The 61,358-nt window shown below is 41.9% G+C and overlaps 3 protein-coding genes across 8 annotated transcripts; all 3 read left to right on the top strand.

The window, feature by feature from the left end:
- The first annotated feature begins 3,310 nt into the window (after nt 1-3,310).
- Nucleotides 3,311-9,627, top strand: LOC108926583 (tubulin beta chain-like). The gene is made up of 4 exons (XM_018739331.2): nt 3,311-3,484; nt 6,873-6,981; nt 7,221-7,331; nt 7,471-9,627. Exons 1-4 carry the CDS (start codon nt 3,428-3,430, stop codon nt 8,526-8,528), a joined length of 1,335 nt encoding a protein of 444 aa, XP_018594847.1. The 5' UTR covers nt 3,311-3,427; the 3' UTR covers nt 8,529-9,627.
- Nucleotides 9,628-18,997: 9,370 nt separating this feature from the next.
- LOC108926579 (sodium/potassium-transporting ATPase subunit alpha-3-like) lies at nt 18,998-47,877 on the top strand. The gene is made up of 22 exons (XM_018739319.2): nt 18,998-19,274; nt 19,399-19,484; nt 25,629-25,745; nt 25,831-25,890; nt 27,680-27,883; nt 28,093-28,206; nt 28,497-28,631; nt 31,026-31,143; nt 31,819-32,087; nt 32,263-32,461; nt 33,502-33,746; nt 34,217-34,409; nt 37,894-38,206; nt 38,526-38,676; nt 40,095-40,263; nt 42,980-43,134; nt 43,337-43,460; nt 45,649-45,794; nt 45,876-46,006; nt 46,097-46,198; nt 46,470-46,561; nt 46,775-47,877. Exons 2-22 carry the CDS (start codon nt 19,479-19,481, stop codon nt 46,801-46,803), a joined length of 3,072 nt encoding a protein of 1,023 aa, XP_018594835.1. The 5' UTR covers nt 18,998-19,274; nt 19,399-19,478; the 3' UTR covers nt 46,804-47,877.
- Nucleotides 47,878-49,296: 1,419 nt separating this feature from the next.
- Nucleotides 49,297-59,357, top strand: LOC108926580 (zinc finger protein 846-like). 6 transcript variants are annotated; one of them, XM_029253581.1, is made up of 6 exons: nt 49,297-49,347; nt 52,694-52,849; nt 53,306-54,383; nt 55,282-55,379; nt 55,754-56,152; nt 56,565-59,357. In XM_029253581.1, exons 2-6 carry the CDS (start codon nt 52,700-52,702, stop codon nt 57,069-57,071), a joined length of 2,232 nt encoding a protein of 743 aa, XP_029109414.1. In that variant the 5' UTR covers nt 49,297-49,347; nt 52,694-52,699; the 3' UTR covers nt 57,072-59,357. The 6 variants fall into 6 exon arrangements, with proteins under 6 accessions (XP_029109414.1, XP_029109419.1, XP_029109418.1 ...); XM_029253585.1 differs by having other exon boundaries at nt 49,298-49,339; nt 52,698-52,849; XM_029253582.1 differs by having other exon boundaries at nt 49,298-49,339.
- The last annotated feature ends 2,001 nt before the right edge of the window (nt 59,358-61,358 follow it).

The raw sequence follows: 61,358 nt of genomic DNA, 5'->3' as shown, positions 1-61,358 counted from the left end.
ACTCACTCACTCACTGTCTACAACTGCTTATCCCAAGCAGGGTCACGGCAAGCTGGAGCCTAATCCAGCCAGCAGCATGGGGTGCAGGGCTGCAGGGAGAGGGGACACACCCAGGACGGGATGCCAGTCCGCCGCAAGGCACCTCAAGCAGGACTCGAACCCCAGACCTGCCAAAAATACTGTCAAATAAAATACCACAGCCTGCAAGGTACTACAATTAACTTTTAATTTAGCTGAAACTTTTCTAAAAAGGGAATTACAATATTCGGTTTGTATACTGAGCTATTTACAATTATTTACCCATTTATATGGCTTGGAAATTTTTGCTAGACCAATTCAGGGCAAGTATCTTTCACACGGTCATAGGTACTACAGCAAATGTCTTTCACAACAGTGCATGAGAACAGGGATAGTGGTGGATGGAGGTGCATAGTTTAATACAATGAGAATGAAACTGAATAATAAGTCAATTTGTCTACTTTGCAGGGGCATGATGGCGCAGTGGGTTTGGCTGGGTCCTGCTCTCCGGTGGGTCTGAGGTTCCAGTCCCACTTGGGGTGCCTTGTGATGGACTGGGTGTGTCCCCTCCCCCTCTAGCCTTACACCCTGTGTTGCCAGGTTAGGCTCTGGTTCATCGGGACAAGCAGTTTCAGACGTGTGTGTGTGTGTGTGTGTGTGTGTGTGTGTGTGCTTGTCCACTTTTTAATGGGGTAGGTTCTGTTAAAAATATAGTTTATAAGCTGTGATAAATAAATAGTCTAATGCTTCTATCCACTGATCCATTGTCAGTCATCAATTGTCAATGCATTGTTGTGGTGTTTGCAGCATGTCTCAGAAGCAAACAGCATGGGGCACCTTATACCCTGGACATGACACCACTACAGTGAAACATTTTTTAGATTTTTTTTACATTTGTTCACTTCAAACTACATTTCAGGAGTTAGAAGTATTATACTGGATGTGCATTTGAGTAGATGCTTAGTGTACTTTTCATTTTACCTTAGATTCTGCTGGAGGGCTTGCACCTGCTGCTGAAGGAGGTTGTTGCACCCCAATTCCCAATGTACCCAATGAACAAAGAGAGATGTGGAGGGAGGGTAGTGGATTTGCAGAAAACAGGTTGTGGTGTGTGGAAGTTAGTGGGAATTTTTATGAATTGTGCATGACTGACAGCTGGCCAGGGGTATGGCATAATACTTCTGTGGTAGGAAGAAAAGACTCAGCGTGATCAGACACTCGGATTGCAGAAAACTTCATTTATTCATGTGCACATGGGTGAGTCTCCTAGAGAGAGTCACGCCTCAGCAGCTGAGCAAGCAGATATTTATACACATTTTAGGGTGGTTCTTCACAAGCATGGGTGAGATACATGTTTTGTTTCATCATTCCAAACAGGTCAAGGTGCCCCTCAATCTCCCATCCTTTCATAAAACACTCCCAACCGTCGCCAGTTTTATCTCTTTTATTATACACAGTCCCATGGGAACTATGTAAATCTGTGTTCCCTTGATATCCTATGGGAACAAGCTGACACCGAAAGGGACCAACTGGCACCAAACTGCTGCCTGTAATGTGGCGCTTTCTTGCATAGGCCGTTTCAGCATTTAGACATTCTTAAACACTCTATTACAAAACCATATAGGCATAGCAAAGCTTTAGAATCAAGTTTTCATTCCACACTTCCCTCCCAAAAATTCAGGAGTTATAACTAGTAAACTGGTTGTGCATTTGAGTGGATGTTTACTGTACTTTCCATTTGGCCTTAGTCTGCCGTAGGGCCTCCACCTGTCATTAGTGAAGTTGTCAAGCCCCTCAAAAACTAGAAGGAATGCAAGCAGCTGCAATTGAAGAGAGGTTAGGCACTTTGCAGCTACAGCAAATGTTAGTGTGTGCTTGTCATTATGGGAGGTTGAGCAGATGATTTCAAAGGTGGTTGGGACTATAGGGTTGTGTAACCTGGAGGCTGCTGAACATATATTAAGGCATGAACATCGTTTCGAAAGGGAACACATTAAAATACATGCCTTAAATTGCTTTACAACGTAAACTGGGATACTTTGATTCAGTTTATTTCAGCAGAGCATTCTTCTCAGCAGAGTGACACAGTAATTTGAAAGACAAACAGGTAAAATAGTTGCAGAAATTGAGATGTTGCCTTTCTGTGTTGACAAGTAATCTGGGCTGGAGCTGGTATAGAGGAAAACAAAAAGCTTCCGTTGAAGACAAAGAAAAAAACAAACCTCTGGGTGTCCAAGAGGCATGTCTGTCATTTTGTTATTGATCACAACACTCAAGAATACAAGGCTGCAGCTGTAAACACTTTCAAAGTGAGTTGAATGAAGACGGTTCCCACTGATCTATTTTGTTTCTCTGCTATATGTTCCCATTATAAGTGTAACTGTTTCTATTTGACAGCCGAGTAATGTCTGGATGTTGAAACGTAGGTCACTTTTACAGAACAAACAGAAGTTTTGGAAGAGAGTGGTGAAAAAGTTAATAATTAAAAATTAAAAAAACTGAAATTTTTGTATCTTTGAAAATTCACAACTTGAATCTTTGTAACCCAGGCGCGATGGTGTGCTAGATCACATTTATTCATTTAGATAGCTCGCTTGTCTCTAAAAAGATACACAACGATTGACTTGTAGGCTATTTAACTGACACTTTTGTCCAAGGTGACTTAAGCGTTAGATGCGCTGCACTAAATTCCCTACAGTCATTCAACCATTAATATAGCAGAGCAATGAGGCACCATGGCTCACTCAGATATTTGGAGAGGCCAACCACCCTAGAACACGTCTTTGGAATGTGGGTGGACATCAGAGCATGTGGAGAAAAGGCACGTGAGCACGGGGGAACATACAAAGTCCGCAAAGTTAGGTTCCGTCCACGTTCGAAACCATTACCCATAATGCCAATCGCCCACTTCAGATTGGCAGCATAAGGAAATATCACTTATTTCATTCATTGCAGTTTCCTTCGGGATCAAGTGTCATGGTGATACATTGTTTTGTGTTCACTGAGCCGTCGCTATGCCTTTTAGGCTCCCGTATTTCCAAGCTGTCATGCGTACTATTATTTAAGTAAAACCTTTTGCTTAATCACTTTATCGAACTTTAGAAATAAAAACGTGAAGCCTTCACCCACTTCCGGCCCTTACAGTCCCCCCTTGGAAACCCCTTCACTATCAGCAATTACCCAATAACCAATAACGTTAGAGCTCGTGCGAGTTCCATTGTCCATAGCCAATCACAAGTTCCAGGCTCTTTCTGGCCACCCTCCAGATATATAAAATCTTTGTCCCGTTATAAACGCAGCATAAGGTGTCGGCTAGTTCTTGGTCAGTACGGGCAGTGTTAGGGATTGAGTATTGACTATAAAATATTTTTTTCTCCCTACATTGTTAAAAGTAAGTCCCAGTTAGAAAATGAGAGAAATCGTGCACATTCAAGCTGGCCAATGCGGTAACCAAATTGGAGCTAAGGTAAGAATTTGTGTGGTATGGACTGGGTAAGAAATCAATTCTGACACCATCATCAGCAGTCTGAGTTAGTTGTAGCAGGGAACAGTTGCACGTGGATAATTTTATGTATGCAATGATTTTGTATTTAATTGATTTAAATCTATATTGACGATAAGTGGGGGTAACATTGTTTTTTTTTTCACATTTGTGATGATTTAAGAAAATAACTGGAAATAAATGATATACGATATAGACATCTTGGAAGCGCGCATAGCGGCCGGTCTTGTTCTGGCTGTGATTTTCATAGGCATTTTGCCAGTCCCCTCCCCCCCTTTCGCCTTTGCCCCTCCTTCATTCTGTTAATTCATTTAATTTTTAACTTTTGTGTTACGTTCGGTTTGACACGTTTGAATTAAAAAAAAACAAAAATCCACGAGCCATCATTAAGTGGTTCATTCACTTCGATAGAAAGTGGGGGATTCCTTTCCTTTCTTTGTGTCTGGCGCGACGAGGCGTGTGCGGCGCGCCGCGAGCTGCACAAAACGCGCGGGCGTGGCCGTCTCGGGGTGTGCTGCTGGGAAGCGCTCCCGTTACCTCACTACTGTGACTATTACAGACTGCACGCGAAGGAGAGGAAAGAAAGAAAAGAGGAAAAAAAAAAACCCTCTATTTTCCTTCTTGGAACAGCCGGTGTTCGTAAGCAAAAAGATCGTGGAACCTGCACGTTTGTCTCCTTTAAATAGTCACCATTGTGTAAGGGCACTGTAGAGGCCGCTGTCCGTCCTCAGTCTGTGTGTGTGTGTCGGTCTCGCGCACACGGCACAGCCATACCCGATGATAAATGGGGGACACGGGAGATGATGATGACCCAGTTCAGTTTTCAGTCTAATGTTCCAGTTCTGCTGGACTGTTTTTTTTTTGTGGGAGGCTGTGTTGCGTATAAAATGTAAGGCATTATTAGTCTTGCTCAGTTGCAGTAAATTTGGCAGCAGTGCTGTGCCACGCCTCAGTCTCGGATATCGGTGCACTTTCTTGAAATTTAGTGTGACTGAAATGAATGTTAACTGTCTTTCCAGGATTGGCTACAAGCCACTGCAACCTTGAAATGGGGAAGGAATATCTGGAATATTGTGCTAAAAGAGACATAGTCATGTGCAACCACCACCACCACCCCCCTCCCCCATGAATGTAATGCTTTCTTGAAAACCCTTTGAAGGTGTGTCCACAATTTGAAAATGAAATTAGTTTTAATGTGTAAAATTAATGTGTTCCTGAGTCCCTCATGTTAAAATATCATAATTCCCTTAAATGACAGTCCTGGCCAGTGTAATCAATTCTACAGTATCTTTTAAAAATTGACAAATGTAATTACAAATGTGTGTGTATATGGGGAAAAATAAAAACTGCCCGTTTGATCTGTTGTTTGTTTGCAATGAGGGGCACATTTTCTTCCGAATAAAGCCTTTTAATGATGCCAAAAGGCAAAAGTGTAATTTCTCAGCTAGTCTGACAAAGCCAAAGGTAAGTGTAACAATATTAAATACTTTTGTCAGCTTAAAAATTTGACTAGTTGAAAAATTTAATAAAGTACAGTAATGTTGTAATTAAATTGAGGTTAACTAATTTATCCTGTTTTAGAATTTAACACTTTAATAATGCAAAAAAGGGGGGTCCACTGCAACTTAAATTCAAGCCACACTCAAGGATTTAAAAAAAAAAAAAAGTTGGTAATCTTGCTTTTTTGAGGCAAAAATCATCTATCATATCACAAGGCAGCTGCCTGTCATTCTCATGGCTAAACGCTGAGTATTGACAGTCTGCTGAGACATTGTGCCATGGAAGACTTCAGAAAATCTCTATTCATTGGGAGAATGCATGCAATTCTGAGCACTTTCTTTCTTGATGAAAGAAGCTCATGTTCTAGTGCTGATTTTGTTTTTGGAGGTTCTTCATTTACATGAATAGGTCTTTCCAGTCAAGGTCAGCCTCCCCTACATTGCTAGAGGCTACAGAGAATACACTTTATTAGGTTTTATCAGTTTATATGTTGAATACACATGCCTGCATACAGTCTGTGTAAGTTATGGTTTCTCTCAGTTTAACTTGCCTGCAGTACAATCAGTCACTCCAGATAAAGTTCTCTGAGCATTTGGTCCTAAGTACTTCAGAAGAGTCCCTGTGCAGATTCAATAAGTTAGTGAGCAAAAGCGCATTATTGGAGAAGAGCTCTTGTAACATTATCAGTAACAAGATATTGATCATCCCTCAGCCTGCAGTGCAACATTTGGGGCAGCTAACTGTTGTTGAAACCTGACACAGGCTAAGTCAGTCAGCTCATGTCTGGATACCCAGGCACTGTTGATTCACTGTCACTCTTAAAAGATGTCAGAATTTTTTTTAAATAGGCTCCCTTAAATTTTAGTGTCTATGAGGGGTCAGATGTTAAGTTTAGGATGTTCCGATCATTTTGCCTTAGTGGATTCTCCACCTGCATCCCATGTATTTCAGTGGGCAATATATACTGACTCTAAGCAAAAATGTATGACCAAGATGGGGGTCCATTGACTTGTGCTAGTTTCTGGTCTTTGTTTTTTGTATGACCTAATTTCTTTCACTTTTTTCCATCTTTATGGTTAATATATTTTCTTTAGCATATATGTAATTTACACATTCCATTTGTTTAATTTGAATATTTAAGATTTCTTAAATGAGTACTCCTAGACTTTTATTTGGAGTTTTACCTTGTTATGCAGAAATAAGGCATGAATGTTAAATTCTAAAATACAGATTACAAAGGACATTTCATCTGTTCCATAGGAATATGCAGTGTGTTAAGTCTTTTATTGAATTTTTAGGTATTTTTCTCCATTGTAATTTAAATTTAGAGTCACTGACAATGAATAGACTTGGGTATTAAACATAATCTGCTAAATAACAAAGGTCCATTATTTAATGACCTCATTTTCAGTCACGTGTATTTTACGTATTGCATAATGCTTGAACTATTTTGCACTGTTTTGTTTGTTATATAAACTTATAAATGTCTGAACTGTGGCCTCATCTCTATGCTGAAGATCAACAAGTATAACTGAACAGTTAAGTGACTAGTAACTAGTAGAGTACAAAAATTGAGTGGTAACATTCTGACTCAATGCAGCATGGCATGAATCCATATTTCCAACCCTAGGTTTTGTACATGACCATTTATTGATATTAGCTTGTTTGTGGTGAAAACTGAGGTGCTTTTACAGAAGTCTTAAGTGAGGACAGCTAGTTGTCTTTGGCCCTTTAAACTTAGGATTCTATTAAGCTGTTGTGAAGCGTGTACATAAGTGTAGCTTTTGAACAGTAAATAGTTCTGTTAAACTTTGTATTTTTGGTTTACCTGTATTACCCTTTGTCTTTCAAGTTCTGGGAGGTGATCAGTGATGAACATGGTATCGACCCCACTGGCACCTACCACGGTGACAGTGACCTGCAGTTGGACAGGATCAGCGTCTACTACAATGAAGCAACAGGTAGTGCATGTCCCTTCAATGGTATGAGGGGAAAAACTAGAAATATTGTACCCAGTGTTTCTTGTGGCACTACCAATGTAAGTGTTGACTCTGATGGGTAGGATATTTTTCTGGAAAGGGGATGTCATCCAGTATTCTGGATTTCTAGCACCCATTCACCTGATGGCCTGCCTTGAAGTCCGTGTATCCCTGCAGTATTGAGCTGGTGCGTGTGTTTTTTCCTTCTATTCATCATGGAGGTGGCAAATATGTGCCCAGAGCCATCCTGGTGGACCTGGAACCTGGCACCATGGACTCCGTGAGATCTGGACCATTTGGACAGATCTTCAGACCTGATAACTTTGTATTTGGTAAGTTTCATTGGTGAGATGGAGTTGGAATGGGGTTACATTTTCACTTTTGAAAGGACAGCATGATTTGATGCAATTCTTCTTTTTAATACATTAATTATTTTTGTTCTGTTTTCTCATTCACTTGTAACCTTCACAGGCCAGAGTGGAGCTGGTAATAATTGGGCCAAAGGCCATTACACTGAAGGAGCTGAACTAGTAGATTCTGTTTTGGATGTGGTCCGCAAAGAATCTGAGAGTTGCGACTGCCTGCAGGGTTTCCAACTCACGCACTCCCTTGGTGGCGGCACAGGCTCTGGCATGGGCACCCTGCTCATCAGCAAGATCCGAGAAGAGTATCCTGATCGCATCATGAACACCTTTAGTGTAGTACCTTCCCCCAAGGTGTCAGACACGGTAGTTGAGCCCTACAATGCTACACTTTCAGTACACCAGCTGGTTGAGAATACAGATGAGACATACTGCATTGACAATGAGGCACTTTACGACATATGCTTCCGCACACTTAAGCTCACTACACCCACCTATGGGGACCTGAATCACCTGGTCTCTGCCACCATGAGTGGTGTCACAACTTGCCTGCGGTTCCCTGGCCAGCTCAATGCTGACCTCCGTAAATTGGCTGTCAATATGGTGCCCTTCCCACGTCTGCATTTCTTCATGCCAGGCTTTGCACCCCTCACTAGTAGAGGCAGCCAGCAGTATCGTGCCCTTACTGTACCTGAGCTCACCCAACAAGTGTTTGATGCTAAGAACATGATGGCTGCTTGCGACCCTCGCCATGGCCGCTACTTAACGGTGGCTGCCGTTTTCCGTGGCCGTATGTCCATGAAGGAGGTTGATGAGCAGATGCTGAATGTGCAGAACAAGAACAGCAGCTACTTTGTGGAATGGATCCCCAACAATGTCAAGACTGCAGTATGTGACATCCCACCTAGAGGCCTCAAAATGGCAGTTACCTTTATTGGTAATAGCACAGCCATCCAGGAGCTGTTCAAGCGCATCTCTGAACAGTTCACAGCTATGTTTAGACGCAAGGCCTTCTTGCACTGGTACACTGGTGAGGGCATGGATGAAATGGAATTCACTGAGGCGGAGAGCAATATGAATGACCTGGTGTCCGAGTACCAGCAGTACCAGGATGCCACTGCCGAAGAAGAGGGAGAATTTGAGGAAGAGGCAGAAGATGAAGCATAAAGTGTTAGGATATGTCAGGGATTTAAGGGGGGGGGGGGGGTGGTTACAGTTGAATAAAGTGATAAATATTAAAACATTGGCAAAGGATGAAGGAACCACAGGAAGATTGTATTAAATATTAATGCTGCAAATGCCAGTTTGTTTTGTTTAAAAATTATACTCAAAATCAGCTGAGTGAAGAAGTAACAGTTCCTGTATTTCAATTCCATTTGTACGAAGTTTGAAATGTCAGCCACTTAAAAATACAGGAGGAATAATGACCCACAATCAAGTGCAAAAAAACAATCTGTGCATCAAAGGAGAAAAAAAAAAAATCCATAGATTTGGGCGATTGGCGCAAGGGCTGGAATAAGAGAAAATTTACATACACAAAAAAGCTGGCAAACAGAAATGGAAGCAAGAAAAAGGATGTCAAGGAGATGGTTTTTGGAAGATTACTGGAGGAAGTGAAACAGAAGGTGTCTTCATTCTTTTTTTTGTGCCATTACAGAGACTTGCCTTTTATCCTTTATTTCCAGTTGATTTCGTATCAATTTTCCTCATTACTAACTTGTATTTAATTTTATTTGTAGAGTCACTGATCTGTTTGTAGATCATTTAAAATGCATTGAAACAAAGGAAATAAGGTGGGGGGGGGGGGGAAAATGGTTGAGAACTGAAATGAAGCTGTGGGACCATGAGTTTCAGAATGTGAAAATTGAGGAGCATGATTACCAAGGTGGGGATCGCAGCTCAAGTGTTTCTCACTCAGACGCCAACCATCGTCTTGGGGAGGACCAGCTTTTGAGCTATGAGGAGGATGACAAGGACCAGACAGTGCAGAAAATTAATCGAGATGCAAATCTACGCATTTGTTTGTAATGTGTTGTTCTGGTTCATAGGGGAGTTCATTTGATGAAGGATTTTTTTTTTTTTCCCTTTTTTATACCTTTATGTGCTAGCCCAAAATCCTGTTAGGGGAAATTGTCATGAACATCTTCATTCTGTTTCTGGGTTATGCAATCCATCTAATGTTCTTTTTAATTTTCATTTGCGTTAAATGTTTCTTCATTTTGGGAAGCGCTGAACCTCGGAAGTAATAAAAAGCATTTTTCTGAAAGTCAAAACTTTGTTCAGTGTGAGTTTGTCTGTACTCCCTGAGAACGAAAGCCTTTGAAAAATAACTTGGGTATTTTTCTCAAAAGCAATGTACAATTCAGAGTATACTGTACAAAAGTATGTTTCAGGAGAAAGAGCTTTGCGTTTACGTTTAAATATGTTAATTTAGCAGACACTTTTCTGCAAAAGGATGTATAACTAAGCAAAACTGCATTTGCCAATGAAGAGCTACAGCTACAGATGTGCATTTTTTGAAGCACATTCAATTTTTGTAATATTACTTTTTGCATATATTACATGAGTGGCTACATATAAAACTGATAGGGAGTACAAAGGTAATTGTGGTAGAATTAAAGTGGGTCTGAAAGAGATGTTTTGGGACTCTTTTTAAATGTTAGAGGACATCACACTGTTTTGAAGGGGATGGGGAACTCGGGCACCACATCAGAGGCAAAACCAAGAACCTTTGAGGGCTTTTTTTTTTGTTTTAAACCTCTTATACATGGGATCATCAAATGTCCAGAGGTGTATGATAGTAACAGTCCGGCTGGGGCTTAACAAGTAATCAGGTTACAGGAATGGTCTAGCAGATCTATTGAAGGTCTTGTAGTCTGATCCAGGGTCTTGAACTTGATTTGGGCAGCTACAGGAAGCCGATGAGAGACATGAGGTATGGAGAATGTATGGGGACACTTTGGCTTTAGATGCACACACAAGATTAGTTGGTGGAGTTTGCATGTTGTCCTGCATTTATTTGGGTTTCCTCCCACAGTACAAAGATGTGTTTCAAGTGAATTGGTGAGTCTAAATTGCCCGTAGTGTGTGTGACTGTGTTGCATTTTCCTAGATCAGTGATTTACTGTAGGTAGTGTATTGTAGTGCATCTAGCATTGTAAGTCATCTTGAATGAATAGGTATTGGCTAAATACTATATAATGTTCATTGTAAGTCACTTTGGAGACAGTTTACTGAGTTTACATTATTCAACACATATCTCCTTGACCCATTTCATTACAAAGTCCAGTTAATCTGGATTCAAATAGAGTTAAGATACATACGTAAGTAAGATGTAACAAATTTGCAGTTATGTTCAAGTCTTCATAACATCCATCCATCATCAACAACCACTCGTCCCAAGCGGGGTCGCAGGCGATCTGGAGCCGTACCTGGGGCACAAGGCCAAAGGGGGAGGGGACACACCCTGGACAGGACATCAGTCCATTGCAACACACCCCAAGCAGGGCTTGAACCCCAGACCTGCCACACAGCAGGCACCAGCTGAACATCCTGTAGTGCCACGCCCCCCATTGTCTTCATAACACCAGTTTTGTGTTCAGTTGCAGTATAGCAGCAGTTTATTTACTTTCCTGTAGAGGGTAGAAGTTGCTGTTTTCTGTCTTTTGCAGTTGGGATCAGTTTTGGTATCTAATTTCAGTAACAGCATTAGTTTCAGTGGCAAAATTCATTGCAGTTGGTATGGACACGCATATTAATAGCAGCATGATCTCCAGAAATTGTACTTTTCAGGTTTCTGTCATTTAAAGGGCATTATTCATTTCTGAAAATCTGCTGAAGAAGTGAGCTCTCAAAAAGAACCATTAATTTGAATGGCTAATGTGTTCCCTTCTAATTGTAAAGATTTATGTGAAAAGAAGTTACGAAGTTCCGCAGGGAATATGACATATTTACTATTATAACAGAATTACTATTTGTTTGCTCAAATTAACAGGCTGGAAAAACAACATGGAATGTGACATGCGAAATTTTGTGCACCCTGTCAATCAGTACTAAGTAACACTCCTTTTTTCCAAAATCACACCATTCAACATCTTCTAGCCAGTTAACAGTCTATCTGTTCTTTCTTTAGGAATTTTTTCCACTCGTCTGAGCAGAACACCTATAGTTTGGAAATATTCTTAGGTCATCTCTCATGCCCTGCATGTTTGACATCTACACATATAACATCCAACGCTGGGGACTATGAAGGTCATTCCAAAACTTTAATCTCTTTCTCAAAATAGTTCATGATTGATTTTGAGCTGTTTTTGGACCATTGTCTTATTTCCAACCTCTTTTCAGCTTCAGTTTCTTCACTGGCAGTGGGATATTAGCTTCCCAGATTTGCTGATAACCTAGTACAATCCAATTTTTTCCTCTACCTGCACTCTATTTCTTGTTGGCACGGGCTGTCACTGAACCCGAAATAGATCCATCCCAATGTTCAACAGATGGAAAGGTGTTCTTTTCTTCAGATTGTCCTTTTTTTCCCCAAGCATATCTTTGGTGATTGTAGCAATTTTTCCATTAGATCACAGCACTTGGTTCCAAAACACCTTATTAAGTGTTGGGTTGCATGCTTAAAAAGTTGACTTTTGTGATGATGACATAGCAGATAAGGTTTTCTTCTGAGAACTCTTCCATACAGATTTTGTTTGTCTAAGCAGCACTACACGGCGGTCTGGTGTATCACAACTCCTGTGCCACCAAAACCTTCCTGCAGATCTATAACTATAAGGGTTTTGCTTTGCATACCTTGCATGTCATGCTTAAGTTTGTTCCCCGCAGATGTTGTGTTAACTTCACTTATAAAATCAACAAAGCGTGTAATTTGACTAGGGTTCCAAAACCTTTGCACACATCTATATGTGTGTGAATGTGAGATCTGTGCTATGTATCAATAAGATCATAAATAAAAAGCCATGTCTAGCTGTTTTCTTTAGTGGGATTCCATCTATACCAGGGACATCAGACAGCTGTCAGGGTCACCTCCATTCACATGATCACATGACACAAAACAGGAGGAGGTTGCCTAGCAGCCATTCCTCTCCCTCAATTTTTTTCTGCACTCTTCTGGAAAAAAAAAAAGAATATTGGAAGAAAATAAAAGAAGAGGTAGGAGAATGTGGGTGAAACTCTACCATGGCCATTTCACACAGCAGTCTGTGAGATGCCAAACATTTTTAGGACATCTGGATCCAGAATTCATTCTCACCCAGAAACACCCACAAGTGAGAGTAAGGATTGTAGCATCCCACCCTACTGAGGAAACCCCTGTGGGGGAACAAGGTACTGAGACAGTTATTCACATTTATTCATTCAGCTGACACTTTTCTCCAAGGCAGCTTACAATGTTAAGGTCACAATTATTACATGCTTACAATCATTTACCCATTTATACAGCGGGGTAATTTTACTAGAGCAACTCAGGGTAAGTACCTTGCTCAAGAGTACTATAGCCAGAGGGGGAACTGAACCGGTGACATTTGGGTCCAAAGGCAGTAGCACTACCTACTACACTACCAGCTGCCCCTATTTGATTATTAGAGTTGTGTAATTTGCAGGCTGAATTGTGTTTAACCATGGAAAGGACTGTATGTGTCAGTCCTGGGGTGGGCACCATCCCGCAGGTAAGGCCTGCTTGGGGTATCAACTCCTAGTAAGAAAGCAACGTTCCATTTACCCTCCCAGGCTGTACCTCCTTGCTGCCTTGTATCCTAATAAACTCTGCTTTATGGAAACCACACTTATGTCTTCATTGTCCCCAGCAGTATTTACAGCCACACAAGCTTCAAAATACTTGCCTGTACAGTAAAACAAGGATTGCTTTTAAGTCTTAAAAGCTTCCTAGGGCTGCTTATTTCCCATTTTGTTGACTCATTGCTTCCCCTCCCACTTTTCTCCCCAAAATGTTTTTCAAGTTTCATTTTTTCGATGCTCCAACTGAGCAGCATCACTCAGAAAGTTTCTGTTTTGCTTTTTATTGCACAAGAAATTTTTCTTTACACTGTCACGTCATCTTATTGAATCTCTGTTAAATTTTACCTGTTCTTTCATTCACCGTGTCTCTTCCTGCTATCCTCTTTCTCTTTTTCTGTCCATTACTTATTATGCAGAGATGCAAATTAGATGACACCTCTCTCTCTGTCACTCTCTCTCTGTTCTTTTGCCTGCCCCCCCCCCCCCCCCTACATATTTGACTCCTCAATTCCTTCCTGCCTCCAGCTCTCAGCCCATGCAAGGTCGTTCACAAGGACATCTCCATACACCCTGGTTGGCCACTTTAAAGACACAGATGCTCTGATAAAACATTAGGGAAGAAAGGGTGAAGAGAAGAAAAGGTGGTGGGAAGATATTGCTAGTAAAAATGGTGCAGTAATGCAATGCATGGTGGCAATGACAGTAAGAACATGGTGGACATACATTTAAAGTGGTGCATGCGCTTACCAATAACCGACACTGACATGATGGCTCTTAACATCAAGTGTGTAGTGTAGTGTGTACTGTCCTCTCCGTCCTTCTCTCCCTGTATTGTTGGATGAAAAGATGATGAGGTTGAATCCATCTACTGCATGAAAAGTGGGGAAAATGTTGCTAGACTCCTGTATTAAAAAGCTAGCAGCTGGGGGATTCCTCTGTAAAGATGAGAAAAATTGTGAATATTTGCTTTCTTCTAGGGACACCAACCCATTCAGATAAATGCAGCTATTATTCTTCGGGCTGCAGCTCTGTCATAGTGCCCTCTCTCAGTCTGAGCAGGGTGAGGCATAGCAGAGACTCTCAAAAGCACCGGCGTGATAAAACGAATCAAGATACAGCATATTTGTCCAACAGGGCATAAAAAAATTAGTTGCTTGAAAGAGTAAAACACAGACTTACGTATGTACGACCTACATTGTATTCCTCCACTCCCACAGCAAAACGTATTTTACTGCTTTAAATAGAAAGCCATTTCACTGAAAGCCCTGCTATATCAAAACGAATACATAACCCAGCATTCTTAAGTTCAGAAATGAACCATGTGAGATGTTTTACATCATAGTCCAGGCTGACTGAAAAAAGACACACACACAGGCTGAAACCACTCATCCCAGGCGGGGTCCCAGCAAACCAGAGTCTAACCTGGCAAAATAGGGTATAAGGCTGGAGGGGATGCACCCAGGATGGAACATACCCAGGACAGGCCAGGACTCCAGTCTGGAGCAAGGCACCCCAAGCAGGGCTCAAACCCCAGACCCACTAGAAAGCGGGACTTGGCGAAACCCGCTATGCCAAGCCACCCACTGACTGAAAAAAAAAAACAACAGCACTATTTCCAAAGTTACTGAACAGTGCAAAACTCTAAACTGAGTCAAAATCTGCAGCACAATTAAATGCATTTCAGTTATATTGCTATAATGTTTTCCCGAAACATGATTGCAAGTAGGTTTTATGTGAAGCACAGTGGCAAGTGTTGAATAAATTCATAAATCAATACATCGCACCTCTCACACAACAGTGAGACAGCAGTTCTGCTGGAGCAGTCTAGAACCCATAGCCTCATTTTGCTGAACGTAAAAATCCTGTTTCATACAGATGAACTGCTTTTCAGGTCACTAATATAAAAGATGCAGCAGAAACTGATTGATTCTGTTAGGAAGGAATCTGTTAGAACTGAACTCTAGCTGTATACTTAAGTCTTGAGCTTTCAAAAAACAGATTTATGAAAGAAGAAAAAAAAAAACATATATATATACTGTATCTTCCTCAGCATACCAGTCCCCACAACAAAAAAATGTATATTTTTATGATCTTGGGCTACTTGTGGAACTTTTTTTAACAAACCACTTGTAGGAAGATGTCATTGGCTGCCTTACTTGATAGCCCAATAAAGGAAGATACAAATTTATGTGACACTAATGTTGTCGTACAGAATTCTCTTAAAATATGGAAGCAGATCATGACCTAGTTACAGGACCCTGATACATATTTGGTAGCCCACTATGTAATAGTCATGCATTCTCTCCTTGAAAGACAAGCTTTTCTCTCAAAGGGAATAGAAAGGTATAATAACAATAAGAGACCTTTACAATGACAGCAGGTTTGGATCTTTAGAACAACTTGAAGCCAAATACGCTTTATGAACTTCTAATTTATATAGATTTTTACAAATTAGTGATTTCATAAGAAAATATATTCCGAAGTTTGACAGCTTGCAGACGCACCAAGCACTTGACAGGATCAACAAGCACAAGCCTCTGCATGACGCAGCAGTTTCTTTCTTCCTTAACATATTGTTGGAGGAGGTAGATGCAAATGGAGACAAATTTAAGTTGAATTAAAAAGAACCATCATAAGCTTGGGAGGAAGGTCTTGAGAATATACTGCTCTGTCAGTGCAGGTCACAATATTATTCAGGTCAAAGTTCTGCATAGACTCAATTCTAAATTCTAAATGGGAGCAAAATGCTGTCATAGGCACTTTGGTGGAAACTGAAAATTTGCTGGCTGGCTGGGGTGTGGTGGTTCAGCAGGTTTGGCTGGGTCCCATTCTCTGGGGGGTCTGAGGTTTGAGTCCTGCTTGGGGTGCCTTGCGACAGACTAGGGTCCTGTCTGGGGTGTGTCCCCTCCCCTCCAGCCCTGTGCCCTTCATTGCCAGATTAGGCTCTGGCTTGCTGCAACCCTGCTCAGGACAAGCAGTTTCTGGTTTCAGCCTGTGTGTGTGTGTGTGTGTGTGTGTGTGTGTGTGTGTAAAAAACTTACTCATGCCTACAACCCTTCCTGGGGCATAGGCTGCCGACAAGGGCTCTCCAGGCATCTCTGTCCTGGGCCACTTTTTCCAGTTGTCCCCAGGTGTGGCCCATCCTCTTGGCTTCTGCATCCAGGTGGCGTCGCCATGTGTTTTTTTGGCCAGCCTCGCTTCCTCTTGCCTTGGGGGTTCCACGTGAGGGCTCTTCTTGTAGTGTTTGAAGCTGGCTTCTGCAGGGTATGGCCGATCCATCGCCAGCGTCTCAGGATATCTTCTTCTACTGGTTGTTGTCCTGATCTCTGCCATAGCTCTTGATTGCTGATGATCACGGGCCAGTGGATCCTGAGAATCTGTTTCAAAGAGTTGTTGATGAATGTCTGTATCTTTTTTGTGGTGGTGACGGTGGTCCTCCAGGTCTCTGCTCCGTAAAGCAGGACTGACTTTACGCTGGAGATTCGGATCTTGATCTTGACTGTCAGAACTCTGGACCCCCACACGTTCTTCAGTTGCAGGAAAGCTGCCCTTGCCTTGCCTTGCCTATTCTGACTGTGTGTGAAAATTGCTGTGATAAATATCTGGCACAAGCCATCTCTCTTTATATGCTAATAGCTAAAAAGGTAATATTACAGATGTGGAAATTGTAAACAGTATCCGCTTTTGAAATTGGGGTGAGGTAACTTAGCAGCTTACTCCACTTGGAAGAGGTAAGATATACCGTGTCGGACAGACTTACCACTTTTGCTAAAATGTGGAAAGAAATGAAGGACTACTTAAATAGTGACAAAAATGTAGATATACATTTAGTAGGATGATGAATAAGACATGAATATTGAATTTTTTTAAAAAAAGTTAATTCACAGTGATGACTGTGGGATTGTGACCCATGAACACTACTAATATTATTATTGAATGTTTGATCAGTTTTGATAAACATCCACAAAATGACAGGACTCAGATGTTTAATGTTATAGGTGTTAAATTTTAAAAATGTTTTTAAATGTAAATGCATTATTGATTTTTATACATTCAAATATTTTTAATAGTGGAACATGTCTATGTTCATAGTTTTTTTTTTCTGTGCTGTATATGAAAAATCCAAATGACATGGTGTCACAGCAAGTAGTGCTGCTGTCTCACAGCATCTGGGTGGTTCAAGAGAACGTGGGTTCGATCCCCACTCAGTCTGTTTGGAGTCTGCATGTTCTCCCTGTGTCTGCGTGGGTTTCTTCTGGGTGTTCTGGTTTCCACCCACAGTCCAAAGACATGCTGTTCAGGTTCCTGCATAGTGTGTGACTAACACAGAGAGAGTATTTCACTGATGATGAGTGACCCACTGTAAGTAGTGTATCTAGCAGTGTAAGTGACCTTGGGTGTATGGGCTAGTAACACTACATAGTATCCATTGTAAGTCACTTGGGAGAAAAGCATCTCCTAAGTGAAGAAATGAATTTTGTTTCACAGTGAGCAGAAGGGAAGCCTGCACACACACACACATTTTCTGAACCACTTATCCCATACGGGGTCACAGGTAACCAGAGCCTAACCCGGCAACACAGGGCATAAGGCTGGAGGGGGAGGGGACACACCCAGGACAGGACGCCAATCCATCGCAAGGCACCCCAAGCAGGACTCGAACCCCAGACCCAACGGAGAGCAGGACTGAGGTTCAACCCATTGCGCCACCGCACCCCCGCGGGAAGCCTGCAGAATTGTTTAATTTGTAAATATAGAAAATGGCCCACTTTTACTGTGTTTCACAATATTTTTTTTGTTTAACTTCATAGGACCAAGTTATGGGGTGTTACAAAGAAAACTGTCAAACCGTGCATTTTTGTTTAGGACGAAGCACAGCAGTGCTTTGCAGAGTGAAAGACGTAATAAGCAGTGAATTAAATCTCTGTTGATGTAAAATTACCATGTCACTAAGGAAAAAAAAAAAAACATTGTACTGAATAATTGACATATAATCTTGGGCAACCATGCTCAACTACAATGCACGCATTCACTCTCTCACACTATTCATAGGGGTGTGGTAGTACAAAGCCTATTTGAGAAGCATAGGGTACCCAGCTTATCAGCGTGCACAATAGACACAATTCTAGGCTATCACAGGTTCAAGGCACCTGTACTACCCACTGTGCCACTATCCCACTCAATTGCAAGAGAAATTGTGAGAGAATCTTTTTGGTACCAGATGATGGCACCTAAAAGATGATATTGTCACTTGGTTCAGCATCACAGCACACATTACATGAGTACCTATATTGTGTATATTTGATGAGGTGCCCCTTGCCCGCTCACACATTGTTACATCTGACCTGCTAACTTTTTGAGTAATGACCCAACTCTCATCCCAGTGAAGTTCAGAAGAGATGAACTGTACACAGCTCTCAGAAATAAAACCTGGGACAGGATTATGGATATTATTGTATCTGTAGCCTTTTCTTGTGGACTGCATTTTTGTTTTCTCCAAGTTGTTAGTTCCCTGGATAAAAAGAGAGATATGTATTGGGAAATGTTTACTCTGAGTTTATATTTAAAAATTACTCATGTTTTTTTTTTCCCCTACATAGATGCTTCAGATATGCAGATTTGTAAATCGGAATGAGCAACCTTCAAGTTAATATCCCGGGTGGGATTATGATAAATGACCTCCCGGAAAAAAAGTAAAAGTTAACTCTTAACACGCCCACTCAGCCCGATGAGCCCAGGAATACTGCAGTAAAATAGGCGGGGCCATGTCGCCAGCAGATTGCCAGTCTGCAGTCCTTTACTGAGCAAACTGGCCAACGGACGCGTCGCTGGAAGCTATCGAGCGCTTCTGATTGGAGGAGCAAAGGGCTCGTGAGGCGGTCCCTGCGGCGCGCAGCTTCTGATGCTCGCGCTATCAGTGCCGCGTATCCTACACAGTCATTGGCGCTTCTTTCGGCGGCGGAGTGCTGCACCTTGCAGTACCACGGAGGAAGACCGAATTAAAAAAAAAAAACAACAAAACACAATTAAGCAGCACAGCTCCTAGTTAGTTCATCGGTTTCACTGCGACTGCTGGCAGTGGTGGGCGAGAGAAGCACTCCCATCCTTGTGGCTCCGCTGCCTCATATTATAATAAAACACACAGATTGTGTTTTTAAAGCCTCTCAATAGGTACTAGATGATAACGTCTTCTGACGCCGTTTTAATGAGTAATATTTTTCCCTTATTTTGCCTGTTCTTCGAAGGTCTTTAACACATGCCTGACTGTTGAACGAGAACCTCGTTTTGTTTGCAGTTTCACCATTTTACGGAGTCATTCTCTACGAATCGAGATAGCCGTTCATCAGCCGAAGAAAACCGACTGACATCGGTACAATGGGGGTAAGACATGTTGTAACTATTACATACTTAATTGTATACTTGTGAACGTGCAATTTTAGTAGTCTGTAAAGCCGTTCATTCTAAATTTTAAAATATCATATGCTACATGATACGCTGTATGTATTTATGTACTTGGTTAGCAGGTTCGTAGAAATGATTACTGTAATGTGTTGAATCACTGTGGAAGTGCCTTCACCTGTTAAGTCTTCCCCAGGTGTGTTGTGTCCATGAAATCATGACGCCATTGAGACATTGCTGCATTGTGATTGTCGCCGGCGCGCGCTTCGCCAGTTGCGTCAGGTCTGTCTTTATGCCACGGCGCTGCCGGAGCTCGTAGCCGAGCGTCCTGGCTAGGAGGGCACGTTTTGGGTTTTATTTCGTCCCATCTTTAAAAAAAAAAAAAAAAAAAAAAATGTCGGCCTTGCTTACTTCTCTTCTTCCTTTTGTGCGCTTCACACCGCATAATAAATATCGACGTGGTATCACATCAAAGTAAATTCAACGTGACTCCGTCAGTCTTCGGTTGTATGCTATGCAGTCGCTAGTCAACGGAACAATATTTATATGGCATAAATACAGTATTTGGAAAGACTATAGAGAAAACGCTCTTGCATACCTAACAAATAATGACCGTCAGGATTAATTTTAATCTCCGTCGAGTGCCGTCATGATCGGATGTTCATCATGGCTAGACGTGATTTTTACATTTAAGACCTCCCTGCTTTAAGAGCCGACTTTGCCCATTATTTGGACTACAGCGTGCATTATCTCATATCCAGATCACATAGGGAAAAATCTAGAGGTTGAAAATATCATATGTTTTGGACCGAATGTCATAACAAGGATTCCAGTCAAGCGCTGGTATCGTCTCTACAGACAGACAAAATGGTTGCGTGTACGTGTTTGAGAGAGTGGTGTGTTGGGGGGGCTTTCTGTCTTGTTTCAAGAGCTCTCGGAAATATCTAATATGTGCACTTTATTAACACAATGTTTCTCCTTACTAAAAGCAAGAGAAGTCTTATGTGTTCATATAAAAAATAGGGGTGGTGTGACATCCATGGCAAGGAACTTGAATGGCACACGCATAGCCTCTACTTTCGTTGCTGAATTTGCTGATCTCAGTGGAGGCCATTTTGAGGTGAAACAGCCATTAGCTGTAGATATGTCCCCTTCCCCAAAAACCCAAAAGGACATAACTTGGAGCTGGGAGAATGAAAGGGAAAGAAAATATGTATATAGTTGTCCACGTCTTAATTTTGAAGAGCTTTCCGTGTGTGTCGCTTTAAAAGGTGGTGAAATTTTTACTTTGAAATGACACCTCTAAGGATAAAAACGTTCATCCTTGATAAGGATGTCGGATAAAGAATAATGATGGAACCAGAGAGTGAAGTGCTTAAACAGGCACATTTGTAATGCAAATGCTGCCCCATGGTCTTCTGATAATGTAATGCCCTTGACAAGCAAAATATTGTTCCTGCTGTAGAGGACCCTATTAACTGTATAATATACTGTGAGAATATACTGCTTTGATTAAACACAGGTAATCAATATATTTCTGTGCATACAGCCACAGGGTGGCAGATGCTGACAGTGATATCTTACAGGTAACCTTCTGAAATGCAGGGATTTTTTTTTTTTTTGGCAAGGGTGCTCTCATCCAGAGCTGAACTAGTAACGTGTGGTAGGCCATAACATTTAATCACAGACACAGCTGTAAATTGTGTATTCGTCTGTGGTTGAGTAAGAGACAACAACAGCATTAAGCACTCTGTGATGTGATGGGCCGAGTACCAGTAGGTTAGCTATGGAATGGAAGTTTGGAGTAGATCCTTTTTTGTGCAAAATTCTGATGAGAAACCTTAACTGTGCTCTCAGTTGGTTACAGGTAAAGATTTGAAAAAAGTGTGTTCACAGCTTTTGGTTACAGCTCCTGTACAGTATATGAGCTGTGTTGATTTTCCTCGCTGAGTATAAATCATTTGGAATTGGAACCTAGCTAATTGTACTGCAGGGTAACCTCAGTCTAACTGGTCAGTGATTTGTGTGTAATTTGAGATCTTTACTCTAGATACTTGGCAAACTATTCACTGCACATATGTCAGGGTAGTAATCTCTTGTCACCGCATTAGTATGAGGCACTGTTGACAGGAACTTCTAATCTTTTATATCTGCAAATTTTCCTGGGATTATGTAATCTCTTGCCAGTTAGTATTTCGTCTTGTTCTAGTGCTGACTGCAGAGATTTGTCTCTGCATGTTCATGTGTGTCTGAGTATATGTGTACGAAACTGCTACAGACAAGCTGAGGGGTGTAAGCACAGAAGTACATTAGGTTAGACCCTCAGTCAGGCATCTTATTCCCTTTTGCAGCTCCTTGTTAACAGTCTTTACATTAAAGTCTTGATTCAAATACTCACCCTCATTCAAAAAAAGGTTATAGGTTTTTATCATCAATGTCTCGGTACTTTCTTTACAACACCTGGGTGGGAGATATACCTGTTTGGGTCCATTTCTCACCACTGTTGACAGTGGAACATTTGATGTAGACCTCAAGATGGAGGATCTGGGGTTTGTGTACATAAAGCAGCAGCTGTTAGCAGTATGCCCTCTATTGTCCCCATTGCTGTCCCTGAACCTTCAACCGTAAATAAAACTGGATCACAACAACCTGGGCAGGAGAGGTGAGAACCCAGCTAAAGAGGTACCTTCATGCAATCATCATGGGGAATGTGAGATTGTTAGCGAACAAAATGAATGAACTCTTGGCAAGCATAGTGTGCCATAGAGCCTACAGATACTGTTCTATTATGTGCTGCACAGAAACTTGGCTGAGAAGAAATTCCCAACTCTGGTTTTCCTGAATGGATTTTACATTTTATGAGCAGACGGGAGCACCAATAGGACCTTAAAAGAGGAGGGAGGACTGGCTGTTTTTATAAAAAGAAAGATGCTGCAACAAGGGATATGTTGCAGTGAACATCAAGGTGTATGTTCCCAATGTTGAACTTCTCACCATCAAGATGACGCCGTACTACTACTTGTAAGAATTTTTGAATGCTGTTTGTTGCTATCTATATCCTGCACTCCAATGATTGACTCAATACACATTTTCTGTAGCAGGCTATAGACCTGGCACCCCAATGCATACTTTGATTTTTGGAAGTTTCAACTATACATAGGACAACAAAATGTGATCTATTATATGGTAACATCAAAGGAGCATAGAGCCCTGCTGCCACCACTTGGCAAATCAGTCAGTCTTACTTCCAGATACAAGCCAGTGATAAAATAGTGTCCAGTGAAGAAGTGGATAAGGGAGGCAGAAGATGTACCACAGAACTGCTTTGAGGAAATGGACTGGAAGATGTGATGTGGGAAGAAAATTGATAGACTCAACTACTCTAGAACTGATTACATTAGGTTTTGTCTTGACACTATTGACCCTGAAAATAGTGCATTACTTTCTTTGCAATAAACTGTGGATCAGAAAAGACTTGGAAGAGCCTACTGAATCAGTAAGAAGCATTTATAGCTGGAGACAGGCTAAGGCTGAAAGAGCTGTGCACGAAAGGGAGTGTGCCTAGAGAGAAGCTGAAATATCGGCTATAGCTACAGACAGTCGAGAATTTGGAATGAGTGATCGGGTCCTTGTCCTGGTGCCTATGGTTGAGAACAAGCTTAGCACTTAAGGACCATACATGACAACCAAAAGGGTACATCATATACAAGGTAAGCAAGCAGGATAAATAAAACTGGACCAGCTATAGCATGTGAATCTGTTAAAATCTGAAAGCATAGCCCAGAAAGTCTTTTTTTTTTTGCAGGAATGCAAGGACAGCCCAAGACCACACTAGTGGTGATGTCCTACCTAAGGACACTTCTTCAAACCTCCTGACAGATAGCTGTGGCAGCACCTGGAAGAACACAGACAAGGGCCTGAGCAACACTGACCACTCCCTGCTAGTCTGCAACCATACTTAAGCATGCTAGGAACTGTAGTCCTATGGACCAGGGGAAGAGCAGCGGCGTAGCACTTATCTAAGGAACCCTTGTGTTTCATTGTCAATTAGTTCTTCTGAGGCTCTTGGAATTTCTGTGTGGCACTAGAGCAGCAATAAAAACATGACCTGGAACAATCTCAGTGCCAAGGCATTCCATCATGCGTCTCCCCATCTGCCTTTTTCTCTTTTGTATGTCACACATTAATGCAAGAAACCCACCTTTCGTCATTGAAGCATTTGTGAGACGGGGTTGGTCAAATTTACTTGTCTTCCTTTAGTTCTAAAAGTCATTTTATTTAATAGTTTTGTTCATTATGAGCAACATGGCTCTGAAAGCAGGTAAATCCTGCTCCTACATCTTTTTTTGATGTCGTATTGCAATTTTATGTTTATGCCTCAAATGAGGACAGATCATCTCTTGCGTGATGTTTAGTCAGTACTGTAAAGGATTTGGATGCTTTGCTGGCATTTTAACTGCCCACTAAATAATCTAAATTTTCACCAACTTTTGACACATTCAGTCCTCCATTATCCTCTAAAGTATGAGCACCATCTCATACTTGAACTATATCCCACCATAAGTTTTTCTTATCCTCATATATCATTGGGCCCATCATACTTTCATCATAGACCACTGTATTGGGAAATTAACTTTCAGGATACTTCCTAAGTCAAAACCATGGAGCTTCTTCTTTTTTGAAAAATGATCTATTTTGTATTTGAAGAAAGAAATTGTACTTTCAAGAAAATCAACATTCACCACTTTTAGCTGCTGCTATTTGGGGTGCAGCAAAAGCCCTAATTGGGGGCATTTTACTGCACAAGCTCATTAAACTATGAACTTCTAAGAGGAGCCATGAAAATCAGAAATAAAGCATACAGAGGAAGAACATGTAGTGCTGTCAAAAAGTATTTACCAAAGAACTTCTGAAGGAAAACTTTTTCAGCGTTAGTTCTCTCTGGCTGTCATCCGTTTCCTTTTCCTAGGGCTGCAATAAAATGTCACAATTGCAAATACTTAAATAAAGCAGTATGAGGTAGATCAAAATGGCTTTTGGGTTTTTGAAACACCTTTTACATTTAATTTAGCAGGCACTATTCTCCCCTCCCCCTCCGGCCTTACGCCCTGTGTTACCGGGTAGGCTCCGGTTCCCCGCGACCCCATATGGGACAAGCGGTTCTGAAAATATGTGTGTGGGTTAAAGAACTATACAACATCACACTGTAATAATAGTCCTATGGAGATCCCCAGGTATCTCAGATACTACTTCAGATTTAACAATCACAATAATAATTACGCCTTGTGAAGGTGTTAGTCTGCTTGCATAATGAAGATATTCAGAATTAATTCACACACACACACACTCACACACACACACACACACACATTTTCAGAACCGCTTGTCCCAGACGGGGTCACGGGGAACCGGAGCCTACCCGGTAACACAGGGCGTAAGGCCGGAGGGGAAAGGGGACACACCCAGGACGGGACGCCAGTCCGCCGCAAGGCACCCCAAGCGGGATTTGAACCCCAGACCCACAGAATTAATTCAAGTTTGTCAAATTCCAGTTTTCTGCAGAATATTTATAGATGTTTGCTTAGGTTGTTAGCGAGATCATATAGGCAGCTGTCCAGGGTGCTAGGAAGACTTGAATTAAAGAGCTGTCCATGGTTCTGGAGTACCTCAGAGTGATGCCCAGGCCCCTGTGCTATAGAGAAGTCTGTAGTGTTGGAAGAACTAATAGTGCACTGCACTCTCAAGTGCTCGACTGAATCAGAAGAAGGTGCTACCTATGATTCTGAACAAAGGGATAATAAACTGCTAATTGTGGTGCTGAACTAAGTCAAAGAGCATAAGCAGCTATGCATGATGATGCTATGAATAAGTTTAGTGGGTCTCCATAGGGAAGAAATAAAATGTATTTTTTAGCCTCATATCCCATGTCTCTAGGGTATGCTCCAGACTGCTGTAAGCTCCAGACTTTGATTAGCATTTAAGGGAAGGAAGTGAGAGAATGATGTTTCTTTACATGTTTGTATGGATGCATTTCTGTCTCAAGGTTACTGTTTTGCTGCAAATATCAAATATACACCTACATTTTCTCTTTGCTTTTTCTCTGAGAATCTGTCCTCTTCCCTGTAGTATGGTAGATCAGACAGCTACCGTGTTGCCACCACACAGGATGGTGACGACAAAGACTCTCCGAAGAAAAAGGCGAAGACCAAGGACTTAGATGACCTGAAGAAGGAAGTTCCACTGGTGAGCATTCCGATACACATTAAACTGTATCGCACTGTAAATATTTTTTACCACACTTCACCTTTGTGCCTGTTTCTTCTCTCAGACAGAGCACAAGATGTCTGTAGAGGAAGTGTGCCGGAAATACAACACAGACATTGTCCAGGTGAGCGTCTATTTCATGTCTCATCTTGAGCCAATAGAGGATCTTTTGGTTAGGTGGAATAGCATGTGGACAGAGTGAATATGCTACCAAAAAATCTGCAGAGACTCAGTGAACCTGTCAGGCCAACATGTACCCAGAACCCTGTGAAGTGATTCCAGCATCTTGTTGCTGAATTCATTCTGTTCTGGAGGCAAAGGAGGGTGCCACCTGGTAGTCGCTTGGTGTATATATCCCCCAGAGTCTGTTGTCACCTTCATCCATTTCACAGGAATGTGCTCACTTGTTGTCTTGCAAATTTCCATTTGCATCAATAACTGATCCCTCCTGAACACTTCTTTCCACAGAGGAATGACATAACAGATGGTACCAGTGTTCTTTTAATGAACTCCGAATACAGTGTTTGCCATGTATTGCAGTGTACTTTTTTATTTGTTTAATTTTCCAGAAGTGTGGTACACGAAACAAGCCAAGGTAATGCAATGGAAAAATTTTCAGAATACAAGAAAACATGATTTGTTAGTCCTTTTCTTTAAAAAGCATCAAAGGAAAAATGTCACCTTGTCAAGATGCAGATTTTTTTGTAGACTGCTTGATATTTATTTGTTGCATTTTTCTTCAGATTCTTACTTTTTCTTACGCTGACTTTATTTTTTTTTTTTAAATCATCAATTTTGTGACCAGTGCTGGGTCATAGCAGTAAACAGGCAAAAGCAGCACAACGGCAACATTTGTCCTAATGAAAGGTCATGTTGGTCCATGGCCTATAGAAGAAGCATCAGGCACAAGGCATGGAACACCTTTAACAGTGAAACAGCCCACCGCAGGGATGCCACACACACTCATTCAGACATTGACATATACGCAGTTAGCGTAACCAGTTCATCTTAAACACTGTGGGAGAAATTGGAACATTTCACTGAAAACACTGGTAGATCATGCAGTTTCCCCACGGGCTGAACCGTTAATGACCCGTGTCCAGACTCACAGTTTAGAAGCTTTGAAGAACCAATGCCATCCTTTGTGTTGTAGTTTCAAAGAGCCTTCTTTTAAATGTTTACATCTTTCTGACTTTAGTTTACTGAGTTGTATGTACTGAATTCACACATTCAAAAATGAATTGAATGAAATAAATGATGTTTTTTAGAAATTATACAAACCTAGTTTTCATGCAGAGACCATATTTACTAGTGACATTGCTGCTACACCAGATGTCGATTTTGCAGATCTTCACCATAACAAAACAGATATTTTGACTGGAAAATGCAGTGCCGTGAAGTACAGTGAACAATCAGTTTTCTTTATTGCAAGTGTGACTTAGGTTGCAAGACTTAGATTTATTGGTTTCTTTGGAATTATTAAATTTTCCAACATATATTCACTCTTAATCACAAATTGCATTTTATTCATTGTTAAAATTTATTCAGTACATGAATGAAACACCACTGGAATAAATTACATGTAAAATTTGTTAATTTCCTAAACATGTATGTAATTAATTCATTTTTCACAGTTAAAGTGTATTGCATTGCATGGGAAGTCAGGAAAAGGAGGGAAAATGATGATGTTGTGTATTGTGTAAGTTATGTCAGTAGTGGTGCTTTGAACTTTGATAATATTGCCAAAGATTCTTGAAATGAAGCAGTTAAATTAATTATATTCTTGGCCAGTCCGATTATATTGGATTGTAGTTGCTTAGAGCTATATTCATTTCGTAGCAGTTTGTTGTATGAAGACAAAAAACTGTAATTAAAATGAAAATATTTAATCTTTCCCTACATATTCCGTGAAGGGCCTGACCAATGCCAGAGCAGCAGAATACCTTGCCCGAGATGGACCAAACGCTCTTACACCACCCCCCACCACCCCAGAATGGGTCAAGTTCTGCCGCCAACTGTTCGGAGGCTTCTCCATTCTGCTGTGGACAGGAGCCATTCTCTGCTTTTTGGCCTATGCCATCCAGGCTGCCACGGAGGATGAGCCTTCTGGGGACAATGTGAGTGAAAGACAGAATTAAATCTCTGTGACACAGGCTCAATGCTGTAATGAGGGCACTGTGGGGAGGATTCAATAAAGGACAGTAGTCATATAAGAGGTGTGGCTATTAGAGAACGTGGGCAGCGTATGGATGTGGCCATTTGAGAGGCCACATCAGAGATATGTTGTCCGAGTTATGAACGGCATGTTTCCTGTTCTGTTCCTCAGCTCTACCTGGGAATTGTGCTGTCTGCTGTTGTCATTATCACCGGCTGCTTCTCATACTTCCAAGAAGCAAAGAGCTCCAAAATCATGGAGTCTTTTAAGAACATGGTACCCCAGGTATAGAAAACCATGTTCCATACTTCCTTCCCATGTAGTGTGTTTTTTTTTTTTTTTTTTGTAGTTTTCGTTTTCACAATCTCTTCAGCACTTGGCACTCACAGTTTTGAGTGTTGAGTTAATGAACTGCTTCAGTCACCTGTCAGTATTGCTCATAGGTAAACTATAGCTACGTGTAGAGGTGACTATATAATTTGACACAAGGGCAGAAGAAATTGCTGTCACACATGTAACAATTTGTAATTACAGAGGTAATCTCTAAGTTTACCACTGTGGCTGTTTTGCTGCAGCAAGCTCTGGTGATCCGTGAGGGAGAAAAGATGCAGATCAATGCTGAGGAAGTGGTAGCAGGAGATCTGGTGGAAGTGAAAGGAGGAGACCGGATTCCTGCTGATCTCCGCATTGTCTCCTCTCACGGCTGCAAGGTGAACTGCCATTCTTTGTACACCTTGACTGACCCACAGAGCTCACAAATTCTCATAATCCACTGCATGCATACTTTCAGTACTCATGGCTCACAGACTCATTGCTGCATTGCTTGCATACGTTCTCTACACAATTCTCACACTATGCACTGACCACAATTTCACACTGGATTGCTCAATCTTTCTCACACTGCTCACACAGTGAAGCTGTGCACTGATCATGCTTACATTACAGAGCATCTCTGTGAGGTGATGTTCTGCAGAAGCATCGCTCCTTATTTGTGACCATGTCTCATTAAAGAACACTCTTACCCTGCAGATATTTTGTATACAAAATTTGCATAATGAGCTATTCACTCACATTTGTGAGAAACTTTTAAATCCATCGTGAGCTTTGGTGATGTCCAGCACCACACGCAAGGAAAGGAACCTCCTTCGCACGATACATATTGTAGTTTCTCCCACGCATCTCAGTTGTCGCGTGGTCGTATGCTTGCTTGCAAAAATATTTAAGAAATTGCAGCACTTTTTATCACGGTGTAAAGACATCACATGTAATAATAACCCCTAAATTAATTAAGATTTTAAAGAATGTGCTAGAAGAAGTTGAAAAGGCAAGGCAAAGTCTTATGTATCAGTATAAAATGTAAAGGGATGATATGCATACAATTCTTTTGAAAGGCAGTATAATTACAAATGAATTTGTGAGATTAGATTTACTGTTTATCACAAATGATACTTTGCAATTCGCTCAGCAGAGAGGCTTTTTCCTGTGATTACAGTAATTACATTATGAGAGTTGCCTTAGTAGTGTTATTGTAAGAATTTTTTTTTATTTCATTTCAAAGTGCTTTATACTAAGGCAGACAGGTGTAGAACAACAGACTTAAAAAACTAATCTTAGGCCTAAATTTTATGGTGTCCAGTTTTCATATTGTAAATTTAGTTTTGGATTAAAGTTTCTTTATATGTAAAAGATAAGGTAGAAATGTTTAATGTTTGTGGAAAAATATGAACCTTTTGTGACTTGTGAGCAGAATTTATTTCTGTGGATAAATGGTAATTAAGAATTTGATTCTCAGATTTTTAGAAAAAAAGTTATACATTGGGAGCTCTCTATGTATTTTCCGCAGCCTTTAGAAAATACATTTATTGTAGCCTTTTACTACTGCTGCGATCAAAACAGTGAGATGCCATAAGGTGCATACAGCATTCTGAAAAATGACCGAAATACCCTTACTTATTGTAAAATCGGTAAAATAACAGAATAAGGGTGGAAAGTTGTCAAGGGGAGGGGGGCGCAGTGGCGCAGTGGGTCTGACCGGGTCCTGCTCTCCAGTGGGTCTGGGGTTCAAGTCTTGCTTGGGGTGCCTTGTGATGGACTGGCGTCCCGTCCTGCGTGCGTCCCCTCCCCCTCCAGCCTTACGCCCTGTGTTGCTGGGTTAGGCTCGGGCTCCCCGCGACCCTGCATGGGACAAGCGGTTTCAGATGATGTGTATGTGAGTTGTCAGTCCCCATATACACTGCTCGCACACTTGTACTTACACCTGTATTTACGACAAACTATCTACTACATATTTTCATTAAGTTCTTCTCACCCATTTCACACTGTTCCTACCTTTTGAATGCATACTGCTTACTCACTTAAAGTATCTTACACACTTAAAATACACATTTTAAACGGACTACTCGACATGTGAACACAGTTGTTACTGGAAGGATGATCTTCATTTGTTTATAGCTTCAGTGTCACATTTACTACTAGGATGAAATCAGTTTAAGCTTAATAATAGACATCGCTATATTTATTTGCGAGTTTGGTTCTGTAAAACTGTAGCTACAATAGAAAAAACTTTGTCATTTTGAATTTGCCTCTATTATTATTTTATTGCTTCTAACTATATTAATGTAAAGTTATTGAAAATAAAAATGTCATCTCCTATTAACTCTGTCAGTTTCTATTGCTTAAAAATCATCCCATAAACATGTAAAACCTTTACCATTTTCTTACCACTTTCAGGTTTCTTCATTTTCATGTCATAACAACAATATACTTTTAAGTACTGTACACTATTACAGTCCCTAACACAAGATTTAAACACTGTGGAAATGACTTGAACTGACGTGGATTCATACTCTCATTTTGTTAACGAGCACCTCTCTGTCATCTTTTAACTTAGTTAGTAAACATTTATAGTAAACTGTAGAGCCAGTATATAAACTACTCAATAGTTACATGCTTACATAATATACTCATCAAGATACTCCATTAGAGAGAAGCATCTGCTTAGGTAATAACTGATGAACAGCTTTCACAAAGCCATTGTTTCTCTATAAATTAGTGCACAAAAGCTTAAATATTACATTGTACTAAGTCTGCTTTGTGGTTTACAGGTGGACAATTCCTCTCTGACTGGTGAATCGGAGCCTCAGACCCGATCGCCTGACTGTACCCATGACAACCCTCTGGAGACACGCAACATTGCCTTCTTCTCTACAAACTGTGTAGAAGGTACTCTTTCTGTAGCACCCGTCTCATTGTTAGTCCACTCATACTTGTCAGACATTCACCATTTTTCTCCCTCTCTTTGAAAGCCAGCTGAGGGAAGGTTCTGTCATGGCAATCAAACTCTATCTCTCATCCTGTGTCTTCCCCTTCCTTTGACTTTCATCACACGCATTCTGCCAGCTGTATGTTACAGCGTGACTCTGTGGAGAGAAATGGAACCAGTTTGATAGTTACAGGAAGCTGCAACAACCATTGTGCGTGTATCTATTACATTCCCTGTCAGAACGAAGGGATGCTGGTTATATTTGCAGTAGAGCATTCCCGATATTTCCAGCAAATATGTCAAGGTTCCTTTCTGTCTAACTATATTCTCACCCCTGCAGTAAGACATGCACAGTGAAGATGGTAAAGTGATTGATTATCAGTCCCAAAGGCTACATAATTGTTAATATGTAAATGTTGAGGTAATTCACTAACATCAACTGCTAACTCCTAAACAAACAAGGCCTAATCCACCTTGAATTCAGACGTCACCACTTAAGGTCAGCCATAGTAATGTCTGCACATTGTGAACTGCACTGCTGTCTGCACTGCCAGTGTGGGTTTAGTGTCCTGTCTGCAGCACGGGGTTGCTGCAGCTTGATTGAATTCATCATTAACCTCTTCCCTCCCTAACAGGGACTGCCCGTGGTATTGTCGTCTGCACTGGTGACCGCACAGTGATGGGCAGGATTGCTACCCTGACCTCAGGCCTAGAGACTGGCAAAACCCCGATTGCAAAGGAGATAGAGCACTTCATCCACCTGATCACGGGTGTGGCTGTCTTCCTCGGAGTCACCTTCTTCATCCTTTCCATAGTTCTGGGCTACACCTGGCTGGAAGCCGTTATCTTTCTTATTGGCATCATTGTTGCCAATGTGCCTGAAGGCTTGCTGGCTACTGTCACTGTGAGTGACTTCTTTAACCACATATGTGCTGTATATCTGTGTGTAGATCTGTTTGAGTCAATGTGTGCTTGTGTCTATATTTCCTCGTGATTGTGTCTATATTGTTTATGTGTATCCTTGTGTGTTTATACAAGCTCTGTATCTGTGTGTGATTTCTTGTTACCCCAATTCCCAGGTGTGCCTGACCCTCACTGCTAAGCGCATGGCCCGCAAAAACTGCCTTGTGAAAAACCTGGAGGCTGTAGAGACCCTGGGCTCCACCTCTACAATCTGTTCTGACAAGACAGGGACTCTGACTCAGAACCGTATGACTGTGGCCCACATGTGGTTTGACAACCAAATCCATGAGGCTGACACAACTGAGGACCAGTCTGGTAAGTGTGGGTATAGTTCAAGCAACATGTACTCGCCCTCACACAAAGGGATCCTGTGCAATGAAAAATCACATAATTGTTTTGTGAAAGTATATAGTACGTTCTCATGCAATGAGCCAGTAATTCAGTACAATGACACCATTCCTAGTTGCACGGTCCTTCACGTGAGGCTCAAAAAGACACATGAGATATTACAAACACACACTAATGTCCTCTTAATGACATATCCCCAGTTAACGACTTCCTGTGCCGTCTGGATTTTTTGATTCCTTATTCAAATAAACTGCAATTGTGTAATTTATTTACCCACTTACTTAAATTGTGATTCACCAGGTTCTTTCAAGGAGTAGAGTTGACTGACTCAAGATTTTATGTTTTATTTGTGCAATTTATAGAATAGTGACTGATGAGGAATAACAGTGAGGGTTTAGACTTGGAGAAGACCTAGAAAGTGAAAGGATGTGTGGGGGTATGTTCTGTTGTCTGCTTCTCAGGGTCGTGCAATGCTCTTGTGTGCCATGATCAAAAACAACTTCAGAAACATGAGTAGCCTAAAAGTAGGATAAAGCTTTAATCTCAGGATCAAGTTAAGATCATCTAATGTCGAACATTTGCTTGAAATGCTGCACAGCACTCCATCGCCATGCATAAAAATACTAATAATTTTGGTTTTTAAATTAATTTTCTGACAAACATTTTGCATTCAGGAACTTTCCTTTTTCCCATAAGAAATAAAGTTAATCTGATCCCCTCACAATGTGAATTAGTGAAACAAATTAAACCCTTTAGGTAAGTTATGGGTGTGCCTGTGTTTTTAGGTTTAATGTTAGCTAGCGTCATAACACTATAACCTGGTTTTCTTTAGGCCTTACGTCATGGTTCAACATGGTCTGCCAGTGTACATGAGGAGTACTCCTATTTCATGTAATATTTATATGCAAAAACAGAAAGGGGGGGAGAACCAAATTCACTAGGAAGGTCATGCATATTGCAGTGAAGTGGAATATCTCTTTCTATATGATTCTCCTGCCCCACCCCAGGAACTTCATTTGACAAGAGCTCTGTCACATGGGTGTCCCTGGCACGGATTGCTGCACTCTGCAACCGGGCTGTGTTCAAGGCAGGGCAAGAGTCACTGCCTATCCTGAAACGAGAGGTAGCAGGTGATGCGTCTGAGTCAGCCCTGCTCAAGTGCATTGAGCTATCCTGTGGCTCTGTTAAAGCAATGAGGGACAAGTACAAGAAAGTGGCCGAGATCCCCTTCAATTCAACCAATAAATACCAGGTAGGTGAGTGATGAAGATGATGGAAATGCCATGGAGTTGAAGCCACCTCATAGCAATCACTTGCATGGTTTCCATCAAAAGGAAGGAAACAGAAGTAGTTTCCCACTGGTTTCTTCCATGTATACAAACACTGAGCGAACATACAAACTCCACGCACCCTGAGCTAGATTTCAACCCCACTCCTATCAGGCAGCTCGGAAGCTGTGTTGTAAGTGAGGGAACATGATACATAATCTTGTATGCAATATTACCAGTAAGGCAATTTATGTGTTTAATAATTCTCAGCAGCAATGTATTACTTACACCTGTGTAGGTTTTGTTTTGATACTCACTATGCTGAATGAGAGTAGGACTGACAACAGGAGCATTCCACTTCAGTCATGGAGATGTCTTTGAAATATACAGAAACTTCCACAATGGTTATGTTAGTTATTCACAGTACGATTCCCCCTGTCTCCCAATCTCCCAGCTTTCTGTGCATGAAACGGAAGATCCCAATGACGGCCGCTACCTGCTTGTGATGAAGGGCGCTCCTGAGCGCATTCTGGATCGCTGCACTACCATACTCCTGCAGGGCAAGGAGCAACCCATGGACGAGGAAATGAGGGAAGCTTTTCAGAACGCTTATCTCGAGCTGGGAGGCCTGGGAGAAAGAGTGCTGGGTGAGTGAGTCATTCTCATCACGTTACTCTACAGTATCCATCAAACTGCCATTTAATACACATAAAACTATCCTTGAGTATCTATCACATTGCCACTCAATATTGCTGAATCCAGTGATTTTTTTTTTTTTATAAATGTTTGATTCCTGATTCTTTGAAAACACGCTAAGACACAGAGACTTGGATTTATTATATAGTATTTCTTTTCAGATGTTACTCTAATTCTGAATTAACAACTCCCAAAAGCAAATCCATCACATATTTGTGTATCTTTATATTCTCTTGCATGGTGGGGGCTTTCTCACTTAGACATATACCCCCATACATCTTTTACAATCCTGTATCCTACTTAAAACATCCTGCAGAAATGATAACTAATGCAATATAGTGATATAACAATAGACACAAAGTACGTTTAGTTTATATAACAAAAATACAGTATTATGACCCATATGTGGAATAAAAAATTAAGAATTGAAAAGAAACAACTTGCTAAGGGTTAGATAGTACCACTTGTCAGGGTATTTATTATTTTTCCAGTCTTTGTGTGATTATAAAGGATCAACAAATGTTTTGACTCAATTCATAAATGTTGCATATTTTAGCACACTAGATATAACTGAAAGAAATGGCTAAAACAATCCATCAAATAATTGTTCTCTTTTTGATGTCTTGTGTAGTCTGTTTTGGGTGTGAGTGCACCAAAGCGCGCGCGCGCACACACACACACACACACACACACACACACACACACACACAGTTTCAGAACCGCTTGTCCCATACAGGGTCGCGGGGAACCGTAGCCTGCCTGGTAACACAGGGCATAAGGCCGGAGGGGGAGGGGACACACCCAGGACGGGATGCCAGTCCGTCGCAAGGCACCCCAAGCGGGACTCGAACCCCAGACCCACCGGAGAGCAGGACCGTGGTCCAACCCACTGCGCCACCGCACCCCCCGTGCACCAAAGCATTGTACTCAATTGTAAGACACACATATCCCATATTGGTATAGCAGTCTCGAAGTCATGTTAGAGACATCTTTAATAAATGCTATGGGCATGGCGTCTTGTTCTTTCAATAAAAGGTTGTTTAATGCACAATTTCCTTTATTGGCTGGTGTGATAGATTGTCAGATCATCTACTGTTACTCATCTGACCTTCAGTTGACATTCATTGCTCCTTCCAAGTTGGAAAATGCCATGCACATTTTCCAGAGGGACAGAATAATAATGTTTCCAGCTGATAAAGGCATCCAGCAATTCTTGTACCAACTCCCCATTCCATATGGGACCATTTTTCCACAGTGCCTCAAAATCATGGACATTTCCAAAGGTGTGTAATGAGTCAGTGTAAACACTGATAATTCCATTTTCTGATTGCACGGTGGCATTTCTGATGGCATTTTTGGGCAGTACGGTGGCACAGTGAGTAGTGCTGCTGCCTCACGGCACGTAGGTGGTGCGAGAGAACATGGGTTCGATCCCTGGTCAGTCTGTGTGCATGTTCCCCCTGTGTCTGTGTGGGTTTCCTCCGGGTGCTCTGGTTTCCGCCCACAGTCCAAAGACATGCTGTTCAGGTTCCCCCATAGTGTGTGAGTGACAGAGAGTGAGTGTGTTCCACTGATGTATGGATGAGTGACCCATTGTAAGTAGTGTATCTAGCAGTGTAAGTCACCTTGGTGAATAAGGTGTGTGGGCTAGTAACACTATGTAGTATCCATAGTAAGTCGCTTTGGAGAAAAGCGTCTGCTAAGTGAATAAATGTAAATGTAATGATGGCCTTATACACCTCAGTGAAAGCTTTTAGCTCACTGGAAAGGTGCCTGCAGTTATGCTTCCTTTTTCTAGCACTGTTGTGACTTGTCACTGCCCATCCAGTCTTTTGACTGCCACCTTCTACAAATGAAGATCTGTCAATGTGGAGAGTTTAGTCTTCGTTGTCTAGAATTGTCTCTTTAGCTCTGCTGGCTTCCTCGAAAGCATGGACAGTTTTAGCAGTCTTGGTTGTCTTCATCTCCAATAAGGACTAATGTGGATGAGTGGAATGGAGATTTCTAACATTTTTCATTTTCCTTCCTTAAGCTGGTCTTTAAAACTTTTAACTTTCTTATCATATTCTGCTTGCAACATAATCATAGCATCAAGAGACCATTGTGTTGTTTCATTTGTTTTTGTTCAATTAGTTTTTATCCAAACATGTTTTCTATCATTCAGAAAATACTTTCCTTTGAAGGCACTGTACTTATGCTCATATATGTATTGTTGTTCAACACAGACTTTTAACTGCTGCAGCACATCTTTTTTGATTCTGTCAGGTATGGCCAACTTTCCCTTCTCTGTGATAGGTACTTCTTTAGCCGCTTTTGTAGCCATGGTATATGTACAATTATTCTTTGAAATAGTAACAGACACTGAAGCTTTATGTGGCTGTCTGCTTAACTGTTGTGGGTTCTTGGACTAAGTGCTACTTGTCTACAAGGACCATGGGGACACCCTCTTAGAGGAACAATGGGTCTTTGTTATCTACTGTTTCCTGTTCTATCTTGAAGATAAAATTGCAGGCACAAACATGCAACAAAACAGCCAATGGACTTTCATAGGGACATCTGGTAGCATAGTGGTTAGAGCTGCTGCCCTTGAACTGAAAGGTTGCAGGTTCAAATCTCACCTTCTGATGTAATACTCTTGAGCAAGATACTTACTCTGAATTGCTCCAGAGAAGGTACCCAGCTGTATAAATGGGTATTTTTAAGTAGCTTCACACTTTACACTGTTTTGGAGAAAAGCATCAGCAAAATGGGTAAATGTAGATATATTACAAGGAGTCCTTACTTCTGGCTGGTAAATGGCTTAGTGCCAGTCGTGGTGATTCTTTTTTGGACGCTAACTATTACATTGAATCTAGTTCCAAAGGCATAGTGACTAGAAGTAGAAATCAGAAATCAACAGATTTTTATTGCACAGTAGTTTTTCCCGGATGATGTCCTTCTACTGTGAATTAAGTCCATGAAACATTGGGTGCATTATCCTCTTGCTGCTGTGGGTTTGACTCCTACACCACCACCCTTCTTTCACAACATTGTAACCTACTTATTACAACTTTAACTGTCATGACCCCCTTCTTTTGGAACATCCAGCAGTAAAAATAACTAATGTAGCATAATGGTATAATGGAATATACACTGAGTGTATTAAGTTTAAAACAAGAATACACAGTAGAGAAAAATACTAAGGATTTGGTAAGGGTTAGGTTCTTAGTGAGGTAATTAGTATAATTTTACCACTGCATCACTGATCTTCAGTAGCCACGTGGCTCAATTATAACTGTCACTGGGATTTAGTTAAGTACACATCATGCTGCCCTTTGGTGACTTTTCATGCTGCACTTCATTGACTCATTACACACCCATGACGCTGGCTTTTGGTTTCTGTCATAATAGTCTTCAACACCGATCATGGTGACCTTCTTTCTCTCCATCTCCCAGGTTTTTGCCATCTTCTTTTGCCTGAGGACAAGTATCCCAAGGGCTTTGCCTTCGATTGCGATGACGTGAATTTTCAAACCGACAACCTGTGCTTTGTGGGTCTGATGTCTATGATCGACCCTCCGCGTGCGGCGGTTCCTGATGCTGTGGGCAAGTGCCGATCTGCTGGCATCAAAGTCATCATGGTAACTGGGGACCACCCCATCACTGCCAAAGCCATTGCCAAGGGGGTCGGCATTATTTCTGAGGGAAATGAGACTGTAGAAGACATTGCTGCTCGACTCAACATTCCAGTCAGCCAGGTCAATCCCAGGTAATATGTGAATGTCTTTATCACTTAATCTAAACAGACAGACAAATGTGGCTTTGATCATACACAGCAATTAAACCATCTGGAATAAATTTTTCTATTTTGTACTTGCTAGCAGGCAATATTACTATAAAAATGAATGGATTTCCTTGTGTTTATGCTGCAAAGGTTAAAATAGAATGCCTTTAGGACATTTCTGTCTTTCTTCAGTGTTAGGGAAGACCAGCTTTTTTAATGGTCTTTTTTTATTTCATGCCACTCTGGTTAGAAAACCTCCTGAAGTTATATCCATGTATCCCATGTATTTTTGTGAATCTGTTAGGGATGCCAAGGCTTGTGTGATCCATGGGACAGACTTGAAGGACCTCACTCAGGAGCAAATGGATGAGGTGCTACGAAACCATACAGAGATCGTCTTTGCCAGGACCTCTCCTCAGCAGAAGCTTATCATTGTGGAGGGATGCCAGAGACAGGTGAACCTGAGCTTCAACCATCTTGGGTTTTTTCCCCCCCTCCATGTAACATTTTCTCGAGATTTCAAGGATCTTTTTCTTGACTACTTCTTGGAAGCTTTCTAGTAGTCCAGTGGAAATGGGTGGTTGTCACTATAGAGTAGCTTTATAAATGCAGAAAGGAACATATGAGGTTTCATCAAAAACTTCTGACTTCTTTATTTCAAAGAATACTGTATATACATAACTTTTATGTGCTTCAGAGTTATTTCTTCCAGGTGATATGTGTTTGTTCCAATATCTTTTTCAAAAGCAACGGTGGAATCTTGATCTTAAATCGTGAAGTGATTAAGTTCTGCCTTCACATTTTTATGGATGTTTCATTTTGATTTTGTAGAGTTGGTTTTATAGTTTATTTTTAGACTATTTATTTTTTAGCAAAATTATTCGATTAGAGATGTTCTGGAATATATATATAGACAAATGAGGTCTATGATTGAACAGAGGCTGTATTTTTAGAATTGTAAGGATGAAAGAACAATTCTGAAATGCATACCAAAGACATGTTCAAATTGTATTATGTAGGAGTTGGCAAAGCTCAGCACAAAATGCACCAGAGGCAAACATTTTATATGTAGGTTAACCTTATGGTTATCAGTTATTCATATTTATGTTGAGAAACTGAGCACTACATATGTTCTAAGTATATTGAGACATCCTCATTCACTTTTGTTAACTACTTGTCCAAGTCATGGCGGTCTGGAGCCTATCTCGGGTGCCAGGCTATTTAGAGAACATACTGGATTGGATGCCTCTCCATCAGAGGCTGGACACATACTCCCAGATTCGGAAACTATGGGCTATTTAGAGTCACCAGTTAACTTGAAGTGCATGTCTTGGATTGTGGGAGGAAGCCAAAGCACCTAGAGGAAATCCACAGAGACATGGGGAGAACATGAAAACTCCACACAGACTGAGCTGGAGTTGAACCTACACCTGAGCAGTCCAGGCACTGTGAGACAGTAGCGCTATCCATTTTACTGTCGTGCTGTCTATGAGACATCCTGTTCCCCATAAATAACTACAGAAGCATTCCCCTAACACTAGAATGTGAGAGCCAGTCATTCCTACTATGGAGTTTGGCTTCTACAGACAGTTAGTTCCACCCACGTCAGCTGACGTATTGGGCAACGAGTGTTCTCTAATGGGCTCTGTTGGCAGCAACGATCTCAGCATCTGCTGAGATCTACACACAGTGAAGGAGTGTTTTCATTGTGCAGATACTATCAATCATTTTCCCTCTGCTCTCAGTGAAAAAAAAAATCGAGTTGTACTACATTCTTTGTATTTTCTCAACCTGATGCTGGGTGTACTATTACCAAAATCAAAACTTTTTGATCATACCTCATAAACAGTTCTTGCTGTCTTTTCTGTTGCAGGGTGCTATTGTGGCTGTGACCGGCGATGGGGTGAATGACTCTCCAGCCCTGAAGAAGGCTGATATTGGCGTTGCTATGGGAATTTCTGGTTCTGATGTGTCCAAACAGGCAGCTGATATGATTCTGCTGGATGACAACTTTGCTTCTATTGTCACTGGAGTGGAAGAAGGTGAATCTGAGGAATAATGTCATGTTCTGTGGGTTGAAGAGGCCATTCAAGATTCAAGAGTTTGTCATGTGTACAGTAAACAGTTTGTTACACCATACAATGAAATCCTTACTCTGTGAATCCTCTCAGCAGCCTATGACATAAATTATAAGGAAGTAAGGCAAGAAAAACACAAGGAAAACAAAAGGCGTAAATCACAAATTTACAAAAATTACTACTAGTGCAAAGTCACAAATCGCAAAAATCCAAGAAACAAGGTTATATACGTATATAAAGTGTGCAGTGTGCAATGTAAACATGGAAGTTGTACATGTGAAAAGTCCTGCAGAGGTAGATTGGGTCTATTCGCAGTTGAAGGGGGGGTATGTATTTGTGTACGCAAGGTATGCGGAGGTAGTCTGTGGTCTCTGATGTTATTGGCATTGTGGATGTGTATGTGTGTGTAGGAGGGATGGGGGAGTAGTTGACACCTCTCAGGCTCAGAGGGTGAACTGTGTCTGCTGTGATGGGTGGAGGGGCAGTGGATGGGTGTCGTTCACAAGCCTGATGGCCTGTGAGTAAAAACTGTTTTTCAACCTTGAGGTTCTGGCTTTAACACTCCTGTAGCGTCTGCCTGATGGTAAGGGTGTGAAAAGGCTGTGCTGGGGACGACTATTGTCCTTGATGATGTTAGTGGCTCTCCTGATGGTTCTGGCCTGGTATAGGCTCTCCAGTGATGGTAAGGATGTTCCAGTGATGGTTTGAGCAGCTTTCACCACTCGCTGTAGCGCCTTACGATCCTGTACTGTGCAGCTTCCAAACCACACTGTGATAGAGCTGGTGAGGACGCTCTCGATTGCACACCTATAGAAGCTTCTCAGGATTTGGCTTGGCATGCCAAATTTCCTCAGCCTTCTCAAGAAATGCAGACGCTGACGTGATTTCTTGGCTAGATGTGTTGTGTTGTGAGACCAGGTGAGATCTTCAGTAATGTGAACACCCAGGAATCTGAAGCTGCTCACCTTCTCCACAACTGTCTCACCAATATACAGTGATGAGTGTTGCTCCCTCCTTCTCAATGGATCTATTATCAGCTCCTTTGTTTTATTGACATTGAGGGAGAGATTGTTGTGGTGGCACCACTCTACTAGGTCAGCCACTTCCCTCCTGTATGCCGACTCATCGCCTCCTGTTATCAGTCCAATGACTGTCGTATCATCAGCAAATTTGATGATGTTGGTGTTGTTCTGGGAGGCCACACATTCATGAGTGAAGAGTGCGTAGAGTATGGGACTCAGCACGCAGCTCTGCGGAGTTCCTGTGTTTATGGTTATTGATCTGGATGTGTGGGTCCCCATTCTAAGGGACTGGGGTCTGCCCGTTAGAAAGTCCAGAGCCCAGTTGCAGAGGGTGGGTGGCACACCAAGATTGTGAAGCTTATTGATGAGCTTCGAAGGTAGTACTGTGTTGAATGCTGAGCTGTAATCAATAAACAGTATTCGAACATAGCTGTCCTTGTTTTCCAGGTGGGTGAGGGCAGTGTGTATTGTTGTGCTGATGGCATCCTCTGTGGATCTGTTCCGTCTGTATGCGAACTGGTGAGGGTCCACTTCATCACTATTGGAGTCAGTGCAATGGGTCGGTAGTCATTGAGGCAGGATGCTTTGTTGTTTTTTGGCAGCGGCAGGATAGTGGTCCTCTTTAAGCAGGTGGGAATTGAGGCTTGTGCAAGGGAAAAATTGAATATGTCCGTAAAGACATCAGTTAGCACCGATGAGCAGGTTCTAAGTACGCGTCCAGGGATGTTGTCTGGGCTGGCTGATTTCCGTGGGTTCGTTTTCCCAAAAGTCTTTGCCACATCTGCAGATGTGACCGTGAATGGTGGGTTCTGTGTTCCCACCAGTCACTTTAACACCCAGTGGTTCATTGTTCAAGACCTCGAAACAGGCAAAGAATTCGTTGAGTTTGTCAGGTGTGATGCGGCTGTCAGTGATCTCACACCTGCTTCTGCTCCGATAGTCTGTGATGTTCTGTAATCCCTGCCACATGCGCTGGGTGTCAGCAGTAGTGTAAGGACACTCCAGTCTCAGTCTGTATTCCCTCTTGGCAACCCTAATGGCTCTTTGAAGATCATACCTGGCCTTCTTGTAGTCACTGGCATTGCCTGAGACGAATGCAGTAGAGTGGGCACGCAGCATGGGTCGAACTTCACAGTTTATCCACGGCTTTTGGTTGGGGTATGTCCGGATCTGTTTGGTGGGCACAGTGTTCTCGATTCAGATGCTAATGTACTGGTTACTGCTGACGTGTAGTCATCCAGGTCAACAGTACAGTCCTCGCGCATGGCAGCATTCTTAAACACCTCCCAGTCAGTGCAGTCAAAGCAGTACTGTACCACCTCATCATATTCTTCAGACCACACTTTAACAGTTTTACTCACTGGGAGGGCTTGCTTGAGGAGCTGTCTGTATGCAGGGTAAAGGAACACTGAGATGTGATCAGACTGTCCGAAGTGGGGGGGGTGCAGCCTTGTATGTGCCGTTCACATTACTGTACACCTGGTCCAATTTGTTTTTCTCCTTTGTAGGGAAATTAACATGTAGGTTATATGTAGGGAGTACATTTCATAAGTTACAGTGGTTAAAGTCGCCTGCGACGATAAACACAGCGTCCGGATGTGCGTGTCCATGTAATGGAGTAAAAGAAAATGCTGACAACATATACCTGTTTTTTTCAGGTCGCCTCATTTTTGACAACCTGAAGAAGTCCATTGCCTATACACTGACTAGCAACATTCCAGAGATCACACCCTTCCTCTTCTTCATCATGGTCAACATCCCTCTGCCACTGGGAACCATCACCATCTTGTGTATTGATCTGGGCACTGACATGGTGAGACTCATTTCATTTACAGTATATACTTACTATGTGTACCTTAAATATTTTTTCATACCCTTTATATACAAAAATACTATTTAAATGTATGTATTTTTTTTTTTTTTTTTTTTTTTAAAAACAGTGACATATACCCGGTACAGAAACATTTTTTCTCCATCCTCTACATGTTTCATGATATTTTACTTTGTGTTCCAAGGTACCAGCCATCTCACTGGCCTATGAGGCAGCAGAGAGTGACATCATGAAGAGGCAGCCCAGGAACCCAAGAGTGGACAAGCTGGTGAATGAAAGGCTGATCAGCATTGCCTACGGACAGATTGGTGCATTCCCCTTTTCACTTATTCTCTTTTTTGCACCCTCACATTCTAAAACTGCGCATCTTCTTACTCCTTTTGGGTTTCAGTCTGATTAGAAATATACTTAAAGATGAGACAAGGTAACACTTTAATGACCTAGTACATTTGTATGTAGAAGGAATTTAACCAAAATGTGTGCTTATTCTACTGCATTAAACACATAAGATGGATTGACACTGGACAACAGACATTAGATGTGACACAACATTAAGTATAAAATGACAAAATTTGGAGAGAGCAGAAACTGGAAGAAATTTGGGGAAACAGCTGGTAGTGTAGTGGTTAGAGCCACTGCCTGTGGACCCAAAGACTGCAGGTCTATTCCCTGCTCTTGGCTGTAGTACCCCTGAGCAAAGTATCTACCCTAAATTACTCCAGTAAAATTACCCAGCTGTATAAGTGGGTAAATAATTGTAAGCTAATAACTGTAACCTTAACATTGTAAGTCACTTTGGAGAAAAGCATCAGGTAAATGAATAAATGTAAGAGAATACAATAAATAGAATATTATGGATAATGTATAAATAGTGCAGTTGTTTAAGCTGGACTGACTAACACAATCTTAAGATCCATTCAAGAGTGGTACGAATTATACTCAGCGGCCAATGACAGGATCAGCCCGAAGGAAAAATATTTTTGTGCTTTGTTGTCGAGTCTTGATTGCCCTGTATCACTTCCTAGAAGAGAGGGCTCGTAAGATGTTGTGACTGGGAGGGGTGATCTTGCCAGCATGCATTCTGGTCCTAGAATTGTAGAGGGCCTGGTGTTCGGGCAGGTCACAGCCAATGATCCTTTCTGCTGACAGAATAATGCATTGTAATCTACCCATGTCCCATGTGACTCCCGCAGATCAGACAGTTGCTGAGCAGGTGAGAATGGACTCAGTGATCACATTGAATATGCTTAAATAGTTCCTCCTCACCTTTGTCCCTTTTAAAATTTACAAGAGTTTTTACAATGCTCTGATACAAACTCACATCTCTCGTATACTGAAATTGCACTGGAATTCTGCTGGTGTGGTCACATGCTAAGCTGCCTGCTCCATACTGCAGTCTCTATAAGTCCAGAACATGATAAATAGTGCAATTTTACCTATTTTGTACTTTTTACATTCTTATAATTGCAGATGTATCTATGCACAGTTTGAGCATGGCTTGTTCCCCACCAAATTTGCTTATGTGAGCTGGGCTTCATGCCTGTGGCTGTTTTCTTAATTTTGGTTCAACATTGTCTGCTGGTTGGGTGGTGTGGAAGATAGACCTCAGGTCTTCGCCAAGCATTAATACCTTTATTAGCACCAGTAATGAGGATTGCAACTCACACTGTTGTCAACGGGGAATTCAGTGTTTCGAGCAACCATTGAACAAAGACAAGGTATATTGGGTGGCACGGTGGCACAGCGAGTAGCACTGCTGTTTCACAGTGCCTGAAAGGTGCGAGAGAACGTGGGTTTGATCCCTTCTCAGTCTGTGTGGAGTTTCCATGTTCTGCCTGTGTCTGCGTGGGTTTCCTCCCATAGTCCAAAGACTTGCTGCTCAGGTTCCCCCATAGTGTGTGAGTGACACAGAGAGAGTGTGTGTGTTCCACTGATGTATGGATGAGTGACCCATGTAAGTAGAGTATCTAGCAGTGTAAGTCACCGCGGTGAATAAGGTGTGTGTGCTAATAGCACTACATGCAGTAGTATCCATTGTAAGTCGCTTTAGAGAAAAGTGTCTGCTAAGTGAATAAATGTGTATATATACTAGAAAAGACTGTGTGGTGACTGCATGCGCCAGGCTCACCCACCAATCAAATTAGGTGGGAAAACTAAAGTATAATAAATACATATGCATGGCCTTCTTCTGCGTAAGCTAGACATAGGTTCTTACGCAATGAAAGAAACACTAAAAAATGAAATATAAGGTTTTTAACATTTCCAACCCGCTCCTAGACAAGGATCTGCCCAACACAAGATGAGGAGTAAATGCCTGTGTCCTCATATAAGGTGTCATTGAAGATAATGCTGTGAGAAAGCTTAAGCAGGCACAAATGTTACCATTTATGAGTTTTCCCCCCAATGGGCTGGTTTACAGCTTTGGTTAGCAAGTAGATTTGTGTGACATCTGGTTTGTGCTCTAGTTAGCTTCCTCATTTTTCTCTTGGACTACAGGTATGATCCAAGCTTTGGGGGGGTTTTTCAGCTACTTTGTCATCCTGGCTGAGAATGGATTCCTGCCCTCTCTGTTAGTGGGCATCCGCCTTAAATGGGATGATCGCTCCATGAATGACCTGGAAGATAGCTATGGCCAGCAGTGGGTGAGTCGAAAACTCCTCCTCTGAATACCTTACTCTACACAAAAGCCTGTCTCATCCCATACTTTGCCTTTCATTCCCCAGACCTACGAGCAGCGGAAAATTGTGGAATTTACTTGCCACACAGCCTTCTTTGTCAGCATTGTGGTGGTACAATGGGCTGATGTTATTATCTGCAAGACCCGACGTAATTCTGTCTTCCAGCAAGGAATGAAGTGAGTTCACCAGTCCCCTTACACTTTCCAAAGGCACTTTCACTGCTTTTACCTAATATTTTTATAAGCCTCAATTTTTTCCCCCTACAGAAATAAGATCCTGATATTTGGACTGTTTGAAGAGACGGCCCTTGCTGCCTTCCTCTCCTACTGTCCAGGCATGGATGTGGCCCTTAGGATGTACCCACTCAAGTGAGTGGTCCTCTGGTGATACTGCTCTTTAACAGAATATTGTGGAGTAGTGATGAGTTATGAATACATATCAGGATTCTGTGTCCAATGGCAGTCCAAACCTCCTATATTCTTGCTACTGCAGTCTTAAACTTGTTACTTCCCTATCAGTGAAGTCTCAGTCTGCTTCTTCCCAGTGAAGGCTCAAATGCTTCTAGATTTTTAAATGTAGACTCAAAACCCTCTCCCTTTTCCAGTGTAGACTCACACTTTTTCCCTGTCTCTTTCTCAGGCCGCTTTGGTGGTTCTGCGCATTCCCCTATAGTTTCCTCATCTTTGTTTATGATGAAATCCGCAAACTCCTTCTGCGCAGACACCCTGGAGGTACACACTGCCTTCTCTCCTACACAGATACACAGAAATCTCTGTAGACTAACATGTTTTACCCACAGCAGCAAAAGATATTTTAAGGGAATAGTCTGAAAATGTACTATTGTTTTCTCAGGACATGAAAGAAAAAAAAAAATATATATATATATTCAAATCTTGGCTATGAGTAAGTTTTGCCTGAATTGTCTGTTTTTCTTCTTTCCCTAGGTTGGGTGGAGAAGGAAACGTACTATTAAATGATCAAGCCTGTATTTATTCAGTCCCCCCTTCCTCCCTCTCTCACCTCCCCTCAGCCCCTCTCAACATTCATTTAAAATTCCACACATATCAATGACGTTACTGCCCTCTGTGCGATGTGGGAGAGGAAGAGAGAAACAGAACCATGGACGAGTAAACTTCTCATATTGCCCATGTGTCTCTTTATACCTACAATTACAGCAAATTCCTCCTGCCAGTACAGTGCAATGTTTACATTCCATTATGGCATTGTTCCTCTGTGCTATTCCATTGTTGTGCACATGAATAAAGCTGTAATTACTATATGTACGAATGGCAGCTGCATAGTGGTCCTGTAGACTGGCAGGGTCATGACGTGTTGTAAAAGCCTCAATTTTGTGAAAATAGCACTTCTCTACTGCCTCTTTTTCTGCTCCTCTCCATCTCTACCTTTCCTTTATCCTGTTTCACTAATTTCATTACCTGATATGCCATGCAGAACTACCCCTGTCTGAATTTCATTCCACATTAAAACCCAGTGGACTCATTTTCTCTTTCTGAAGGGTGTTCTTTAATCCCTTCATGGTATCTCTTTTCTAATCTGTTTGGTTGTAGTGCTGTTGTTTTTAGAGTGAGGTTGAGTGGTTTTTAAAATGTATCCCTATTGCTTTTGCTGGGGAGGGTAAAAAGCTGCTTCCCTTGTCTGGGCCTAAAAAGGCTCACTCCCTCCATTTCACTGTCACTTCCTCTTGCTCTGTGGGTTGGTCTCTGTCTGTCTCTTTGTGTGCATTGTTCTTGCTAACTTCCTCACCCATCAAAATAACCTTCTGTATTCTAGGTAAAAAATTCAATTAAAAGAAAAAATGAAAGTAACTTACAAAGGAAAACAAACAAAGGCTCTTTTCTGTAGGTTTCAATTTGGTATTTTTTTTATTTACTTTTTGTGAGGCTTGAAAACTGGCATTGTGAAAATAGCTGAGTACATCAGGAAAATGAATATGTATAAAGTATGCCCCAGTAACATGCAGAAGTACCACCATGGGATTAGTATTGACTCGGGCATTGAACCAGAAAGCTGGCAATGTTGTAATAAATGCAAGGTGTCAAAGGAAGGGACTAAATATTAATAAAATATCTAGAAAATTGAATAAAATATGCTGTTATGTGTGAATGTGTCTGTGTGATCACTGATTCAGGTCTTCAGAAGTTACACTCTGTGTCACAAATGAACCCCCAGGGTTTGGGGGCAAAAAAAGAACCCTTGTTTCTCATCATCCATTTCTGGATTCACATTTGGGCTGGGGGAAAATCTGTCTTAAGGGAAATAAGAGATCATAATAACAATCTGATCCAGATCTTAACACTCACGGAGAATGTGAAACTCTCTCCATACCAACCCACAATTAATCCAGGTTAACCTGGAGCCAGATTCATAGGCTTGGTTTGCACAGTCTAACATTAAGAGCTTGTATTCTTTTAGGAAGTTTCATCCTCTCTGACATTTGGCAAAACTTGGAAAGTTTGAATCTGGGCTTTTTATTGTTATAAGTCTTAAAATTAAGGTTTCTCACTTGCTTTAAAAGGCAACAGACAATAATGCAAAGTTTGGGATCAAGCACATGGTAAAATACTGTATCCTAAGAACCATATTTTTCCAAATACAGTTGGGTCTCCCTGACTCTTGCCTTATGAACTGCATGAAATGAGATAATTCTCAAACGCAACAGAGAATTCCCAGGAGGTACGGAGGTACACGGACCCGCTGGAGGGTGAACTGAAGTGGTAATCAGTCCAGTTGAGGCAGAGCTGTTTGAGAGGTAAACTACAATACAAAAGGATATGTCTGTAGCTGGAGGGGGAAAGGAGAAGAGCTGAGTATCATCAGTGTAGTAGTAGGAAAACCCATGAGAGCTGTAGACAGAGAAGAGTCAGGGATGAAGCAGCAAGCCCACCAGGTGAGAGAGACCGAAGAGGGTAAATGGAGAGCCATTCCAAATGTGGCCAGATCTATGTGACAGAACAGCAGTACCACAGTCAAACCACAGAAATGTCTTAAGTGATCCACCTCGACCTCAACTCAAGCTGTGAGACAAGGCTCCAGCCAGTGCCAGCACTGGACGCGCTCTCAGAGACATCATGATCATCCTTCACGTTCAGCTCTGTCTGCCCTCCTGGTGAGAACTCTATGAAACTGGGCAACTCCCTCACTTCACCTACTTCAGGGTAAGAACGGGGGAATAATGACCGCCTCATGTTTGTCCTTCTCTCAACACGTTGAAGCCACAACCTGGTCCTGCAGACACATCCTACAACATGACACCCGCAAGATCCCACCCTTCTCTCTCAGCAGTCTGCGCAGCTTCTCTACGCAAACATGAACGGTGTCCGCCCGCCTCCCTCTCTTTTTACTTTCCGGGTCCTTTAACCAAAAAAAAAAAAAAAAAAAAAAGGGAGTAAAACCATTGGCTGTTATAAAAGGGTTATCCAACCAATCCAGAGCGACATTACTGGAACGCTACAGCTATGTGACAAAGGTTTTGAAATCATCGAAATGCAGTGAGTAGGTATGATTTCGTTTGTTAAAAAATGATGACGCAGGGTTTATATTAAAAGTAATAGCCTTCGTTGGTATCCCCCGTCTATGGGGGATTGTATTATCGGTTAACTGTGAGTGGTGAATCTGGAGAGCGAGGAGGAGCGTCCATTAGGTACCATAGATAGACTAGAGCGGGGGCTGGAGGTCTGCTGGGATATTAGTGCGCGTCCGCCTTCCGCGCTTTGTGCCCCTTCTAGACTAGAGGGACCCAAATCACACGTCAAACCCTTATAGAACGAGCTCTGAAGAAGCAGAGACTGTCATTAAAATTCGTACTTTGTGACAAGTACCTCTCGTATAACAAACCAGGAAAGGAAAAATGATTCCGAAAACTGACACGGAATTGACAGCTATTCAATGTTTATTATATGCATTGCAAGTCGACAGGATCACGTGACACGTTTCCCGCCTAGTAGTAGGGGGTTCCTGTCTGGAGTGGAGAATCCTATGCTGTACTACTGTACACATTTACTTTGGACAACCGTTCTGTCCAGTACACCTGAGCAGCGATCATAAGAAGTGGAACAAAATTGTATGACAGAGTTTTACAGAAGTGATTTGGGCAGCCCTAGCTCAGTTATGTAATTTAAGTGAAAAAGTAGTAAACTCCTGTAAGAAACAGTGAGTGTGAATGTATTTGTAATTTATGCACAATTTCTTAACTTTAACAGGGAAGAAAAAGAAAATGGTAATTGCTGCAGGTTCAAAAGTTTGGACACCCTGGGAAGTATGTATTTAGTGATACCCCTTTGGCAAATTTCACACTTTGTGAACACCTTTGTATCCAGCTAAGAGTCTTTCAATTTCTCTTGTAGGGATTTTTGCCCACTCATCCTTGTTGCGGATCACTTCTATTTCTGAGACATTCTTAGGCCGTCTTGCACGCCCACCATGTTTAAGAGCTCTTCACAGATTTTGAATGATGTTTAGTGAGGTCACTTAGGGCCATTTCAAAACCTCCAGCTTGCTTTTCTTCAAGTAGCTCCTAGTGGCTTTTGAGGTATGTTTAGAATTATTGTCTTGTTGCTGAAAAGGGGATGGCTTCTACTTTTTGGCTGACCGTTTAGCATTGGAATCCAAAATTTGCTGATATTTAGTGGAATCCATTCTTGCCCCTATCTGTACAGCGTTTTCTGTAGCACAACTCCAAAACATAATGGATCCATCCCCATGTTTAACGGTTGGCAAGGTGTTAACATCATCAAATGCTGCTCTTTTTCTCTAAACAAACCTTTGTTGATTGTGTCCAGATAGTCCAGTTTTACTTTACCAGTCCACAGCACTTGTTTCCAAAGGGCCTCTGGCTTCTCTAGATGCTGTTTTGCACACCTCATATGTTGACTTTTCCAATGAGGCTGCAGATAAGGCTTCCTCCTGATGATGGAAGAAGTATGCAGATCATGGATATGCAAGCAACGCTGCATATAAGACAGCGCAGTGCCACTTTTGTTTCAGCCAAACCTTCCTGCAGGCCAGAAGGATTTGCCTTTGTGGCTAGCAGTCCTCTCAGAAAGTTTTCTTCCAGATCTTACCTTCACTTCCACAGTTTCCCTTGATTGCCATTTCTTAATGACATTCCAGTCAGTGAAAATTGCAAGCCGGAAGCATTTTACAATCTTTTCATAGTATTCCTCTGCTTTGTAGGCATTGGTTTCTGATCATCACTCAGTTGCTCAGAGGAGCCCATGGTTGTTGAGTGACTGCCCAAAGTTTGGAGTGTCAGAGAATTTATTAAGCTCTGCAGTTGTCAATGTGACAACTCTTAATTGCTATTAAGGCCTAATAAGGTAATTAGGATCATTGACCTTGCAAAAAAAGACTATCACTGGACAAGTGAAAGGGTGTCCAAACTTTTGCATGTGCCACAATTACCATTTTCTTTTTTCCTTTTGAAAGTTCATGAAATAAAAAGTAACTGTGTAATAACATTTGCATATATGTTGTTTTTGTTCACTATTTCCTGCAGCAGCTGTTTACTACTTTTCACCTGCGAACTTAACTAAATATGTAATTTGGCCAGGGCTGCCCAAACTTTTGTGTAAAACTGTAAATGCTCCTATAACCATCTTTTTGACCAGTTGTCTTTTTAATATGACTGTAATATAGCTGTATTTAAAAAAGTTATCATTATCAAGCATTTTATACATGCATTTAATATTGTTAGTGATTAAATAACATCTGCGATGGACTGGTGTCAAGGCCATGTAACAAGTCCCCCACCCTCTGCCAGTGAATGAAGTTCTAATCCAAGCAGTTTCTGATGTGTTGACTAGTCTAACCACCCTGTGTGGTTGGGGAAAAGCTGGTTGTCCCTCACACCCACTTATGTTTGAGAGAAAACTGGAGCACTAAGTAAAGGTGATGGCTGCTATTGCTTTCACCATGACCTTGATGCTGTAGCAGAGTCTATTAGTGTAGGAACGGCACATAGAAGGATCTCCTGGCCGGAGAAGTAGTCCATAGTGTTTGTCAGCAAAGAAGAAAGAACAGAATCTGCACCCGGTGCCAGTTTAGGATTCCTGATAACAATGCAAGATTGACAGTTAATGATTGATTTAGGAAGGCAACTTAGACTTTTAGTCATCATCACAGACACATCGTGCTGCCATCGGAAACCTCAAAAAAAAAAAATATATATATTAAAAAAAAAAAAAAAAACAGCATTTACATTTATTTATTCTGCTCACACTTTTATCCAAAGTGACTTAAGCTGCTTACATTATTTACCCATTTATACAGCTGGGTAATCTTACTGGAGCAATTTAGGGTAAGTACCTTGCTCAAGAGTATTACAGCTGGAGGTAGGATTTAAATCTGCAACCTTTGGGTCTGAAGGCAGCAGCTCTAACTACTATGCCACCAGTTGCCCAGTTTATGGTAAATGGAGGTAACCCCAGGGTGCATAATTGATGTCGTCTCCAGGCGCATGTCAAGTCATTTGATGTGTAAAATGAAAAATCTGTCTTGGCAGAAAACATGAACTAATAAAATTGTACCAATGCTGTACAAGGCTTAAAATCCAGCCTGATACATCTGTTAAAAATTGATTAAATTTCAAATCAACTGATGGGACTGAAGGTATGTTGTAGTTTCTATTTTGGACAAGAAAGTAAGTCTGGTTATAAAATATATCTTGGTTAAATAACAACATTTAAGCAACAGAAGTGGAAACACAAGGGCAATGTTCACATTCTTAGCTTTTGGGAGAGAGAGAATGAATTGAAACCTCCACCCTTTGCTTCATTTAGCTAATGAGCTGCTTAAACTGTATAATGCATAACATGAAGAGGTATTTGTTTTTGTTTTCCCCTCAGCTAGAAATGGATTGCAGCTCGTCTTTGTACATGTGCTTCCCCTGCTGCCAACTCTTCAGTTCCCTGGAAGATGTATTATCCCACCAGCAGACGTGCCATTCTGATGACACTAAGGAGGAGGCCGCTCAGGCAGCACCATCTGATGATCTGGATGAGGTATTGTTGTTCCAAGGAGTTGGAAAAGCAAAATAGTTTGGTTCCTGTATCATAGAATCAGATCCTAATCCAAGTAAAGACACTTCATAAACTCCAGAAGAATACCGACATGGATCTGCGTATAATTATTGAATACCTTTTTTATATTTCCAAATCAGTGGTAAATAGCTGGCATCTAGCAGCTGATTAAAATCAGAGGTGGAAAAAATTCCCAGATACATAAAACCATAGTTTGCCGGCTAAAACGCAGCACCTTTCAAAAATATTTTCACCCACTTATTTTCATTAACTGCTTGTTCTTGTTAGGGTTGTGGTTGTCTGGAGCCAATCACAGAGTCACTGAGCACTAGGATATGTGTGGTGCACCCTGGAAGTGATGCCGGTCCATTGCGAAAGTATTTTTAATTTCATGTGGGTTTTTTTTTTTTTTTTTCCTTCTCCCCCCCCCCCCCCAAGGATCCTGATAAACAGATGTCACCCCAAAAGTGTGTCCACCCTGAGTCTGCTCAGCCCAGTCTTTATGAAAACCCTAGCTCACCTCAGCAAAGTTTGACTGAACACTTGATTGATGTATCCCTGCACAGCTGTAGCAACAATGTAGTGTCGAGTCCTTCCCAGGTGATTCTTAACGGGGACGTCCAAGACAATCAAAGGCAGACTGGTTCATGTTCTGACCCGCTCATCCACTACCAGTGTGGGGATTGCGGGTCCCTTTTTGACTCCTTGGCTCAGTGGCAACACCATCGCAAGTTGGGCTTATGCGCTGAGCCTGCCATAGTGCCCGATAGAAATAAGCAGGTACAGTGCTTGGCTATGCTTCAGGATTTTAATATGAAGCTCTGTCAACAACTTGATGTGCAGCATGCAGAGTCTGGTCAATGGGCAGAGCATATCAAGGACATGGGGAGAGAGGGGGGAGCTGGTGTGAAAATGGAAAGTCAACCTGAATGGCAAAATGGAGAGATGGCAGTCAGTCAAGACCATTCCTACCTGCCTATCAGACAAGGGGAAGGAGAGGAGGGCCAAAGAGAAGTACATGTTGAATCAAAAATGCAAGGTTCTGGAGCTCATGGGAAAGTTTTGGAAAGGGGTATGGAGGCTGACCTAGGAACAGCTGAAGTAGAAATTACAGCACTGTCATGCATACTGGAAGAAGAACCAGTGAATTCCCAAACTATTACAGAAGAACAGAAGCTGAAGACAAACGAGACAGAGATGGTCTCTGCTGTCACGCCTGCTGTGACAAGCCAGAACTTCCTGTGTATGTACTGTGGGAATGGATTCAGCTCAGAATCTGCACTAGTAGCTCACCGAAAAACACGCCATGGCCTCGAGGAGGCAGTGCACTGCTGCCCAGTGTGCAAGGAGACTTTCATGAGTACCACCCTTTTCCTGTACCATCGACGACAGCATAGAGAGAGGCAGGCCCAGGAGCTGGAACCCAACAAAACTGCAAAGATCCCTCTAACGGCTTCTTCAGGGGAAGAAAAGAGGTCTGATTCAAACCTCAAGGGATGGTCCAAGAAAGCAAAAGGTAAGGCAAACAGATTTGGGAGAAGAGCAGGTCCCATTCTCTGGCAAGTCTGGGGTTCAAGTCCCGCTTGGGGTGCCTTGTGATGGAGTGGCGTCCCCTTCTGAGTGTGTCCCCTCCCTCTCCAGCCCTATGTCCTGTGTTGCTGAGTTAGGCTCCGGTTTGCCGCTACCCTGCTCGGGACAAGCGGTTTTAGTGCGTGTGTGTGTGCATACATTACTGATCATAATATCACACTTATACCATAACTTGCATAGGAAAACCAATCCAGTAGCTCACCAGTGCACCAAATGACGTGTCCAGCTTACCCAAACTCATTGTCTCAGATAGTCTTGGACAGCACCATTTCATCCCCTAAACCCAGTAGTGACCCCCATCCTTGGATGCCTGTTCATGTCTGATGTTTCTTGTGTGCTGCTGCTACGGCTGGGCCTTTGGGTGATCTTGCCACCTGCAAACATATTGAGTGGCACAGGAGGAAGCTGTACGGCTGCAGCTCCTGTGGTAAGGATTTTTCCACCAAGAGCAACCTTCCAGCACAGACAAACACATGATTGCAAAGCCCTTCTCCTGTGAGAGAAGTACTTGATTTAGTTCAGTTTGCTTAAACTGCATTCCCTTTTCCGTGATATGGGCAGAGCTGAAGAGAAGGGGCCTGATAGGAAGGAGGTGGGGCTCCTGTCACCCCATTCTTGCTCTGATTATCCTTCCTGCTTTAAGACACACATACTTCTTATACATGGGTATATTTTGCTGTGTTTTCTGTTGGGATCCCTGTGGTGGTAATCCTGTCTCATTTAGATTGCATTCTTGACAAATGTATGAATTCACAACAGAATGAATGTTATACAGGGAATTTACATTTGTTTCATATAATTAACTCCTTTCTGATTCCTCTCAGACCTAGTCATGCCAGTGAGCTTCCATTCTCCTGCCTCATTTGTGGAAAGTTCTTCTTGTGCAGAAAAGAATTACAGCTCCACTTATTCACACATCAAGGTCAGAGGATGTCTATCGCTGTGTCTGTCAGATAGCTTTTGTTAATGCCTAATTGTCCGTGCTTCTATGTGTTCTTCACTTCTTCTCCAGTGCATTGGCTCTATCAGTGAATTAGCCATATGCTGAATTTCAGCTGAATTTTCACAAATTCCTATTGCACAAACATCAGTTGTGGTCTGTATTAGACTTTTTTTACTGCAGGGATCTGGTCCATTTAAAGATATAGCTTGCATGTCACTCTTTGTTCAAATAAAGCGTGATGCTGTGTCCACAAGTCGGCGCAGTGCAATCATGGATCTGCACAACACAAAATTTGCATTGTCAGTCTGTCTTTCACAACAGGATTCTTGCCATGCCCTCGCTGCTTTGTCCAGTTTTCAGACCAGGCTGTGCTGGATGTCCACATGCACAGCTGCCCGAAGAAGGTGAAGCAAACAGTGAGGCGCGGGCGTGGCAGAAATGTGGAGCTGCTGATTTGTGACTTATGCGGACACTGCTGCATGACCCAGGATGGGCTGGATCTCCACCGCCTCTCCCATTCAGGGCAGACTCCTCTACGCTGCCCATTGCTGCCCTGCCGACGGCGCTTCATCACCAGCTCTGCCTTGGAGGATCACATCCTCACCCACTCCCAGACACCACCTGACCTGACTGCCCAGGACTTTGCTCCGAAGCCCCGTCCCTTCCACTGTGAGCGTTGCAGCAAGTCCTTCACCACAGCCTCTTCTCTCAGTGTGCATCTGAGGATCCACACTGGAGAGAGACCATACCAGGTGAGGTTGCAGCTGGAGCTTCTTTACCCTTCTCATCCAGACGAGAGCCAGATTAGTGCGTGGGCTTGATGCCATTTCCTCAGCTCAGTGTGTATCCTGGAAAGTAATATTTACAGAAAGAGTTAACCACACCATTTACTTTCTTTGTTGAGTTTTATATTCTTATCTCTCGTTCTGCCCTCTGGCTTTACGACAGCTTTATTTATCCATGTCCTTCCTCTGCTTTATGTGCCTATTTCATATTTTATTTCTTGGCCATTTCTCATTCCCGTGTGTATCTTTCTGTCTGATTTTCCTGTTTTTAACCATATCCTCTGCTCCTCGTGTCTTGCTCCACACCCTTCCAACTTTTGTGCCATCTTGATCCCCTCCCTATTTCCTTATTCTACACCTCTTAATTCCTCCCTGCCAGTGTACCCAGTGCGGAAAGAGGTTTCGTCAGATCCCCCACTTACGGGACCATGAACGCCTGCACAGTGGGGTCCGGCCATTCAGCTGTGAAGTGTGTGGGAAGAGCTTTGTGTTGGCGGCCCGGCTAGCAGAACACGCTCGGACTCACAGTGGGGAAAAGCCTTATACTTGTCCCCTCTGCACACGCACCTTCCGCTCTCTTTCCAACCTGGGCAAGCACCGCAAGACCCATAGCAAGAGCCCTGCCCACAAGGAGGTGAGCAGTACAGAGGAAGGGGAGACTGCAGTCCAAACAATCCTGCTTGTCCAGGCCCAACCCTCTATCCTACAAGGTGCTGACCAGCCCCACCTTTGCCAGCTGTCTCCTCCTACTATGACAGTCACATCAACTGCATCTTCCCCTCTGGTTCTTCTGCATCCCACTACCTCTTTGAGCAAAGTACAGGAGGAGCAAGTGATTCCTATCATTCAACATGCCATAGATGTCATTGTGGAGGAGACAGTGTAATGCAGAGCTCATTGTGATAAGAGGCTGAGCTACAGCCAGTTGAAGATGTTTAGATATCCAGCAAAACTCCCAAAGGCTAGATGCTACAAGGACAAAGGGTGTGCTCAAACAAGTGACAGCAGGACAGGAATGTCAGAGAATAATGGGCAAAAGTTAAGGTGAAATTGTTTATTTCTACCTTTTTTTTTTTTTTTTTTTTAAAAAAAAAAATGAATAGCTTTGAATTTACGCTGTAAAATGGGTCTCATTTACAAAACGTGCTTCATCTGTCCATGCACTTTGTGTCCATGACTTGATGGCAAAGATAGCCTTCTGAAGCAATTATAAGCACAGCATCATGCAGTATATAATCTTTTCAGGATTGGCTATTGTATTTCAAAAAGACCATAATATAGAATGATGTTCTGACTGTCATGCAACATTTCTCACATTGTGTCTGAAACCATATCTTCAGTGCTAGGCTGCAGATTGGGTCTTTTATGTTCATCTGCCAAGACCAGTATAAATGAAGCAAGAACCTACATCTCTCTCTGCTGTTTTGCAATCATAATCAGTTTAAAAATATCTGCTGTCCAATAAAGGCTGGTGGACCCTGTAGCATCAGTATACTAAAGTAAAGAATAAACACTGAATAATGTGATAAATGTAAGTCAAGAGCAGTTTAAATGTTTGCTACTAGCCTGATATGTTTGTATAGTGGGCATTTTCATGGTTAAAAATGTGGACAGCAAATTAACTGCTTGACCATGATCTTTATGGTCACAGAGCCAGTGTCTGTGAACAGTGTCAGCAATATTTTCCTTTTATTAGTGACAGTGTTGAGTTGGAAGAAATATAAGTTTAGGACCAGTGAAGTATAAGCATGTTTAACATGGGTAAACATACAGAGCTGACACAAACTGCACAAATCATAATTCAGTGCCTTGTCCAACTTATTTGGTTTGAATGTCATTACAAGTATGTATTGCTTTAAGGATGTATTGGTGTTTATTAGCTGTTCTTCACACCTTTGGCTAGGGCATTGCAGCAGGTAGCACTGCTGCCTCATAGTATCTAGTTGGTAGAAAAGAATATGGGTTCAATCCTTGCTCAGTCTGTGTGCAGTTTACATGTTCTCCTTGTTGGCTTTCCTCTGGGTGTTATGGTTTCCTTCCACGAGCCAAAGATGCATTTCAAATGCATTGGTGGTTCTAAATTGCCTATAGCACCAGGCACTGGTTCATCAGTGCCAGTCCAAGCCCAGGTAAATGGTGAGGGCTGATGTGAGGAAGGGTATCTGGTTATAAATTCTCTGTTCAGCCACATCTCCAAATGCTGTGCTATGTGGAGGTAAAACTGCCAACCTGCATTGCCCTGTAAAATGGCCTATGAAACTGCATAGTAGATACATACAGCTAGGTAATTTGTACTGTAGCAGTGCAGGGTAATCAAGCCAGTCCTTGCACGTGGAAGGCAACAACTAACCACCACCCTACTGACTGCGCCATAAAAAAAGAAAAGCTACCTACTTTTCATACCAGGACACACAAATTGTACTGAAGTTTGTAGTGAAGGTAAAACCATTTTATTTTACTTTATTTGTCCAGTAGTTCTTGGTGACCTCCATTGTTTATTTTAACTGTCATTTTGTTACATTACCATGTACATTTGTTTTGCAGTAGTTACATGCAAAGCCACAGTCCAGAACTCTTAAATTGCAAAGATTCTTTTGAGTATAATAAAATAGCTTAGTGACATTTACCTGGCCAGTTATTTACACAATTCTGAATTTTTTTTTTTTTGGGGAACTGTTAATACAGAGCCCATGTAAGATTTGTATTGGAGGTTTTCTGTAACATAGGCCTGATATTCAAAAAAATGTATAGATCACTTGAGCTGTAAATCACTGTACTGCTTAGACTAGAGTGTCACATGCAGCAGTAAAAGGGACATGGACATGTAGTGCTGTGCATCTAAATTTGCCTGAAAAAGGTGAAAAGCAGAGTTAATATCGCTATGTGCACCATACAAAGAAAGTGCTGAAGTGAGACAAGGAACACAGAGCAAAGAGATGCGTTGAGTGTGCTCGTAAGGGAAACGGCATAGAAACGTAACTTGGATCAGGCAGGGGCATGTGGTCAGGACAGACACTGATGGGACTGGAGCACTGGACTAGAACACAAACACACTTTGAAGAGGACCGCAGGAGCATGTGAGTAAACATGGGCTGAGAATCATAAAACAACTTCTAGGGAAAAAAAGTAACACATTGCTTTCCTTTGCAGTTTTATAACGAGGCCCCCAGAAGAAATTCATAGAAGCATAAAACACCTTAACTGGCTTTTTTTTCCCAATCTGGAAGTGCAAGAACTCTAGGCGGAATACCTCCATGATAACACAGCTTGTTGTTCTGTCACTTAATGGGAGTCCTACCAGAATGCAGAAGAGCCAAATTTTTGCTGCTTATATTCTATACAGTTCTTTTGATCACTATGCAAAGCTTGTGCTGGCAGGAGAGAAGGGCAGTTTAGTTCAAACATTTTTAAAGTTGCAAGCTCTGCCTAAGGACTCTAGTTTTGATTCCCCACCACTGTTTTATGTATTTACCATACTACAACAAGCTACTGGTTTTATGATTCCCCATGCTGTCAATTATGAAGAGGACTCCAAAGGTCTTAGACTCCCCTCATCTTAGGCAGCTGCTCTCCTCAGCTGAACAGAACAACCTATGTTGTGGCCTGTGAGAACGATCAGCTCTGATTCAGAGGTGCTGAATTGTATCCCGACTATCACCACACTGGCAACTGCTGTAATACATAATGAGGATCACATTCATATCTTGTCCATGAATATCAAACAGCAAGGGATACACACACACAAAAAACTTGAGAATGCACGACCTGTGCTGAACATGTTCAAATTAATTGAAAATGTAGGCACTCTGGAGATACAAGTAACAAAGAAGGTTCAAGAAGTTTTGCAAGTTCTCAGCCCTGCTACATTATCTTTTCAAGGAATATCCAGCTTCCTTTTCCACATTTCATCCCCTAGCAGGAGGCCAAATCTCCAACACACTTTTGGTTCTGTGTTTTGGATTTGTCTTCACCTTTGCATATCTCTTAGACACTCTAGACAGTAGCAAGCAGTTTTAGAATACTAGAGAGAAATATACAGTATAACTTCTATAATCAATGACTCCAGAACAGGAAACTGATAGTAAACACAGATGCCACACAAATTACTGTGAATGTGATGTTGAGTTTCATGTCTTTTACTGCAATGTTAAAGCACTTGCAACATACAGTACAACAAAATTGTTTAGTAGTGCAGATTGGACACACATACCGGTTAAAACAGTAGTGTCAGATTTCACACAAATTAGCCTACTCACACTAGCTCACAAGTAGATGCATGTAAGAAGGGGCCGATAGCCACCAGGATTGCTGGGGGGGGGGCTGGGGTCGTGCTTTCTGTCTCTCATGTCCCAGGATCATCTCCCGCATTAACTCCTCAGATTCTTCTCTCATGGGTTGAGCCAGGGGATGAAACGGGTATTGATTACGTTCAGCTGCCATTGTTTAGGGAAGGTTTCTTTAACAGAGAAGAAGTAAGAGCAGTTTTGAAGGCAGCTAGGAAACAGCCAGAGGAGAGTGAGGAGTTGATCATAGAGATGAAGGAGGAACGTTGCAGGGAAATGTTCTGAAGGAGTGATGATGGATCGGATCAAGCAAACGTGGTGGCTCTGCGATATCAGGAGATCAGATTTGGAGGGCGATTTGAATTTGGAGAGCATGAGTTCACAGGGAGGTCCAGTGTGAACCGAGCAGGGTGATGCTGAGAACTTGTCTGCAATTGTATTGACAATCTGAAAAACAAAGCAAGATAATCAGCAGTGAGAGGAAGAGGGAGTGGCAGAGGACACAGAAAGGATGAGAAGGTGGCAAAGAATCTGTTTTTTTTTTTTTTTCTTTTTTAGTTGCATACCATTTTGCTGTGGTAAAGGGTAGTTTTAGCTGAAGAGAAAGTGAAAAGTAGCTGAGAGTAGTTTGTAGGCATCCAGAGCCGAGCAAGTCTTGGCTTTTTTGCCATTGTCACCCTGCAGCCAGGAGTTTGGTCCTGTTAGCACAGGACATTTCAGTCAGCCATTGGGTTGCACTGGGGTATGCTGGTCTGGAAGCTAGTGGACAGAGAGTCAAGGGAGGAAGAGAGTGCAGAGAGGAAAATATTAGTGGCTTGATAGATGCAAGAATTGTGCAGCAGAAGGGAGAGTGGACAGCATGGCAGAAGCAAAGCAGGAAGGTGAGCGAT

The sequence above is a fragment of the Scleropages formosus genome, chromosome 7 (assembly GCF_900964775.1).
Source record: "Scleropages formosus chromosome 7, fSclFor1.1, whole genome shotgun sequence".
Taxonomy (NCBI): Eukaryota; Metazoa; Chordata; class Actinopteri; order Osteoglossiformes; family Osteoglossidae; genus Scleropages; species Scleropages formosus.
This window is presented reverse-complemented; position numbering and strand designations above follow the sequence as displayed.

Bases quoted from the DNA above. Each gene is read 5' to 3' on its own strand.
- LOC108926583 (XM_018739331.2), top strand. From the start codon at position 3,428: ATGAGAGAAATCGTGCACATTCAAGCTGGCCAATGCGGTAACCAAATT. The intron at 3,485-6,872 runs GTAAGAATTTGT...TTGTCTTTCAAG, and splicing joins GTAACCAAATTGGAGCTAAG to TTCTGGGAGGTGATCAGTGA. The intron at 6,982-7,220 runs GTAGTGCATGTC...TTCATCATGGAG, and splicing joins CTACTACAATGAAGCAACAG to GTGGCAAATATGTGCCCAGA.
- LOC108926580 (XM_029253581.1), top strand. From the start codon at position 52,700: ATGGATTGCAGCTCGTCTTTGTACATGTGCTTCCCCTGCTGCCAACTC. The intron at 54,384-55,281 runs GTAAGGCAAACA...GATTCCTCTCAG, and splicing joins ATGGTCCAAGAAAGCAAAAG to ACCTAGTCATGCCAGTGAGC. The intron at 56,153-56,564 runs GTGAGGTTGCAG...CCTCCCTGCCAG, and splicing joins CTGGAGAGAGACCATACCAG to TGTACCCAGTGCGGAAAGAG.
- LOC108926579 (XM_018739319.2), top strand. The intron at 28,207-28,496 runs GTATAGAAAACC...GTTTTGCTGCAG, and splicing joins TTAAGAACATGGTACCCCAG to CAAGCTCTGGTGATCCGTGA. The intron at 43,135-43,336 runs GTGAGACTCATT...TTGTGTTCCAAG, and splicing joins TTGATCTGGGCACTGACATG to GTACCAGCCATCTCACTGGC.